The following is a 72,089-nucleotide window of genomic DNA, read 5'->3' on the forward strand; positions in this document are numbered from 1 at the left end:
TCACCCTGTAGCCCAAGACTGGCCTCCCACTGAAGCTAAGCAGGGCTGAGTCTGGTCAGTACCTGGATGGGAGACTCCTGGGAAAACCAGGTTGCTGCTGGAAGAGGTGTTAGTGAGGCCAGCAGGGGGTGCTCACCCTGTGGTCTGTGTGGGTCCTAACGCCCCAGTGGAGTGACGGGGACACTATACTGTCAAAGAGCACCGTCCTTCGGATGAGATGTAAAACCGAGGTCTTGACTCTCTGTGGTCATTAAAAATCCCATGGCACTTCTGGTAAAGAGTAGGGGTGTAACCCGGTGTCCTGGACACATTCCCTCCAATCGTCCTGCCAATCATGGCCTCCTAATAATCCCCATCCACTGAACTGGCTCTATCTCTCTCTCCTCTCCACTATATGGTGTGTGGTGAGCGCACTGGCGCTGTTGTACTGGTGGTGTTGAGGAGAGATCCCTGATATGACTGTGAAGCGCTTTGGGTGTACAGTAGTACATATGAGAGCGCTATATAAATGCCTCATTCATTCATTTCCTCCACACTCTGGGGTTTGGTGTGGGTATGCCTTACTGCAGGCACCTTGATTACATACAGAGATCACAGTTATTAAAACGCTTCAAACATTAATCTTGTTTTCAGAATAGACCATGCTCTGAATGCTATGTACTGAGAGCTAACAACTTTTACATTTGCAATGAGCAAACTTATTTACATTCCAAATAGTGAGATCTTGGGGACTGACACAGATATACATTATTAGTCATTAGTGGCAAGTTTTGAAGCTGACGTATGATGACGTCATTAATTAGGAGCTGCTGAAATGTAAGCTTTCCCTTTCTCCCTCTGTAGCTGTAATGTTTCCATCAGGAGTTATCTCCAGTTATTTTAACATCCTCCTTATTCCATCTCCCGAGGTGAAGACACAGAGAATGAATCTACAAACAACAACGATCAGCACTTAATCACAAGAGTGGATTGTTGTTAAAGTACTTCAGGCTGTGATGTTGCTGGTGTTGTGGCACTGCATCTTCTCTCGAAGGTCAGCATCCTTCAGCTCGTCACACAGCTCTTGTAATTCCTCCACAGTCTTACAGGGTTCCTCTGTGAGATCAGACACAGAAGAGCTCGGCTGGCTTGTGTTCTGCTTTCTGATCGCTGATGTGATGTTTTCCTGGAGTTCGTCCAGTTTCACTGCGATTCTCCTCTCCAGATTCTCAAATAACTTGTATATTTCTGTCCAGAATTTGTTTTGGAACATTAATGACATTACTAACTACAGCAGTGAGAAAAAATGAACACAAACGTCTGTTTGGGAGACAATTAATAAAACGATAATTATGATGAAATTAAAGAGTTACCATCTCGAAGAGATTGTGGATCATCAGTAGCGGAGTGGCATTCGGGAGAGTCGGGACGTTTCCCGGTGGGCCGGTAGTGTTTCGAGGCTGCGAGGGCCGGTCTGATAATAGTTCTACATCACCAGGTCTTAGCAACAGCATCCGGCGGCCTGGTGTGCGGCCGCTGCCCGCTGGTCAAACTGTGCAGCCTCTGCTCAACCCGGACGGCGGGCCGCAGATCCTCTTATTTCAGGAGAAACACAGGCTAATCAGAAAGCACTCGCGAACTGCAGGTACAACCATGTCTAGGGTTTTCACAAATATAGGGGGATCAGTGAACGGCCCCTCCTCAAATGGCGTAGCCCGTCGGCCTATGATGTAAAGCCATCAAACACCTCTTTTTTTCCTCGTCACGTTTTGGAAGTCTAACGTTAACAGCAGGGCCGGCCCTGACCAATTTGCTGCCCTAGGCAAGATTTTACCTGGTGCCCCATGCATCACAGCCCATTTCACCCCGTCATTGTGTTCATGATTATTTAGCTTATATATATATATATATATATATATATATATATATATATATATATATATATATATATATATATATATATATATATATATATACACACATTACAGCCTAAACACAAATGGCAAGAGCATTACATCTAGCATTCAAGTCAAGTCACCTTTTATATATATAGCGCTTTTTATAATACAGATTATTTCAAGGCAGCTTTACAGTGATAACAGGAAAATAACGCAAAAAAGTTTGCTTCTCCTGTATAGCAGATCTAGAAGAAAATAGTGTCATAGTCCAGCTTAAGTAAGTTCAGTGATGGTTTATTTTTGTTGTAAATAAGTTATTAATTTAGTTCATTTAAATATAGCCACTCTGGATAAAACAGTGATGTCATCGTCCAAATGTCATTCATGCACAAACAATCTTCCACTAAACTATGGCACGTTTCATGTTTTCACCATGAATGAAACTGAGAAATGTCTTCTTAAATGTGAATTTTACATAAAACATTGCTATTTTAATAAACCTGTATATAAATATCATTACTAATTTTGGCAAAAACAAAACAAAAGAAAAACAAAAACAAAGCCATATATCCCCCCTAAAACTGCACAAAGAGTAAAACATTAATTAAAAAAGTGATAGTAGGCCTAAATGCGTCTAAAAAACTGACATGATTGTTACAAAATCACACTGTCTGCGGCCTCTGGAGAACTCAGAACAACTGCTACCATAAAGTTTAAGGTAAAATAATTGCCATTAAATTATAGTATCTTACTACTATGCAATTAGATAAACTGTTCATTTATTCCATCACTTTACCTCTGTCTTTATCCCCTTTTATCCTCTTCTCTTCTTTTTGGTACTGTATCTATCGCAGACTATAATGCTAATTTATAATGTGTCATGTAAATTCGTCCATCCGTCACAATCAGGTAACTTTCACCGTGTCTAGATCCGGCGCGAGCTGCCAGGCCCGTTTCTACGAGCCTGTGAGTGTGTTAAGCGCCCTCAAACAAAAGCAATGCTGTCTACATTGGATGCGGCGAGAGGTGACGCTAAACAACAAACTACCAACAACTGACTGCGCACGCTCTGTTTCTGACGCACTTCAAGCACTCGCTGGGCGGGGGAAGATTGATGCGCCGGACCAAGTCGGGGGACTTAGTTAAGATTTTGTGGAGTTTTTTTGCTTTATTTGGTAGTATTTCGAATTAATGGTTTTAAAATAGTATTAGTAAAAAAAAAGAAGAAAAAAAATCACTCGTTCACTCATTTTGGCGCCCCTATGGATGAGTGTCGCCCCTAGCATTTGCCTATTCCGCCTATGCCACGGGCCGGCCCTGGTAAACAGACAGTGTGTGAGTGAGTCTAAATGATGGAAAGGCAAAAAAGAAAAGGGAAAGGTGGCGCTGAGAAGGTCAGACTCAGAAGGAAAAAAATTATGGAGGAGCGAAATGCTCCAAAATAACGGACATGTTCCGGGCATCAACGAGCAAAGAGACTACAGGGGAAATAAGCTAAAGCTCCTAATGTCTCCGCTAGGCACAGATGGGAATTAGCACCAGCTGCCAGCCAGCCAAAAGCTTGTGAAATTTGAAAGTAGCTCAGTGTAAATATGAGACAAATGAATGGTTTACTATTGAGTGGCTCTTGAATTTGTCCTTCAGTGGTTGGGAGATGTTTCTAGTTTTAAAACGAGTAACTTCCCTTGGCTGCTGCTATGTTAAGTGTACAGTATAAGGATTATGACGCTAACACTAGCAGAAGCTAATGCGTGTTCGAGCAAGGTGACCGTGAAAATAGACCCTTTTCAACAGTGTGATGATGACGCATTTTAACGGTCATCATCAGCATCGTAAATCCTGCAAAGTTTTTTATATTTTCATTTTTAAATATATGTATTTACATTTATAACACTGTACTTTATTTTATATTACCTTTGTATCAAATTACAAAAAACTAGTTAATACATACAGACGGTTGGTCTGGGAACGCCCCCGGGAACGCCCCGTCACATGATGTGAATTTAGCCTGTGGGGGAAAACATTGCCTTGGCGCTAATTGAAATACATGGGACAATCATGCCGAAGAGTTGCTGTGTCGTTTTCTGTACCGCCAATAAACAAACAAATTATGAATTGAAGTTCTACATCCTTCCTAATAAACAGGGACTTGTAATTTTTTAGATTACTGTGTGAGTAGATCCCTGTGTGATATAGTAGTGGGTGTTAAACTCGTATTAGGCAGTGGGCCAGATTTGTCTACATCCCTTACGAAAAAGAACTATAGTAATCCTATAAGATTTCTATAGTAGTGTATAATACTTCTGTGATGTTCTGTAATACCTCTATAGTACTTCTATAGTATGTCCCAAAATACTATAGTATTCCTATAGGATTACTATAATATTTTGTCCCAAAATACTGCAAGATTCCTATAGTTGTTTTTCATAAGGGATGTCTCATTCACATTAGCGTTATCAGCTGAAGGCTCGCTTGATAGGCCAATCGCTACGTAATGACGCAAGCCGTGAACCTATGGAGTAGGTCGAGGTCTACGCTCAATACAGACTGCAGTCTGTGAGTTAGGGATAACTGTCAGCACAGTCCCTCGGCAACTTCATACTACTGATCACCGTTTTACAAAAGGATTAATAGTTTGGAGTGAAGCATTTACAATTGGTAAAGTGAGAAGGTTTTATGGAGTTATAGTATGCAACATATACGAAAGTTGACTGAGTTATAAGCTAATGTTACCGCTACAGCTACCGCGATGTCTTACCTGGAGATTCAACCAGATAACAAAATATGTCTGGAAACGACACCTCCGGCCATTTGGTTGGGTCATTGACCCAGTTTTTAATTAAATAAGGGCAATCATAACCTATTGCAGTTAATTTTGCAATGTACCGTTGCCGGTCGGCAGGTGTCAATGACTCGCAATATGACATTTTTGTCATTCAAATACACACGATGTTCGCGGTGTTTCCCCCCCGCCGACTCCACCCTCGCCACGCCAGACTACGCCCCTAACTATGACTAGATGCCGACTGTATGTATGCTGCTGCGAGGCTGTTTCTAATACAGCAGCTGTGGGAGTGATGACAAATTTACATTTCTCTCTTCTGACTGCCGTTATCAATCTCTCGCTATTTTCTCTCAATATCTCGCTATTAAATATTAGGTACATTAGATGAATGTTAATTTCTCAAGAAAAAAAACAATTCACCTAATGCAGCCCTGTCAGCTGGTATTAGTCTATTATTAAAGGTTAAAAATTTCAACTCAAATATAAATAGAATGCGTTTTTATTATAATAATGTTAAAATATTTAACGATATATGTAAAAAAATATATAGTAAAATAAATATGTAATATAGTGCACATATTTAGCAAAATACTCCTCTAGCAAATTTTTCTAGCCAACTAGCGTGCTATGGTCATTAATGTTCCTGAGGTAAATGTAAGGTCACGTGTAGTTTATAGTGTTCTCCAGCTGTTATTGAGCTCTTCCACGGGTGAAAAACACTGACTGATCGATATTATGTATGAGGGATATACATTTCGGTAAGTTGTACTGTATCTTTCAACACACCTATTGTTCATTCGTGTTTATTTGCTATTAACTAGTAGAGTAAGAGATGATCGGTTCAGGCGATACAGAGATCACGTCACATTTACAAGCGCCAAAACCGTATTTATTGTTGAATTTCGTAATAAAATTGACAGAATCTGAGAGCTGAGAGTGTGTTTCATATCAATAGTAACCTTGTCTGTCAGTGTCAGTCCTCTTTGCTTCATGATTTTCCTCTGCGTGAGAAACGAGTGAAAAGTGTTGATTGCGTGATTCTCAGCATTGGCAGCCCTGCATGAAGTAAAATTAATTTCCATAACACACTCCTGAGGATTTTTTCTGCATGATATTAGCATTGACCAGCAGGTGTCGCTGTGTGCTTTCAAAACCTGGAGAAATCAACCACTTTTACACACATCAGGCTGGAGAGCTTTAAAGCTTCATGAAGCTTCATCTCACCATCACTACCTTCAGGTTCACTTAGCTCAACAGTTATACGCTATATTAGCAATAATGATTATTTTTATCCTTCATTCTGAACCCTGTCTGAAATTACTGGTTTCAGTGGCGTGTCCCTTAAGGCTTGACATTAAAACAGCCCCTGTTATGATTGGTTAATGTCATTGCATGTTTTGAAAACATTCATATATAATCATCATTTACAGATAAAGCATTATGAAGTTATTCTCTTACGGTTTGTGATGCTGCTGTCAGATCAATACAGTTCTGCTTCATGTCTAAACTAAAGTTTCTTAACAAACTGTGCATTTCCCCTGTGCACTTCAGCGCTATACAGAGAGATATATAATATATAACAATAACTATAATAACTGTAACGATAAATACTTGGTTACTAACGTAACCTCAGTTCCCTGAGATGAGGGAACGAGTATTGCGTAAGGCTAGCTTATGCTATGGGAAAACCTCATTTTATCAAGAATATTGAAGGAAACTTTTTAAAACAGTGCAGCTGCACAGCGAGCACAACTGAGCGCGAGAGCGGTCATTGGCTGTGCTGCAGAAACTGCACGAACCTATGGCAAGGCGGCTTTGACGCGAGGACCAATCGGGGCGCGTCAGAGCCCCCCAGTATGGGTGTGGTCAGAGGCTATATATTGGCGTGTCTCACCTAGGTGCTCCAGGTTTAAACGACTGAAGCGATCCCCTGATCCTAGCACAGTAGCATGGCGAGTTACGCAGTACTCGTTCCCTCATCTCAGGGAACTGAGGTTACGTTAGTAACCAAGTAGTTCCCTTTCGAGAGGTCTCTCGTATTGCGTAAGGCTAGCTTACGCTATGGGAATCCCCTTCAAAACGCTGTGTGTGCTAACTTCACCCTACCGTAACCCAAGGCATATGTATGAATCACAAGGGAAGCATGATCCTAATATAAGCTAGTTCTAGACGGGCTTCATATACTAGATAACTAGGAACCGTAGTTCATGGTCATAAGGCTTAACACTTTTACAGTGAGAGAACCTTGGCCTGTAAGGCGGGTACCTCCAAGTTATAATACTTCACAAATGTGGACGGCGAGGCCCAGCCAGCCGCTGCACAAATGTCCTCAATGGGTATTCCACTGGACCAGGCCCAAGAAGAGGCCATGCCTCTCGTGGAGTGAGCTCTGACGCCCAAGGGGCAAAGAAGGCCTTTGGACTTATAAGCTAGCGTGATAGCATCCACTATCCAGCGCGACAGTCTCTGCTTTGTGACGGCTAACCTTTAGTGCGGCCGCCAAAGCATACAAGGAGCTGCTCTGACTGCCTAAATGAGGCAGAACGCTCCAGATAAATCCTGAGAGCCCTTACGGGGCAGAGTAAATACGCATCACTCTCATCATCTGGCGAGGAGAGAGCCGTCAGGGAAATTACCTGTGCTCTGAATGGAGTGGAGAGCACTTTAGGGACATAACCGTGCCTTGGTTTAAGGATGACCTTGGAGTCGTTCGGCCCAAATTCCAGGCATGAGGTGTTCATAGATAGCGCTTGTAGATCACCCACTCGCTTGACTGAGGCAAGCACCAGCAGAAAAGCAGTTTTGAGCGAGAGCGACTTCAGGTCCACAGACCGAAGCGGCTCGAATGGGGGACCCTTCATGGCCTCCAGGACTTTAGAGAGGTCCCAGATAGGCACAGACAGGGGGCACAGAGGGTTTAACCTCCTAGCGCCCTTGAGAAAACGCACAATGAGGTCTTTTTTTCCCAGTGGTTTGTCGGCTATCGGAGCGTGAAACGCTGTTATGGCCGCCACATAGACTTTGAGCATGGAGGGGGTGCTACCCGCATCCAGTAGCTCTTGTAAAAATGCGAGCACACTCGGTACTTCACATGAATGAGGGTCTACGTTTTGTGTAGCGCACCAGCTAGAAAACACTGCCCATTTCTGAGCGTACAGGCGCCTTGTTGAGGGCGCTCTCGCTTCCGAAATTGTTTTCAGCACCTTATTCGGGAGATGCCCGGGTCCCTGTTCTTTGTAAAAAATATTTGGCAGTGAGCGTTGCCTTCTGAGGCTAAGAGGTTGACCTGTAGTAAACATCTGTGCCGTTCATTCATTCACACACAGACACGCGATTCATATTTAAACAGTCCTTTTGCAGTTTGCCGACACTATTGCATATATCACGATTAGAACAAAGCACTTAAGAATAAAAAACTTACTACAGTCCTCTGAATAGCTGGATCCGTTGTTCCTTGATGTGAAACTAAATTATTCCTAAGGATTATTCCTCACAGCGAAGCAAGACGACATAAAGTGCATGAGTCTGATAAAACTCGCAGTGTGTTTTATCCAGCTGATATGGGCGTTCACAGGTTTGTTTGGATTGCCTCAGATCATTTGCGTTTGAATAGCGCGCGCTCTCCGTGGGTGGGGTCACATTAAAACTTAATGAGCTGAGATGAGCTGAGATGAGAACGGCTGACATCTCTTTCTTTTCATACAGATTACATACATAAACTGACCACAGACCAGAGACAGGCCTGCCCTCGTAAAGGGCCCCCCAGCCTGAGCTGGAGGCATCTGTCGAGATTGCTTTTCTCCTCTAGATCACACCCAATCTCACGCCAGACCGATACCAGTCGGTCGCTTTCCAGGGGGCCAGGGCTCTGATGCAGCCGTGACTCGCTCTGATTTGTAAGTGACCAGATCGCCACGTGTGAGCTGGGACCCGTGGTTTTAGACAGCGCTGAAGAGGACGCATTCGCAGTAGTCCTAGTTGGAGTACTGGTGAGGCCGAAGACATGAGACCCAGCATCTTCTGGAGTCTCTTGAAGGGAACACGGGCGCCCGCCCTGAAAGATGTTGCCAGGCACCGAATAGAAAGCGCGCTCTCATGCGTACCGAGTCTATTTCTATACCCAGGAAGGAGATGTTCCGGCTGGGAGATGGTGTGCTTTTGTAGAAATTGATCCTGAGACCCAGGCATTCTAAGTGGTGGAGGAGCCAGGCTCTGTGAGTTGTTAATAGCTCCTCTGATTGGGCTATGATGAGCCAATCGTCGAGGTAGTTTCGCACTCCCCACTGTCTCAAGGGGACGAGCGCTGCATCCATACACTTTGTGAAGATACGGGGCGCTAGAGACAGGCCGAATGGTAGTACTTGTGTACTGATAAGCCTGCCCTTCGAATGCAAACCTCAGGAATGGTCTGTGATGGGGCGCTATTTGGATATGAAAGTAGGCGTCTTTCAGAAAAACCAATCTCCTGGGCCAATATGCGCGAGAATTTGTTTGGTTGTCAACATCCTGAACGGACGCGTTATAAGCGCTTTGTTCAGGTGTCTGAGATCTAGGATGGGTCTGAGACCGCCATCGTTTTTGGGGACGAGGAAGTAGCGGCTGTAGAAGCCTGACTCGCTCTGTGACATAGAAACGTTTCGACAGCCCCTTTTTCAACAGTTTTGACACTTCGACACGCCCTCTTCGACCGTTGTCTCAACCTTGGCTCGAAAGCGCGGAGGTCTGCAAGCAAACTGGAGCTCGTTTTATTATGTTCAACACCCATTTCGATATTTCGGGGATAGCCTCCCAGGCTTTGGCCCTCATAGCTAGGGGTTGGATGAAGATAGGACCCGGGCCTGTGAGGGGCCCGGCCGTCCGGCTGTCTAGTGTTTCCCCTCCCGTGCGAGCAGCGCTCATGCACAGGGGCGTGTGCCTCAGGGAGCGCTGGCCCTCTATAGCGTCTATAGTGTGGGCTTGGGTGGAAACTAGCCCCACAGGAACAGTTTTCACATGTAGCGGTGCATTCATAGCAGTGGGCACTCAGTCTACATTTATTACCTTCTTTTCCCTGATGGGGAAAAAAGATGACACCGTGTTGGAAGTGTTTATGTGTAGGGGCGCGCACATCATAATGGGCACCTGAACTACATTGGCAGCGTGAGCTGGCGGGGGGCTTGAGACTGTATGCACAGTGTTTGTGTGTGGAAGTGCAGACCTTGTGGTGGGCACACCTTCTACGTTTGTTAAATTCGCAGCATGTGAGGGTGAATTGGTTACTGTGGTGACAGTGCTTGTGTGTAGGCATGCGAACATTATACTTTTTCTTGCTTTATTTGTGTCGCCGTAAAAACGGCGTTTGTTTGCACGCGAGCGTGCTTCACGGCAGACTGAACAGAGGGAACTGCGGAATGTCTGAGGGATTTTTGAGAGATTGGTCTGGCCTCGGTGTGACTCGAATTCTCTCTTTTTCTCCCCTTGGCTAGGACGGCTTACGAGGCTCGGGGTCCAACGCAATCCTGGGTCGGGGTCCCCGCCTCTCAGGGAACGGAGCGCGCCTAGCAGAGCGGGAGCGGTGACGGACTTCAGCCGCTGGGTGGGGGCTGGGTGACCGGCGGCGCTGACTTGGGCTGCTGTTGAGGAGGTTTCCTTCTGGTCTGGTGGCTCGAAGCCCGAGCTGGAATGCTTCGGAAGGAAGTGGCGCATCGCCTTTGATGCTTTCTGTGCCTCCGTGGAGAAGCTCTTAACAGCCGGGCCAAAGAGACCGGAAGTGGAGATGAGGGAGTCCAAGAAAGCCGCCCTATCGGCCTCCTTCATGTCCGTCAAATTCAACCACAGTTGTCTTAACCCTAATCGCTCGAGCACCGTTAGGTTGGCCATGCTCCTCCCGATGGCCTGGACTGTAGACTTAGTAGCTCGTAGGGCCAGGTCAGTGGCGCTGCGCAAGTCCTTGACAGCCTCCGACTCAGGTCCAGACTCGTCCAGGGAACGGAGAAGTTTGGCCTGAAAGACTTGCAGGACAGCTAGCCTTTCACAATACGAGAGACCTCTCGAAAGGAAACTACATGATCACTATAATGATAACTGGAACTATAATGATAACTATAATAACTGTTATAAAATTCTGGCAGCACAGTTGCACTAAATTAAAACACTAAATGACTCATTTCATTTACTATTCATAAGCAAATTGTTTAAAAAACAAAAACCATGCGACTTCCACACAGACACACACATCAAGAATCAGTGTACGAATCTCAACAACAGCGACAATCAACAAAATATTCAGATAAACAGATCATCTTGGACAATCACAAAACAAGCTACTAAACAAATCACAAGAACTACAGCAAAAAATGAAAATACTAAGACGTTGCATCTGCATAATTTATTAATGCCGCAATGCATGCTGGGAGTCATGGATTAGCTTTGATTGGTGGTTCCCATCATGCACTGCAACATTAGGCTTTATGTTTATTGTCACCAGTGATGTCTGTGACACAAAGTAATTGTAGTCTGACTACAAGTTTATTAAAATGTAATGTAATCTAATTACAAGTACTATATATTTGGAATCTGATTATTTAATCCAGATTACATGAGCCCAATCTACAGAGAGGAAAAAGTTACATTGGTATAGTATCACTATATAGCAACGGATTTAAACACTCGGTTGATCAGATGAGAGGAAGTTAATAACCACAGGAGGAGCTGATGATGTTTAAAGGAGGAGCTGTAACTATATATAATGAGGAAGACTGACAGAAACAGAAAATGGCTGATAAGTGTGATCTGTGTCTGCTGGGACTGATCATTCTCTCTTCACTTCTCACAGGTAAAGAAATCTGTATTTTCTCTAAAGACATTTAGTGGAATTAGTCTGGAAAGAGTTCATTTGAACATGCTCAGTTTATTCTTGCACACATTCACATTGTGATCTCAGAGTTGTGTATTGATACACACAGATCATACTGTATTATTCCTGATACTGGACATAGTGTCACTCAAACATCTGATGATGAAGAATTATCTTCATATTAAGAGTGTGTCAGTGATTTGAACAGCTCTCTGATAAAGACTAATAGTTTATTCTGGAGAGTGTGTTGTTTGCTTTAAGTCAGGAAAAATACTATGATTTAAAACTTCTGCTTTTTATGCTGGTGTGTTTTATGTTTCATTTATTAATATATATCATAATGATCACTGAGATATACTGTGTTTCAGGAACCAGTGGAGTTGATGTGTTCATCAGTTCTGGTGAAAATGTCCGTCTGTCCTGTAATAAAGCTCTTTTAGACTGCAAATCAACTACATGGACCTACTATAATGGACATTCAAGGGAAGTTAAACTGATTACTGGAGGGATAAAGAAAAAAGACACAGAGAGACATGAGAGACTGAATATGGAGTCTGACTGTTCTCTGAACATCAAGAACGTCACAGTAGAAGATTATGGATTATACACCTGCCAACAATATGTGAATGGAGAACAAGGACCTGATGCTGATGTTTACCTGCATGTTCTTCATGGTAAGTTTATGATTATGTGGTCAATTTAAAAAGGGCAGATTCTCCCTTTAAACTCAGATGATGATTGAAGAGTCTGTTGTGTCTTGTGTTCAGTTTCAGTGTCTTCATCATCATCATCATCTTCATCATCTCCATCATCATCATCATCATCATCATCATCATCTCCATCATCATCATCATCACCATCATCTTCATCATCATCATCATCTTCATTCTCACAGACTGAGATCAGTCCAGGCCGCTCTGTGACTCTCTCCTGTCAGTTGTATTCATATACTGGATTATACTGTGATTATTTGGTCATTTATAAGGGACTTGAGCTGTTGTGGGTGAATCAGGCTGGTGTTGATCTGAAGACAGACTCCAGATATCAGATATTATCATCATCAGATCGCTGTATCATCACTCTGACTACAACACTCCTAAATGAAGATGACAGCAGAGAGTGGAGATGTCAGCTTACTCGCAGAAATCAACTCGAGACCTCAGTCAGATACACTGTCAAGCATTCAGGTGAGAAAACACTGTAAAATATGATGTTAATGTCCTACAGGTGATGCCTCTGAACATTCATCTTCTGCAGATCCAGTCGCTTCACCAACACTGATTCCAGTCAAAAGCTCAAACTCTGAGAGGAAATCAAGCCGAACTACAGCAGCAGCTCCTACACAAGGTTCATGATCACATGATCACTGTATAAATAGATTTATTTTTGGTGAATGGCGATAGTCGTTCTCCTCCTGACAGCTTGAGAGTGAAGTAAGAAGATAATAGATGACAGACTCGTGCACATATTCATCATTTCTGTGATGTGAAGCTCAAGTATTATGTGATGATGATGTTGTGTATATGTGGCATTATGTGTTGAACTGAACTAACAGACGTGATCCACAGATCCAGCTGATACAGCATCAGAAACTGAAGTCAGTGTGACTGCTGGATCATTATACAGAGGTACGACACGTTCATTTATACTGACAGCTTTATAATATTAATCTATCAGTCAGTCTGTAAATGCTTCATCAATAACTGTTGATAGTTGAATACCCTTGACTTCAGTCATGTACAGTTTCTCTTCTTCCTCTCATGTTTCCTGCAGTGATTGCGATTATTGTTGAGATCGCAGTGTTTGCTGCTCCTACTGTGATTCTTCTTCAGATCATCTGTGCAAGAAGAGCTGGTGAGTTTTGAGCCGCACACAATCTGATGATTCACACTCATCTGATCTGGAACAATCTGCAATCATGATAAAAACACATACGAGAGGTCAGTCAATGCTTTTATTTTGCAGGGAGGAAGGACTCGAAGCACCCAGAGGAAATAGAGATGCCGACAATATTAGAATAAAATACTGATGAGATTAGAGCCAATCTGCAGCAATATTTACAATAGCAAAAACTTACAGAGGATTGTTCATTGTTTTATTTTCTTCTTCTCAGAAAACAGAGAAAAAACTCTGAGCACTTATAGTGACATAATCAAGTTTAGATTAAAATGTGTTTTTTCATATAAAAAGCCAGATTTATTTTCATTTATATGGATTCTATGGATATATTTGCCTACAGTGTTGAAAGTCATTCTCTTGTGCTTCATATGTAAACTGCTTTAAATATAATATTAATACAGTAATGGACAGACTCAGACTGTATAATCTCTCTCTGTTCTGTGTGATGGAGCTGATTTGAGGATTCTTGGATCTTGTCTGTTCATTCCTGTTTTTAGCATCTTTTTTCATTTTGAATGATTGCTATAATTTTACATTTACATTTACATTTAGCAGACGCTTTTATCCAAAGCGACTTACATTGCATTTTCAAGTACACATTTACATTTTTATCAGTTCTTGCTTTCCCTGGGAATTGAACCCATGACCTTGGCGTTGAAAGTGCCAACGCTGTACTGTTTGAGCTACAGGAAAGCTTTTTTCCTAATAAAACCTCTGCAGTTGTGTTTAATAAGTCCCCTTTCCTGAGATGTTTGTTAGGAATATGTTAATTCCCCTTCATGAGCTGGTAATGTATCTGTAAGTCCACTGAAGCGAGTTGTAGTTGAGAAGCCGCTTCAATAACCGAGAGCTAGATATTGGGTCTTAAACACGACACCCTGAAGGACCCACTGAGAGGTCAGACTTGAAGCACTGTTCCTGAGATGCTCTTCTTGGTGGTTAACTGTAAGCAGCAGACAGATCCAGCAAGATGAGAACTGAGGATTCGGAGGCTCCTCTTGCCCAGACTGATCTCATGAAATGGCGTATGTATGACACGCAAATTCGTATTTCCATTTTTGGCGTGCTATCAACACGCATAATCGCTTTTCAGCGTGTTTATCAACGCCATTGACTTAACGTTACATTACTCTCTATATAAATATATATGACCTACCCCAACCCCGTCCCTAAACCTACCCGTCACTGGGGTTAATACCATTTATGAGTCTTCCCCTACCATCCTAGTAAAAAAAATATCGCTCCCCAGATGTAGATATACATTTTGCTTCGTTTCGCTCGGACATTTAACGGCGTAGACATACACGTGGAATCACTCTGACATTTAATGTCGTAGACATACACGCGGAAGATGACAGCGTGGACATACACGCAGATAGCTCAAAATGCGTATAGATAACACGCCACTTGACTTGAAATGTGTATGTTTACGTAAAGTCATGATGTCATGTTGTCTTGCCAGTCTCAGAGCTTCAATAACCGAGAGCAGGGCCGTCTCAGTTTAGTGGCGCTTCTGAAGCCAGACTGGTTGTTGTCCAGGAGGATGTTCTGTGTGAGAAATGTAGATAGTTGGTCGAAAACGACTCGTTCAAGTGTTTTAGCAAAGTGGTCCAGAAGTTCAGGGAGGCGGAAGTTAAATCAGTGGTGCTTGAGAAATACATCCCAGATCTTCCAGAGCATTTGTAGTGTTGATAAAGGAGTCTGGATCTGATATATTTCTCAAGGCTGGAGAGAGTAAAGCAGAACGTTATAATCCATGTGTAGAAACTCCCTGAAGACAGTTAATATCTGCTTTACAGACGCTCATGTGCAAATGCAGGTTTATTTTACCAAGCTGATGCTAATAATTACTTTACAATACTTTTAAAAACTGTTTTATAATTCAGGAGTCATGGATAGTGGAAACCTTTTCAGTAACAAACCAATTTTATCACTAATAATGTAATGATTTTACTTCTAGAGTTTAATGGCATGCTGGAAACTGCTCAAATAAAGAAGTGAAACTAACAGTAATGCAAAGAATAGCCTATAAACTCTGTTCAGAGCAGATGTGTGTTGAGATAGTGTGATTAACAGTATATGCACGTCTCACACATTTCACACATGTAAAGCAACACTTCACTGTGGGACAGTGTCACCAACAGCAACTCTAGCAGGGTTTCAACACTCAAAATGGAACATTATAATTAACAGAAGATGTCTGATAAGTGTGATCTGTGTCTGCTGGGACTGATCATTCTCTCTTCACTTCTCTCTGTCAAGGTTCAGTCAGTCGTGTCACCTGCCAACAAAAAACTAACGTATTAATCTCTGGTTATTATGATAAAATGTATTCTGGGTAATATTTGTTGTTTTCGAGAAAGTAGCCTACATGAATATACTGTGAATTAACAGCGCTCAAAGTCGACACTCAGAGGCTGTGTTCCCAATCACACCCTATACCCTCATCATTTCTTTCATACAAAAGTTCTTGTTGAGAATGAACAGAGGTTTAGATGTTTTATTGGTAATAAAAGTCTTTTATTGGTAATAAAAGATCGGTGTTTGTATTAGTGGGTCTCTTCACCCTTGACTCTTTAACATTAGCTTTCCTCTGGCTGCTGTGACAGTGTTGTATGACCCCATTGTGCTGGAGAGTAGAGCCTGTGCTTCAGTCCAGCAGAAGATCTAGAAACAGTGATGATTTGCTGCATGTGGTTTTATTTAACAGGCGGTGACTGTGTAGCTGCTGATCCAGTGGAAATCTCTGTATTTAAAGTATTTTTAAGTGGACTCAAATTAATTAAGTGCTAGGGAGTTGATTTGAATGCATTTTTCTTATGCCAAATATTCCTCTAGACTTTCTCTTGTGAAATGAGCAGTGTGTGTTCAGGTGAAGGGGTGTGTGTGTGTGTGTGTGTGTGTGTGAGTATGTGTGTTTGTGTGCGTGTGTGTACATGTGTACATGACTTAAAGGAGAACTCCGGTCAATTTTAACATTGAGCTCATTTTTTTGTAAATTTGGAGTGCTGTCAGTACAGAGAACAGCGACAAAAATCGGTGTTGCATACACCGTTTTATCCTCTTTTTAAAATTTGCACCCTGTTGACTTCAATGGGGCAAGTTTTAAACCTGCTTTTAGCCTCTTAACATCCTTGATGTGTCATTACAAGTGCACAGCCAATGTGAGTGATTCCTTCAGAGTGAACACGGGTGAATCTGACTGCAGTAGATGTGAAAGATATGAATAAAAATGATGTTATTTCAGCCATCACATACCTGTATTTACATCCTGTTTAGTTACCTATGATCACACGCGTGAACTCGACAATCGACTACTATGGACTTAGACCGAAAACAGGATGTAAATACAGGTATGTGCGCTGGCTGAAATAACATCATTTTTATTCATATCTTTCACATCTACTGCAGTCAGATTCACCCGTGTTCACTCTGAAGGAATCACTCACATTGGCTATGCACTTGTAATCTTTTCTCTTATTTTATTTTACTCTTTCTTTTATTTAATAACGAAAACAATAATGAACAGAGGTTCAAGTACACAAGTGCTTCTTCTCAGCGAGCTAATGTTATATATGGCTTTTTCCTTAAAAGGGCTTACTTTAAAGTCCCATACACAATACTCTTAAAGTCACATACACAATACTCTGACATCTGCCCCTTTTAAGAACTTTCTTTTTGTTTTCTTTTTAACAGAAGAACTGGTATCCCAAATTACAATGAACATAGTATATTATCTCTACCTTAATTAGCACAAGGCTGTGTTTTAAAGATTCAACTTATGCTCTCCTAAACAACCAAGTATTCCCTACATTAGAGAATTTAACTGTATGCATGACTTACATAACACAGTATTAATGCTTCTCACATTTATCAACATTTTACTTCTCTTCACTTTTCCTATACTTAACTTCAACCACTAACATTGACATTAGAACAGTTTCTTAACCTCAATTCTTACACTACTTGTAAGACATACAATATTACAAATTCAGCTTCTGAACTGGTTTACTCACTCTACCCTACCTTGTTACTCTACATCCTTCACTAGTCTGTGTGAGCAGTGAGTCATTTGTTCGAACTGTCTCATCATCACACTCTGAGCGCCCTGTTGTTTCGGCATCATCACTGCTCTCTGAGGGACGTTGAAGCTGTAAGTGGCACCGATTACGCCTTTTCATTTCCCCATCTGGGCTACTGATCATGTAAGAGCGCTCCGTTGAACTCTGTCCCATGACTGTCCCATGTCCGTTGAACTCTGTCCCATGACTGTCACTGGAGTCTTCCACTGTTTTTCCCCATCCAGCTGGATCTCCTGGCTTTAGCGGAGGCAAGTTTCTCACTCCATGCCGTCTATTAAAATAGAATGCATGTTGTTGCTTACCAGCATCATCTCGTCTCCGTATCTGTCTCTGATCCGGCCACTTCGGAATGAGGTTGCGGTCCAGTGTTGGTAATGTGTTCCTGAGTCTCCGTCCCATCAAAAGTTCTGCTGGGCTCACTCCAGTTGACGCATTTGGGGTTGTTCGGTAGCTCAGCAACGCTAGTACCGGGTCCTTTTGCCGTAGGATGGCTTTTGCTGACTGGACTGCACGTTCTGCATGACCATTACTCGAAGGATGATGTGGACTTGAAGTCACATGCTTAAAATCATACTCACAGCTAAATGACTGGAATGTTTCACTTGCAAATTGTGGGCCATTGTCCAACACAACAACTTCTGGGATTCCGAATCGTGCAAATGTAGCTTTGAGCTTGGTGACTACTTGTTCAGCTGTAGTGCTCGATAAGTGTTGGATTTCTAAGTATCTGGAATAATAGTCTGAGAGTATGATGTAGTTTTTTCCTTTGTACTCACATAAATCTACCCCCAATCGCTGCCATGGTCTTTCTGGTAACGGAGTTGGATTCAAAGGTTCTTTTCTTTATGTTCTTTTGTGTTCGCAGCAGAATGTGCACTTTTCAATTTTCTGTTTTAATTCAGAGGACAGTCCTGGCCACCATACGGATGTCTGTGCTCTTTCCCTACATTTGGTCAAGACAATATGTCCTTCATGTATTCGTTCGATAATTTCTCCTCGAAGAGACTCTGGTATGATGATACAGTTTCCTCTAGTAAGCAAGCCGTCAGTCTCAGACAATTCACTTTTGAATGCGTGAAAGTCTCTCAACGAGGGATGTACATCGCGAGCATTTTCAGGCCATCCGATTCCAATTAAGTGCTTCACTCTCTGCAATTTTCCATCTTGTTGCGTTGCATCACGAATTGCACTTATTTTGCCTTTTGAAGCAGGAAGGCTTTCAACGATTGCATTGACATAGCAGCTGACGTCCACTTCCGTGGTGCTGTCCATGGTGCTGCTTTGTGGGCTTCGTGATAAAGTGTCTGCTACAACAAGTGTTTTACCTGGAGCATACTCAGCTGTCACATTGAATCTCATCAGTCTGAGTAAAAGTCTCTGGCATCTGATTGGTACATTGTCCAAATCTTCACAATTTATTAAAGGAACCAGCAGCTTGTGGTCTGTAATGAATTTGAAATGCCCCATTCCACTCAGGTATTTGCTGAAATGTTTGCACGCCCAGACTCCTGCGAGACACTCTTTCTCTATCTGCGCATTATGACGTTCCGCACTATCATCTCCAGCACTCTCTTTAGTTCATGTACATTATTTGGGGCTTTGAGTTCAGCAATAGCTTTGACTTTCTCTGGGTCTGCTCGGACTCCATTCTCATCGACTACCTGACCCAGGAAATGCAGCTCACTTTTTCGGATCTTACATTTGTCTTTATTTAATCTCAGACCGGCGAGTTCCATTTTTTCCATTACCTGCTTCAATCGTGTGTCGTGTCGTGCATGAATCGTTCTCTTTTGATGTTTTCATTCAGTCTTTTCAACACATATTCGCACATGTCCGTTGGGTTTGATGACGGGCACCATAGGTGCGCAACAGTCTGTTGGTTGGGTGACACTCTCAATCACACCACTAGCTTCCATCCTTCCTAATTCTTCTTTCACTTTCTGAAGCAGCGGCAATGGGACTCTACGGGCAGTATTAACAGCATACGGTTCTGCTCCTTCTCTGAGTAGAATCTTAACTGGTTCAGTGTTTAGCCTTCCGTGGTCCCCATTGTTAGTATTTACCTCTTCTATTCGTTTAACCAAGCCCATTTCTTTAGCTGCCCTTCCACTGAGAAGATTATTCACTGTTGGGCCCTTTACAACATATATGGTCAGTTCGTACTGTTTCGCTTTATGCTTTATATGACTTCTGAATTGACCCACACATTTTAGCTGGCCTCCCGGACTGTTGAGTATGACATTTGCTTTGCACAGTTCATGTTTCTTTTGTAGATTCTGGAATGTCTGTTCGCTTATTATTGTCACATCCGCCCCTGTATCTATTTTAACCCTCTGGGGTCTAAGGTGTTTTTGGGGCCCTTGGGATTTTTTGACATGCCCTGACATTTGTGGTTTTTTCAGTTATTTGTAAACATGAAAATGGCAAAGGTGTAAATTCACTCTATATAGCACAAACAGGGCTACCATAATATGTGAGCAACATGAATGTAGATGTTTGTATTTTTAAGAGAATAATTTTTATGCGTGGTTATTGAAAAAAAAAAAGAAGAAAGTTGCTGAAATAAGACCACAAAACTCATACTAAATATGTGTCCACAAGACTTTTGACTAATGGATGTTGTCGCTTCGAGTTCTGGCTTCAAAATTATGTGAAAATAGTCTTGCTTTATCGTTCACATAAAACAATTTTTGCTAAACAGGTTTTGCTTTGAAAGCCAATATGCGAGGGGGGCGTGAAGGAGGAGTAGTTTACACCTGAGAATACAATGTCCCACCCACTCTGCATAATGAGCCATTCATTCAGGTGTGACACTGACTGAGCCAAGAATGAATGCAAGGACAAAAGATATATTTAGAAGAAGACTTATATTGACCATTTAAGATCTATCTTGTAAATATGTTTTGCTATTTTATTAAAAAGGTTACAATTACAACAATAATTACAATTTCAGTATTTAACAATATTTCAAGTGTACTCTTTCTTTGTAAAAAAAATGATTATAGGCCTACATTTTATCATATGTATTCATTAGTTTGAATATAGCCAACATTGGAACAGCTAACATCTTAGTTGATGACTTCATTTTTGACAAAAATAGTATTTTATATATATATATATATATATATAAATCATATGAGCAGAAATTGCTAAACAAAAGCTTATTTGATGTGGCAGTATATTCTACAGTAAAAACTTTCTTGTGACATCTCCTACATTCTGCTCCAAAAGCTGGACATTTCTCTCTGTCTTTATGTTTTGTTTTGCCACATCGGCTGCATTTGTCCTCGCCATTCCGTATTTTACCAGGTTGGCTTTCTCTGCTGTGCTCAGACCTGTAGCCAGTACGCTGTTTGGGTCGTCTGATCTCTTGAACGCTGCACATTGGATCCCCCTGCTGGCTGACCTGGTGAGTAACTTCCTCTGCTTGTCTTACCATTTGTACTGCAACATTCAGTGTGAGGTCTTTAATTAGTTGTAATCTTTTTGACAGATCCTTGTCTCTAATTCCTACAACTAATCTATCTCTGATGTTCTCATTTCTGTTAGCACCAAAGTCACAGTTTTCTGACAACTCGTACAGTGCACAAATAAATGTCTCAGCTTTTTCCCCTGATCTCTGAGATCGCTGGTGAAACTGCGCCCTCTCGTGAATGATGTTGGTCTGTGGTACAAAGTAGTCATTGCATTTCTTCAAAACTGTCTCAAAATCGTTTTCTTTTTCTTGAAAACGAAGGATTTGAAAATATTTTACGCCTCATTTCCCATCGCGTAAATGAATGTACTCACTAGGATGGTCCCGTCCTCTTCTGTGAGCTTGGCAGCCGTTCTCACAAAACGCTGTCGCCATGATGGCCATTCTCCCGGCTTGTCGAATGTAAAGTTGTCTGGCGGCTTGAACAGTGGCATTTTCTGGCATGTAGTTCTCTCTTTACCTTGCCACTTCTGACACCATGTCAAGGAAGGAGGCAGACGATGACTCTTTCTTTTATTTAATAACGAAAACAATAATGAACAGAGGTTCAAGTACACAAGTGCTTCTTCTCAGCGAGCTAACGTTATATATGACTTTTTCCTTAAACGGTCTTCCTTCCATACACAATACTCTTAAAGTCACATACACAATACTCTGACAAGCCCCAAGAAAGGGACCCAGAGAAGAAGAGAGCCAGAGCACAAAAAGAGACAGAGCAACAGTTACAATCTTGTTTTATCCTTTCCTGACCATGTGACTTTAACCCAAATGAGAGACGTTCAAACTGGCCAATCAGATAATTACACTCCCCCCACCACACTAAAGGTGTGACAGTTCATCAACCCCCGAAGTACACACATCTTGGCCTACAGGCCTTGATCACTATCAGCCCCTCTGTGCCTTTAGGAACTACAAATGGTCCTTGTGGTAGAAAGAGGGGTGGAAAACAGTAAAGCAAATGTCTTTTGTTGTCAAATATCTTGGATTATTTTCAGTCCTACAAGCCTATAAACTGTTCAGAGCAGATGTGTGTTGAGCCAGTGTGATTAACAGTATATGCACTTCTCACACGTTTCACACATATAAAGCAACACTTCACAGTGGGACAGTGTCACCAACAGCAACTCTAGCAGGATTTAAACACTCAATTGGTCAGAATAGAGGAAGTTTATAGTCTATATATATGGCCGGGGGAACTAGGGGTGCTGAGGTGCTGCATTTAAGATGACATGACTTTAAATAACTTTTTGTTTTTCAACATGTTTTTTGAGAACACCTTCTACCTTTATAAAATGAATCTAAAGATATTTCATTTTTATATGTTGTTGAATATGGTTTTATGACTTTAAAATACATGAATATATCATGGCCAATATGCCGATCTCGCATGGAGTGAGTGACGTGACACTGGTTGAGGACCAGCATCTCAGAACTGATTTGACACTCATTTAATGCATGAGAAAAAACTAAATATAGATGTCTTGATTAAAGCATTCATTGGCATTAGGGGCTGTTCACACAGTACGTGTTTTTCAGTGTGAACGCACTAGGCGTGTTTAACTGTTGCGCTCGTGTCTCGTGCATGATACAGCATTCTCAAAACACAGCACTCAAGTTAAAATAAGTTCAACGAAAACGCGCCTCGAGACCTTGCATTTTTCCCCCGTTCCACTGCCCGCGTTTGTTTAAAATACTCTGCCCCACAATATCAAGCCCCGCCCATTAAGCCCCGCCCCCAGCACCCCCCTGATAAAACATGTTCCCGCAACTTTGTCTATATATAATGAAGAGGAAGACTGACAGAAACAGAAGATGTCTGATAAGTGTGATCTGTGTCTGCTGGGACTGATCATTCTCTCTTCACTTCTCTCTGTCAAGGTCATTGTTCAGTGTCTCTTTGTTTGTGTTGTGTTTGAGCACACGGCTCTGTCTCTGGTTGTGTTGGTCATGTGATCCTCTGGTCCCGCCTCCTTGTTTCCCATTACCACGCCCCCTTGTTTAGTTCTCGTTAAGTCCTCGTTTGTCTGAGTGTGCTCTCCTGTTCCTCATGTGCTCTGCTCTCTTTATAATGTGCTTCTTGTGCTACGCTACTGTTGTTGCTAATAGTCTGTTGTTCTTGTTAAAGGAACAGGCCGACTTTTTGGGACTTTAGCTTATTCACCGTATCCCCCAGAGTTAGATCAGTCCATACATACCCTTCTCATCTCCGTGCGTGCCGTAACTCTGTCTGACGCACCCACCGCTAGCCTAGCCTAGCACAAAGACTGGAGGTAAACGGCTCCAGCTAGCATACTGCACCCAATCAGTAATAATCAGGGTCATGCAGAAACTTGCGAAAGAGAGAATGTGTGTAATGCAGTGAGAAAAGTAATTCATGATCAAGTTCACTGCAACATTTGTCTTAAAAAAACGTCATCTTGTAAGGCAAGGCAAGTTTATTTATATAGCACATTTCATACACAATAAAAAGAAATAAGAATAATTAAAACAGTTTAGAAAAATAAAATAAAATTCAGTACAGTACAGTACAAACATTTGGACGAACAGTGGCACAGTGCTCATTCAGTAAATGCATAGCTAAACAGATGTGTTTTGAGTCTGGATTTGAATGTGACTACTGTAGGAGCACATCTGATCTCCTCTGGAAGCTGGTTCCAGCATAATAGCTAAAAGCAGACTCGCCATGCTTAGAGTGAACCGTTGGTGTTTCTAGCTGATATGATCCTAATGATCTGAGTGATCTGTTGGGTTTATATTTAGTGAGCATATCTACAATATATTGAGGTCCTAGGCCATTGAATGATTTATATACCAGTAATAATACTTTAAAATCAATCCTAAATTTAACTGGGAGCCAGTGTAAAGACCTGAGGACTGGTGTGATATGTTCATATTTTCTGGTTCTGCTCAGAATCCTGGCAGCAGCGTTCTGTATGAGCTGCAACTGTCTTATGGTCTTTTTGGGAAGGCCAGTGAGGAGTCCATTACAATAATCCACCCTGCTGGTGATGAAAGCATGAACAAGTTTCTCTAAGTCTTGTCTGGAAACAAAGCATCTAATTCTTGCAATATTTTTCAGATGATAGTATGCTGATTTAGTTATTGCTTTGACATGACTACTGAAACTAAGGTCTGACTCTAGTGTCACACCAAGATTCTTGACTTCTCTTCTCAAGAGATTCAAGAATATCTTCTCTGATGATGACACAATTGAGTGTGTCATTTGTGTCATTGAATGACACAATTTCCGCTTCCTGTTGACAAATGCGCATGCCTCGCGTCTGAACGCGTTGTTGTCTTTGGAGCTCCATCGATTTGATTTATAATTCTTGATTTTCTATTTAAACTCACTTACAACGAACATTTTCTACCTTTCCTCACTGAGAAGCACTGCTGCTCAAACCTCATAGTTACAACGCTGACTGTTGAGCAGACGCGTCTCAAGCCTATTAGTGATCCAACGTCGGATACCCTTATAGGTTACTCCTGTGGATCACGGCTGAACGCGTCTTCTCCACACTCACTTACAAATATTTTATCGCCTATCATGCGTCTACTCTACACCCGTACCACTAAAAAGACGGATTATATCCAAGACTTCAGTCATAAATTAGTATTAATATTGATAGCATCACTGGTAGCGCCGTTGCTAACTTAACGTTACTGTCCATCTGTTAAAATGGCGAATATATCAGATGTAAGTAGTCTACCTTTTGGTGCAGGTGAAGACACATTTGAGCTGCACGCACTGCAGTCTGAGCTGGAAGCTGTTGAGAAACAGATCCACGACCTTTTAGTGAGACAAGCCGAGCTGATAGACCGGCGTTTAGCTCTTGAAACATCACGCGCCGATGCACACAAATCAGTGATTAACGTTACTAACCCGCTGACTCCGACCTCGTCTACTCCGTGCGTTTCTCAGCATCGGTCCCGAGTGAGTCAGGTCTAGACCAAGACTCTCTCCGACCCTCCCGGTTTTCGAGATATCCACCCAAAACCGCTTCTCCCCTCTTCGCGAAACAGAACGCGATGCTGTGATCATCGGCGATTCCATCGTTTGGCACGTACACGCTACGTTAGGTAAAAGTAAGGTGCATAGTCACTGCTTTCCTGGTGCTCGTGTTTCTGAAATCGCTGCTCGCGTTCCCGAGATTCTGAACGGTGACGAGCGCGTCGGAACTGTGGTCCTGCACGCGGGAGTGAACGACATCAGGCTGCGCCAGACAGAGGTTCTGAAGAAAGACTTCAGGAATCTGATCGATACGGTACGCAACACATCGCCTGAAACAACGATCATAGTGTCAGGACCGCTTCCCACGTACCGACTAGGACATGAAAAGTTTAGTAGATTATTAGCGCTAAATTAATGGTTAATGTCATGGTGCAATGAGCAGAAACTGCTCTTTGAAAATAATTGGAATCTGTTTTGGGAGCGTCCTAGGCTTTTCCGTGCTGATGGCTTACACCCAAGCAGATTCGGAGCGAATCTTCTGTCGGATAACATCTCCAAAATGTTAAATACCTTTTGACTAGTAACCAAAAGTCCAAATTATAGTCTTTGCTGCACCAATTTAACTGATATAAATACTAGTGTTGAACATTGCATAGAAACTGTGTCTATTCCTCGTTTAGTGAAATCAAATAATAAATCTACTGCAGGATCTAGGAAAAAACTAATTGTTATTAAACCAGAAAATGTTGCTATTAGTAAACAAAAACAATTTCTAAAGCTAGGTCTTCTAAACATTAGATCACTCACACCTAAGGCAGTCAAAGATAATAGCTTCGATGTACTTTGCCTTACTGAAACCTGGCTTAAACCAAATGATTATTTCGGTCTAAATGAGTCTACTCCATCAGGATACTCCTATAAGCATGAGCCCCGTCTGATTGGTCGTGGCGGCGGTGTTGCAACAATTTATAGAGATATTCTCAATGTTACTCAGAAAACGGGTTATAAGTTTATTCCGTTTGAAGTACTTGTACTAAATGTTACGCTCCTAGATGTTAGAAAAAAATCCCTATTATCTCTAGCTTTGGCTACCGTATATAGACCGCCTGGGCCTTACGCTGATTTCCTAAAAGAGTTTGCAGATTTTCTCTCAGACCTATTAGTCAATGTCGATAAAGCATTAATTGTTGGAGATTTTAACATACACGTAGATAATCCAAATGATGCGTTAGGGGCTGCGTTTACAGATTTATTAAACTCCTTTGGGGTCAAGCAAAACGTTACCGGACCAACTCATCGTTTTAATCATACACTCGATTTAATTATATCACATGGAACCGATCCAACCGATATAGATATCATTCCACAAAGTGATGATGTCACTGACCATTACATGGTAACTTGCATATTACGTATTCCTGTAATATGTCATGCTGCGCCGCGTTATCGACCAGGCAGAACAATCCTTCCATCCACCATAGATAATTTTTCAAATTGCTCATCTGATCTGTCTCAGCTGCTCAGTGAACCCAAACAAACAGATGAACTAGAGTAATTAACTAGCACTATGAGCACCATTCTCTCTGGAAAATTGGATATTGTTGCACCCTTTAGATTAAAAAAGGTCAGTGAGAAAAGTAAAGCACCATGGTACAACAATACTACGCATGTTCTAAAGAGAGAAACCCGTAATTTAGAGCGTAAATGGAAACAAACTAATTTAGAGGTCTTTAGAATCGCGTGGAAAGACAGTATGTCACATTATAAAACGGCCATAAAAGCGGCCAGGGCTGAGCACCTCCAAACTAATAGAAAACAACCAAAACAATCCTAGGTTTTTATTTAACACCGTGGCTAGACTAACAAATAAACAGACGTCACCCGAACAAAATATCCCGTTACAGTTTAGTAGTAATGATTTCATGAACTTCTTCACTGAGAAAATAGAAAACATCAGAACCACAATTGTAAACATTCGATCTTCAATCGCGCCTTATAATTCAGCCTCAATTATCCCCCCGCAAGAACAATTACAGTGCTTTACAACTATAGAACAAAAAGAGTTAAATAAACTTATCACTTCATCTAAAACAACAACATGTTTATTAGATCCTATACCAACTAAACTACTGAAGGAAGTGTTACCTATAGTGGAAGAGCCTCTTCTCAATATTATTAACTCATCTTTATCTTTAGGTCATGTTCCAAGAACATTTAAACTGGCAGTTATAAAACCACTTATTAAGAAACCACAATTAGACCCACATAATCTAGCAAATTATAGACCCATTTCAAATCTACCTTTTATGTCTAAAATACTAGAAAAAGTTGTGTCCGCCCAACTGGGCTCTTTCTTGCAAGAAAATGACATCTATGAATCCTAGTTTCAGTTAGGATTCAGGCTACTGAAACTCAAAATCACAAATGATTTACTTTTAGCTTCTGACCAAGGTTGTATCTCAATACTAGTTTTACTTGATCTTAGTGCTGCGTTTTATACTATAGATCACACAATACTCTTAGATCGACTACAAAATTATACTGGTGTTCAAGGACAAGCATTAAGCTGGTTCAGATCATACTTATCTGACCGCTACCATTTTGTCTATTTAAATGGAGAAAAATCGATCATAACTCCAGTAAACTATGGAGTGCCGCAGGGATCTGTGTTAGGCCCTCTGTTATTCTCAATATATATGCTGCCACTTGGAAATATTATAAGGAAACATGGAATTAGTTTCCATTGTTATGCTGATGACACTCAAATCTATATTTCATCACGGCCAGATGAAAACGCAAAATTATCCAAATTGACAGAGTGTGTTAAAGATATAAAAGATTGGATGACGTGCAATTTTCTCTTATTAAATCCAGACAAGACAGAGGTACTACTTATCGGTTCAAAAAAACGCCCACAGAACCTCTCACAATACAACTTTAACATAGTAGGATGTCCTGTTACTTTATCCTCTACAGTAAAATACCTGGGTGTTATATTAGACTGCAACCTGTCTTTTGAAAATCATATTTCATATGTTACAAGAACAGCCTTTTTCCACCTTAGAAACATTGCTAAGCTTTGCATTCATGACCTCGAGACTAGATTACTGTAATGCTTTATTAGCCGGTTGTCCTGCATCCTCAATAAACAAGCTACAGTTAGTCCAAAATGCCACCGCTAGAGTTCTTACTAGATCAAGAAATATGATCATATAACACCGATTTTATCATCACTACATTGGTTACCTATAAAGTTCCGTATTGATTACAAGATATTGCTACTGACTTATAAAGCCCTAAACGGCTTAGCTCCAGTCTATTTAACGGATCTTCTATCACCCTATAATCCATCGCACTCTTTAAGATCACTAAATTCAAGGCTTTTGGTCATACCTAGGATATCTAGGTCCACCAAAGGAGGGAGAGCATTTTCACATTTAGCTCCAAAACTCTGGAATAGCCTTCCTGATACTGTTCGTTGCTCAGACTCGCTCTCCCAGTTTAAAACTAGATTAAAGACTCATCTCTTCAGCCAGGCATTCATATAATACTTTTAATCTTACAGTTAAATCCGACCTCTAGTTCATAAACGCCAGAGGAGAACTGGCCCCCGACTGAGCCTGGGTTCTCCCAAGGTTTTTTTTTTCTCCATTAGGTCACCTGATGGAGTTTTTCGGTTCCTTGCCACTGTTGCCTTTGGCTTGCTCAGTTGGGGATATTTGGGGATATTAATTTAATTAATCAATCAACAATACTATTGATCAGCATTACCAAACGTGGACGTTTTCCACTAGAAACAAACATTGATGTATTATTTTAATTTAATACTGTGAAGCTGCTTTGATACAATCTGTATTGTGAAAAGCGCTATATAAATAAACTTGACTTGACTTGACTTGATTTTTAGTTGTTTGACCCCAAGAGTGAAGGTATGCGTTCACCTTGAGAACTTCATCTCTGTTTCCAAACGCAATGAATTCAGTTTTGTCTTTGTTTAACTGAAGAAAGTTTTGGCACATCCAACTGTTGACTTCACAATTATTCATGTAAGAATAATTGTTTGAAATACTATATTGTGACCCTGATAAAAGAGTTGGATTAGTTATATCGGCATACGTTCTTGACTGTGCGAGTTGGATCAAGTTGTTAATTTAAGAGAAAAAGAAAAGGTTTTCTATCAGTTTTCTTTTTCTTTCTGGCGACTCTATTTCAGAGGCACCCCAATAAGGCAGGCAAGCCAGGCAATTGCCTGTGGCCCTGCATTTTAAGGGGCCCCCGAGGGCTGATCATTCACACAATCAGAAATGTTAATATAAAGACTCAGCCACATCTCTGCATCCCCCTTAGTGAGACCCCTCTCTCGTTACGCTGGTTATGCTTTTACCAGCTGTGTCCCAATGTGAAGGCCGCAGACTTCGAAGGCATCACCATGTAGCCTTCGTAGGATTTCCTAATTGCGCTACCAGGTGTTCCCGATCACCGCTCCTGGCGCCTAGCAACGGTGCGAGAGGACAGCTGCCATCCTGATCATTCATTTGATATAATTGAGTGAACAGCTATGGAGCCAGAATTGGCTATTGTCATTTTTATGTTTTGTATTTTACTGGAGGACATGGTGCGGATGTTTCATCCTGGCGCTGCCGGATCATGTATTTTCATATATAATGTTACTCCCGCTCATCGGCAGCTGTCACAGTTGCTAGGCGACAAGAACAATCCTCCGTAGGCTAGACCGGTCCGAGCGCTTCAGATGCGCCCTTTGATAATGGGACGCAGCTATATATAGCAACAATTTGTTAATATTGTGACAATAGGCCTACATTTAGTTATTTTAATTTTCGGAACCACATACTTCATTAAGTATTCACGTACAAATGTGAAGTAACCTACTGAAGTACCTTTTGTTTCCTCACAGGACAGCAACACTACAAATGTATGTTATTTTACAATATGATGCATTGTTTTACATTAAATTACACAAAAGTATATTGTATAAATGTAACAACCTTGAAAATATTCAGAAGTAAAATGCAATATACGCAGTAATGCAGTAGTAGCCTAATATAAATGCAAAACCATCATAAAGACCCTGACAAGGAGTTTATTTTCCTGCAGAATACATACCTTTAGTTTTACTCTTGATACCTTAAGTACATTAGAGTATGCAAGATAATTTTGCTTAACTAAGGTTTGAAATATATGACTAGTAGTTTTTCCCCAATGTGGTATTAGTAGTTATTAAAAGTACTTTTTTTCAGAAATATACTTTTTCTGAAAAAAATCTCAGTGACATGGCAGCCGTCGATTGAGTCAGCCCTGCAAACCTGTTGGTAGACAACTTAGTGGATAGTGGTAATATGCACTCAAATCTGTAAGTCCACTGAAGCGAGTTGTAGTTGAGAAGCCGCTTCAATAACCGAGAGCTAGATATTGGGTCTTAAACAGCTCACAACACCCTGAAGGACCCACTGAGAGATCAGACTTGAACCACTGTTCCTGAGATGCTCTTCTTGGTGGTTAACTGTAAGCAGCAGACAGATCCAGTAAGATGAGACCTGAGGATTCGGTCTCAGACCTTCAATAACCGAGAGCAGGGCCGTCTCAGTTTAGTGGCGCTTCTGAAGCCAGACTGGTTGTTGTCCAGGAGGATGTTCTGTGTGAGAAATGTAGATAGTTGGTCGAAAACGACTCGTTCAAGTGTTTTAGCAAAGTGGTCCAGAAGTTCAGGGAGGCGGAAGTTAAATCAGTGGTGCTTGAGAAATACATCCCAGATCTTCCAGAGCATTTGTAGTGTTGATAAAGGAGTCTGGATCTGATATATTTCTCAAGGCTGGAGAGAGTAAAGCAGAACGTTATAATCCATGTGTAGAAACTCCCTGAAGACAGTTAATATCTGCTTTACAGACGCTCATGTGCAAATGCAGGTTTATTTTACCAAGCTGATGCTAATAATTACTTTACAATACTTTTAAAATCTGTTTTATAATTCAGAAGTCATGGACAGTGGAAACCTTTTCAGTAACAAACCAATTTTATCACTAATAATTGCAAGATTTTACTTGTAGAGTTTAATGGCATGCTGGAAACTGCTCAAATAAAGAAGTGAAACTAACAGTAATGCAAAGAATAGCCTATAAACTCTGTTCAGAACAGATGTGTGTTGAGCCAGTGTGATTAACAGTATATGCACATCTCACATTTCACACATGTAAAGCAACACTTCACTGTGGGACAGTGTCACCAACAGCAACTCTAGCAGGGTTTCAACACTCAAAATGGAAAATTATAATTAACAGAAGATGTCTGATAAGTGTGATCTGTGTCTGCTGGGACTGATCATTCTCTCTTCACTTCTCTCTGTCAAGGTTCTATCAGTCGTGTCACCTGCCAACAAAAAACTGCTTATTAATCCCTGGTTATTATGATAAAATGTATTCTGGGTAATATTTGTTGTTTTAGAGAAAGTAGCCTACATGAATATACTGTGAATTAACAGCGCTCAAAGTCGACACGCAGAGGCTGTGTTCCCAATCACACCCTATACCCTCATCATTTCTCTCATACATGTCCAAAAGTTCTTGTTGAGAATGAACAGAGGTTTAGATGTTTTATTGAAAATAATAGAGTCGCCGTTATGGTGATCAGTGTTTGTATTAGTGGGTCTCTTCACCCTTGACTCTTTAACATTAGTTTTCCTCTGGCTGCTGTGACAGTGTTGTATGATCCCATTGTGCTGGAGAGTAGAGCCTGTGCTTCAGTCCAGCAGAAGATCTAGAAACAGTGATGATTTGCTGCGTGTGGTTTTATTTAACAGGCGGTGACTGTGTAGCTGCTGATCCAGTGGAAATCTCTGTATTTAAAGTATTTTTAAGTGGACTCAAATTAATTAAGTGCTAGGGAGTTGATTTGAATGCATTTTTCTTATGCCAAATATTCCTCTTGTCTTTCTCTTATGAAATGAGCAGTGTGTGTTCAGGTGAAGGAGTGTGTGTGAGTATGTGTGTGTGTGTGTGTGTGTGTGTGTGTGTGTGTGTGTGTGTGTGTGTGTGTGTGTGTGTGTGTGTGTGTGTGTACATGTGTACATGACTTAAACCTGAATGCACACAGACTCATGGGGACTCGTGTCACTGTGGGACCTAAAGTGAAGAGTAGTGTAGGGTTAGAATAAGGGTGGATTTCCTGCAGGGGTTCAGTCTGCAAGACTGCTGAATGACTAAAGAAACGTTGTCAGCAAGATGGTAGAAAACTGCACATTTCTTGTCTATTCCACCCACTGCCACTTATACCAACGACGGAAATAAGCGCAGTTACAATAGCTTAATATGTGGGAGAGCGTTGCTGTAGAGAGTGATGATATTGTATTGCAATATGAAGCACTTCAAAGTCAATACCAAATCAAAACTAGTTAGCACATTATTTGTAATTGAAAAGGTTTAATGACAAAATATGGTAATGATTACACTTAAAATAGTTACAAAATAGATGATGATAACTTATACCATTAATCTTACCCAGCATATATGAAATATGTTACGAGAGAGAGAGAGAGAGTGAGAGAGAGAGAGAGAGAGTGAGAAACAGAGTGTGTGTAGAGAGAGAGAGAGAGAGAGAGAGAGAGAAAGAGTGTAGAGAGAGAGAGAGAGAGAAAGAGAGAGGGAGAGAAAGTAGAGAGAGAGAGAGAGTGAGAAACAGAGTGTGTGTAGAGAGAGAGAGAGAGAAAGAGTGTAGAGAGAGAGAGAGAGAGAGAGAGAGTAGAGAGAGAGAGTGAGTGTGTAGAGAGAGAGAGAGAGTGTAGAGAGAGAAAGTGTGTGTAGAGAGTAAGAGGAAAGAGGAGGTAAAGAGAGAGAGAGAGAGAGTGTAGAGATAGAATGTTTAGAGAGAGAGAGAGAGAGAGAGAGAGAGAGAGTGTAGAGAGAGAGAGAAAGAGTAGAGAGAGAGAGAGAGAGAGAGACCCAGAGAAGAAGAGAGACAGAGCAACAGTTGCAATCTTGTTTTATCCTTTCCTGACCATGTGACATTAACCCAAATGAGAGACGTTCAAACGGACCAATCAGATAATCACATCTCCCCCCACCGCACTAAAGGTGTGACAGTTCATCAACCCCGAAGTACACACATCTTGGCCTACAGGCCTTGATCACTATCAGCCCCTCTGTGCCTTTAGGAACTACAAATGCTCCTTGTGGGAGAAAGAGGGGTGGAAAACAGTAAAGCAAATGTCTTTTGTTGTCAAATATCTTGGATTATTTTCAGTCCTACAAGCCTATAAACTGTGTTCAGAGCAGATGTGTGTTGAGCCAGTGTGATTAACAGTATACGCACTTCTCACACGTTTCACACATGTAAAGCAACACTTCACTGTGGGACAGTGTCACCAACAGCAACTCTAGCAGGGTTTAAACACTCAATTGGTCAGAATAGAGGAAGTTTATAGTCTATATATATGGCCGGGGGAACTAGAGGTCCTGAGGTGCTGCAGCGCCCCCTGATGACAGCTGTTTCACTACAGTGGCATTTAAGATGACATGACTTAAAATAACTTTTTGTTTTTTGAGAACACCTTCTACCTTTATAAAATTACTGTAAAGATATTTCATTTTTATATGTTGTTGAATATGGTTTTATGACTTTAAAAGAAATGAATATATCATAGGCAATAAGCCGATCTGGCATGGAGTGAGTGACGTGACACTGGTTGAGGACCAGCATCTCAGAACTGATTTGACACTCATTTAATGCATATGAAAAAAATAAATATAGATGTCTTGATTAAAGCATTCATTGGCATTAGGGGCTGTTCACACAGTACGTGTTTTTCAGTGTGAACGCACTAGGCGTGTTTAACTGTTGCGCTCGCGTCTCGTACATGACACAGCATTCTCAAAACACAGCACTCAAGTTAAAATAAGTTCAACGAAAACGCGCCTCGAGACCTTGCTTTTTTCCCCCTTTCCACTGCCCGCGTTTGGTGTCTTGCGTTTTCGCTTTGAAAGATTATGCTTTCTGTGTGAACCGGCACTCCTGAGTGAGTATCATAAGGTAAGATGCAGATTTGTGTGCTGTGCTTTTTAACATGTATCATGAGTTCTGAGCGTTCTCACATAACTCTGTTCTCATTCATTTGTATGTTCATCTTTTTGTTTGGGCTGTTTAATATTAGGATTTTGTTTAAAATACTCTGCCCCGCAATATCAAGCCCCGCCCATTAAGCCCCGCCCCCAGCACTCCCCTGATAAAAACACAGTGTTCCTGCGGCTATGTCTATATATAATGAAGAGGAAGACTGACAGAAACGGAAGATGTCTGATAAGTGTGATCTGTGTCTGCTGGGACTGATCATTCTCTCTTCACTTCTCTCTGTCAAGGTTCTCCTCTGACCGTTCTGAGCTTAGCCAAGAACATGATTAGGTCCAGTTCTGGTTTACTTCTTTGCTCTTGGCTGACGTGGCATTGCTATGGCCTGCTTGTGGCCCAGATCTGGCAAACAGGAGCGGTCCGCCCAAGTGCCATCATTCCACGCTGCATGTGGGCCAGATCCGCATTCCACAAGTGCCAGATGTGGGCCGGATCTGGGCCGAAACAATGTTGCTATCTGGGCTGTTTAGGCCAGTTGGCGAAAACACTGCATGTGTAAGGTAGTTTTCCAGATTTCCCCCCAAAATCAAACACTGTATTACACTTTTCAAAGGATAATCTAGCTTTAAAGTAAGAATAAAAAGTTAAAAACCAAACATATCTTCATACCTGTTGTGTTCTGGCACAATGCCATTAACTGGTTCTTTTTGTTTTATAAATTTACATTGCTTATTTCTACAAATATCAGACTGATAAATATGGATTTAATACACGATTAAACAAGATAATCATGCTACCAAATACGTCTGACACAACATTTTTAAGAAAAAGCAGTGTTTTAAAATACAACTAAACCATGATAACAGATGATTTTTTGACAGTCCTACATAAATGCATGTTAATTACTAAGTTTCAGGCATAGTGCAAACATGCAATGTTCGAGAAAGCTAATATTGGTGTAATCTTTGCGCGGTCTCACCCACAACACAAAACTTTGTGTTGGCTGATCCAGACATAGCTTTACTAAAAGAAAATATTATGGAAGTCATTTTCAAACTGTAATTAAACCATATTTTATTTATTAATATTATGGTTTCATGTTGATTTAAAGTTTTTGTTTGTTTGTTATTAACTAATACCTTTATTTTTTACATCCAGCACAAAATCAAAGAGATGTATGAGCTAATGGTGTTCTCTTACCCCAAATAAACAGATAATGGAATGTTCACAATCTGCAATATACAGTTAGATATTCTCCTACTTAGTATGTGTGTAAATAGTTGTATTTAAATCTTTGGGTGTATTTTTACACGCCAACATATTTTGTCACACCGTAGTGATGCAAAGTTCCACACTCTTGTAAAGCCTATGGACTAACTTTAAAACATCATCTTTACACAGGAATCACATGTGTCCAAAACATCCGTGTAAGATTCAAAAGACCAAATCACTAAGAAAAGAGGGTTGAAGTGCCGATTATAATAAATACACAAAAGTTCACAAATGATGGTTTTATTACTCCACTAGATTTAGTCATCTTGTCCAGACAGCAGACGACACTGTTTCACATTTTGTATGTTGGACTGTATGTATTTTAGCTGAAGACGTTTTTTTGAGAGCTGTCAACATTCAGTGTTTATAGAAGTAAATGAAATTAAGAATTTAAGTGATAGTCTTTCTGTTTGAGAATGTTTGACTAAATTGATACTTCGTTTTAGTGCAACTTTCCCTCTATCTATGATGTGGAATCACACAAAATATTAACACGAAAAGTAAGTGCATGCTAGCCTGGCAAGCCAGACCTGGTTTCTAAAGTACTTCTTCCTGCCTCTATGTATTAATGCTCATGGGTAGCCTAAATGGGTCCCATTCAAACCTTAACATTAAGTATTTTACTGTTATATGTCAACAAGATTCAACAAGACCCTCGGTTTGGGACGGGACTGGAGTATTTTGCACCGTACTCCCAAATTCCATGGCTTGGTGGAACAGGAAAAAACACAGGAGCAAGATGGGCTAACGCCGCCGATGTACCCGAGTCACTCTTAGCCACCCGTGCTGCCAACTTGGCCAGTGTTGCTATATTCATAGACGCGCACAGTCCACTCTTACGCACACACACTGCACACATTGCAGCATATTTAACAAGTGCGGATTTCTTTCTTGTTTATTTTTCTTTCTTTTTCTTTCTTATGCTTTTAAAGTTGAATTGTGTTTCGGTAACACTTTATAATAACTGCACGCTATTAATCATTAGTTAAGCATTAGTAAACAGTTAATTCATCATTTATAAAGCATGGATAGACATTAATAAGCGGTTAATAAATACAGCTATAAATGCTTTATTTTTTTATTTATAAGCATATCTATAATGTGTTTAATAAAATTGTATTTTCTCACTTTTTAATGATCAATTTATCATTTCTAAATGAAGTATTGCATTATTTACAAACCGGTTATTTAGAAGTTGTTGTCAGTGGTTCATAAGATCACTTAGAAAGTGTAAGTAAACGATTAATAAACTATTTAAATGTACATTCATACATTTTAAATATTTATATGTTCTGTATCACTGTGTTGTGTTTGTTTCCTTTTTCTGTTTAGAAGATAACTGTAAAATCTCCTTTGTAAAAGCTTTACAAGGCAGAACTAGTCCTCACTTTAGATGAGCTCACAAAAAAAGTTAACTGACCACAGCTAAATGCTTTATAACTACCTGAATTAACCATTAATTACTGACACACTGAGTAACTATTACAATATGTCTGAATAATAAGATGTATGAATGTACATTTAAATAGTTGATTTATGTAACCCAGGTCATTAACTCGGGTCACTAATATTAATAATTAGTATTATTTTATTTATATCGCTATAAAACTAATAGTAAGAAAAGAACATGAAGTATAATGTATTTATATTATTATAAAAAGGTTCCTGAACTGATTCCTGATTGGTGAGGTGAAAGGTTAGCCCCGCCCCCTGTTGGAGAGTTCCAGAAGATCGCGCACAAGCAGAAATGTACGGAGATTGCGAACGACACGAGAGTGAGAGCAGATGCGATTGAGTGATTTGAGGGAGAACAAACTGTTTAATAATCCAGCAATAGATTATTAAGAAGTTGAGAAGTAGATTTATGAGGTATTAATTCTTTAAAAAGCTCACGCTTTGAGAAGAGTGCGATGTGAATCTGAACGCGACGAGAAGAAAAGACACTGACTTGATAGGATCTGAACTAAATCTTTTTCTTTGAGATTCTTTGAGTAATGCAGAGGCTCGTGGGTAATGTAGAGGCTCATGGGTAATGCGGAGGCTCATGGGTAATGTAGAGGCTCTGGCTAATGCAGAGGCTCATGGCTAATGCAGAGGCTCATGGCTAATGCAGAGGCTCATGGGTAATGCGGAGGCTCATGGGTAATGTAGAGGCTCATGAGTAATGCGGAGGCTCATGGGTAATGCGGAGGCTCATGGGTAGTGTGGAGGCTCATGGGTAATGCAGAGGCTCATGGGTAATATAGAGTCTCGTGGGTAATGTAGAGGCTCGTGGGTAATGTAGAGGCTCATGGGTAATGTAGAGGCTCATGGGTAATGTAGAGGCTTGCAAGCTCGCGCTCGATTGGCCCAATGGAGGCATCCGACCAGCGCGGAAGGTCTTTAACAAGGGGCAACATTCTAATCTGAAAAATGAAGCCTACCCGGAAGTGCGAAAAACTGAATACATCGAAAATCCGCTAGGGGCAGGTCCCAAAAGGGAGCAAATGTCCATAGACCCCATGTTAAAATGTCCGTTTTCACAGCATAAATTCATGTTTTTACAGGTTGGTCCCATGGACTTTTATTGTATTTTTCGATAGGTTCCGAGTGCCTGACAACTGTGAGGGGGGTGAATTTTTTTCTAACTCGTTAGTTTAGATCGTATTTAGATATAAAATGTATGACAAATAAGGGCGTGGTTAACTTTGATTGACAGCTTGATTGACAGCTGATAACGAGCATAGGCTGCGCCGAGTGGAATTCCTGAAATTTGACGTCTCGGCCATGATCTGACACAACACATCATATCACCTCTGTATCCTTTCTGAACATTTGTATTGAAATATCGTACATAAAATGGGTTGCTCTGCTATAAACTGCACTAACCGACACTGTAGGAGGACTTCGCTCCATTTTTTCCGGTAAGTGACATTCCACTACTAAGGCCGCGAAATTTAAAAATAGCCTACTACTGTTATTGTGCCACGAAATGTAGTTTTAAGAGTTTTTCAGTCGACAATGTAGTTGTTTAAAGCTCAAATCTGTGGTTTATTTATAAAGATAGCGCCTATTTAAAAATGTTATCTAACTGTTTCGGACTTGTGAGATCCAGCGATCACCGGGCGCTCATGTACCCCGCCGAGAACAGCCTTACCTCGGCTAGTGCTTCTGACGTTCGCCGCTGGATCTGATGTCTTTAGTCTAGTGGTTAAACATGAGAATAATTTGTCTTGTGTATATCTAACGGGCGATCTTTGGTCTCGTTAATCTATAATTTGTTCCTTGGCAAATCGTTTTGGCTGAGGGCAAAGTGAAGTTTCATAACTTTATATATTTAGGCTATTTAACGTTAACGTTGTAGCCTGCTGTATGTTTGACTGAATCGTTTACTTTATTTCTTGATTTGTATAGCTTCTTATACCTTTTAAAAACTGAAATTTAACAAAAAGAGACAGGGTTGCGTCATTTTATTTTATATAGCCTATGTAAGAATATTTTAAAATATATAAATTTACATTATTAGGGGTTCAAGCATGAAATGCTGAAACCCTATTGTAATTGTAAGGATTCGTAAAACGCATCGTGCAGGACAAACCGTAAGGCCTAGAGACTTGAAACCTGGCCAGATGGTAGGCCTCAATTTGGGGACAAACTATCAGAGTATGACCCCGATTGGCCCATAGGTGGCGCTACAGCAGCCAAAAGTTGAAAATCGCTCATAACTCTTAGACCGTTTGTCCCAGGATCAAGTGTCTTATATCGTTGGAATCCTTGGCTCAAGGCGGGCGAAATGGCTATCTCCGATTTGGATGTAGGCAGGGAAAATTTTCTGCTATGTCGAATTTTGTCCAAAACCTACTTTTGCGAACTAGTCCCTGGTTTTTCGCCCGATCGGAACCAAACCAGTCTAGGACAATTCTCTGGACTCTCTAGATCAATAATTATCAAAAAAAAGTTGAACTTTGGCATTTGGGTGGCTGTAACGGGGTCACTTAGAAAAGGGGCGTGGCAAAATACACTCAAAAGCCTATAAATCCCAAAGAAAAACTCAGAACTTCACAAAAATTGATGAGCATATGTGTCAGAACATGGTGAGGAAGCATGCAGAGTTTCATGGAGATCGGACCATAGGTGGCGCTATAACTGGCAAAAAGCCTTCATTCTTATTAGGGGTTCAAGCATGAAATGCTGAAACCCTATTGTAATTGTAAGGATTCGTAAAACGCATCGTGCAGGACAAACCGTAAGGCCTAGAGACTTGAAACCTGGCCAGATGGTAGGCCTCAATTTGGGGACAACCTATCAGAGTATGACCCCGATTGGCCCATAGGTGGCGCTACAGCAGCCAAAAGTTGAAAATCGCTCATAACTCTTAGACCGTTTGTCCCAGGATCAAGTGTCTTATATCGTTGGAATCCTTGGCTCAAGGCGGGCGAAATGGCTATCTCCGATTTGGATGTAGGCAGGAAAATTTTCTGCTATGTCGAATTTTGTCCAAAACCTACTTTTGCGAACTAGTCCCTGGTTTTTCGCCCGATCGGAACCAAACCAGTCTAGGACAATTCTCTGGACTCTCTAGATCAATAATTATCAAAAAAAAGTTGAACTTTGGCATTTGGGTGGCTGTAACGGGGTCACTTAGAAAAGGGGCGTGGCAAAATACACTCAAAAGCCTATAAATCCCAAAGGAAAACTCAGAACTTCACAAAAATTGATGAGCATATGTGTCAGAACATGGTGAGGAAGCATGCAGAGTTTCATGGAGATCGGACCATAGGTGGCGCTATAACTGGCAAAAAGCCTTCATTCTTATTAGGGGTTCAAGCATGCTCATAACTCTTAGACCGTTTGTCCCAGGATCAAGTGTCTCATATCGCTGGAATCCTTGGCTCAAGTCGGGCAAAATGGCTATCTCCGATTTGGATGTAGGCAGGGAAAATTTTCTGCTATGTCGGATTTTGTCCAAAACCTACTTTTGCGAACTAGTCCCTGGTTTTTCGCCCGATCGGAACCAAACCAGTCTAGGACAATTCTCTGGACTCTCTAGATCAATAATTATCAAAAAAAAGTTGAACTTTGGCATTTGGGTGGCTGAAACGGGGTCATTTAGAAAAGGGGCGTGGCAAAATACACTCAAAAGCCTATAAATCCCAAAGGAAAACTCAGAACTTCACCAAAATTGATGAGCATATGTGTCAGAACATGGTGAGGAAGCATGCAGAGTTTCATGGAGATCGGACCATAGGTGGCGCTATAACTGGCAAAAAGCCTTCATTCTTATTAGGGGTTCAAGCATGAAATGCTGAAACCCTATTGTAATTGTAAGGATTTGTAAAACGCATCGTGCAGGACAAACCGTAAGGCCTAGAGACTTGAAACCTGGCCAGGTGGTAGGCCTCAATTTGGGGACAACCTATCAGAGTATGACCCCGATTGGCCCATAGGTGGCGCTACAGCAACCAAAAGTTCAAAATCGCTCATAACTCTTAGACCGTTTGTCCCAGGATCAAGTGTCTCATATCGCTGGAATCCTTGGCACAAGGCGGGCAAAATGGCTATCTCCGATTTGGATGTAGGCAGGGAAAATTTTCTGCTATGTCGGATTTTGTCCAAAACCTACTTTTGCGAACTAGTCCCTGGTTTTTCGCCCGATCGGAACCAAACCAGTCTAGGACAATTCTCTGGACTCTCTAGATCAATAATTATCAAAAAAAAGTTGAACTTTGGCATTTGGGTGGCTGAAACGGGGTCATTTAGAAAAGGGGCGTGGCAAAATACACTCAAAAGCATATAAATCCCAAAGGAAAACTCAGAACTTCACAAAAATTGATGAGCATATGTGTCAGAACATGGTGAGGAAGCATGCAGAGTTTCATGGAGATCGGACCATAGGTGGCGCTATAACTGGCAAAAAGCCTTCATTCTTATTAGGGGTTCAAGCATGAAATGCTGAAACCCTATTGTAATTGTAAGGATTTGTAAAACGCATCGTGCAGGACAAACCGTAAGGCCTAGAGACTTGAAACCTGGCCAGGTGGTAGGCCTCAATTTGGGGACAACCTATCAGAGTATGACCCCGATTGGCCCATAGGTGGCGCTACAGCAACCAAAAGTTCAAAATCGCTCATAACTCTTAGACCGTTTGTCCCAGGATCAAGTGTCTCATATCGCTGGAATCCTTGGCACAAGGCGGGCAAAATGGCTATCTCCGATTTGGATGTAGGCAGGGAAAATTTTCTGCTATGTCGGATTTTGTCCAAAACCTACTTTTGCGAACTAGTCCCTGGTTTTTCGCCCGATCGGAACCAAACCAGTCTAGGACAATTCTCTGGACTCTCTAGATCAATAATTATCAAAAAAAAGTTGAACTTTGGCATTTGGGTGGCTGAAACGGGGTCATTTAGAAAAGGGGCGTGGCAAAATACACTCAAAAGCATATAAATCCCAAAGGAAAACTCAGAACTTCACAAAAATTGATGAGCATATGTGTCAGAACATGGTGAGGAAGCATGCAGAGTTTCATGGAGATCGGACCATAGGTGGCGCTATAACTGGCAAAAAGCCTTCATTCTTATTAGGGGTTCAAGCATGAAATGCTGAAACCCTATTGTAATTGTAAGGATTTGTAAAACGCATCGTGCAGGACAAACCGTAAGGCCTAGAGACTTGAAACCTGGCCAGGTGGTAGGCCTCAATTTGGGGACAACCTATCAGAGTATGACCCCGATTGGCCCATAGGTGGCGCTACAGCAACCAAAAGTTCAAAATCGCTCATAACTCTTAGGCCGTTTGTCCCAGGGTCAAGTGTCTCATATCGCTGGAATCCTTGGCTCAAGGCGGGCAAAATGGCTATCTCCGATTTGGATGTAGGCAGGGAAAATTTTCTGCTATGTCGGATTTTGTCCAAAACCTACTTTTGCGAACTAGTCCCTGGTTTTTCGCCCGATCGGAACCAAACCAGTCTAGGACAATTCTCTGGACTATCTAGATCAATAATTATCAAAAAAAAAGTTGAACTTTGGCATTTGGGTGGCTGAAACGGGGTCATTTAGAAAAGGGGCGTGGCAAAATACACTCAAAAGCCTATAAATCCCAAAGGAAAACTCAGAACTTCACAAAAATCGATGAGCATATGTGTTAGAACATGGTGAGGAAGCATGCAGAGTTTCATGGAGATCGGACCATAGGTGGCGCTATAACTGGCAAAAAGCCTTCATTCTTATTAGGGGTTCAAGCATGAAATGCTGAAACCCTATTGTAATTGTAAGGATTTGTAAAACGCATCGTGCAGGACAAACCGTAAGGCCTAGAGACTTGAAACCTGGCCAGGTGGTAGGCCTCAATTTGGGGACAACCTATCAGAGTATGACCCCGATTGGCCCATAGGTGGCGCTACAGCAACCAAAAGTTCAAAATCACTCATAACTCTTAGACCGTTTGTCCCAGGATCAAGTGTCTCATATCGCTGGAATCCTTGGCTCAAGGCGGGCAAAATGGCTATCTCCGATTTGGATGTAGGCAGGGAAAATTTTCTGCTATGTCGGATTTTGTCTAAAACCTACTTTTGCGAACTAGTCCCTGGTTTTTCGCCCGATCGGAACCAAACCAGTCTAGGACAATTCTCTGGACTCTCTAGATCAATAATTATCAAAAAAAAAGTTGAACTTTGGCATTTGGGTGGCTGAAACGGGGTCATTTAGAAAAGGGGCGTGGCAAAATACACTCAAAAGCCTATAAATCCCAAAGGAAAACTCAGAACTTCACAAAAATCGATGAGCATATGTGTTAGAACATGGTGAGGAAGCATGCAGAGTTTCATGGAGATCGGACCATAGGTGGCGCTATAACTGGCAAAAAGCCTTCATTCTTATTAGGGGTTCAAGCATGAAATGCTGAAACCCTATTGTAATTGTAAGGATTTGTAAAACGCATCGTGCAGGACAAACCGTAAGGCCTAGAGACTTGAAACCTGGCCAGGTGGTAGGCCTCAATTTGGGGACAACCTATCAGAGTATGACCCCGATTGGCCCATAGGTGGCGCTACAGCAACCAAAAGTTCAAAATCGCTCATAACTCTTAGGCCGTTTGTCCCAGGGTCAAGTGTCTTATATCGTTGGAATCCTTGGATCAAGGCGGACAAAATGGCTATCTCCGATTTGCTCGTCCTTCTGGCGCCAATTTCAAGTAAATTGCATTTTTTTTAAAAACCTATTTTTGCAAACTTCTCCTAGGTTTTTGGCCCGATCGGAACCAAACCACTGCAAGAGTATTCTCTGGAGTCTGACAATCAATAATCATCCAAAAAATTCAAAATTTCAATTAACGGTCGATAAGGGGAACCAAAATATTTGATGGCACCAGGGCCACTTTTACTAAAACGGTTATAAATTGTGAACGGAAAGAGATTTTTTTTGCTAAACTTGGGATACATCTTCCTGAGCTCAACCTGAGATCACTTGAAAAAAAATCGCAACAATTGGCCACTTGGTGGCACTATAAAACGGTTATAACTTGTGAACGGAAAGAGATATTTTCGCAAAACTTGGGACACATGTTCATGAGCTCATTCTGAGGTCACGTGAAAAAAAATCATGACAATTGGCCACTTGGTGGCACTATAAAATGGTTATAACTTGTGAGCGGAAAGAGATATTTTATAGAGAGATATATTATAGTTGACATGAAAAAAAACGTGACAATTGGCCACTTGGTGGCGCTATAACAGTGAAAAAAATCATGAAAATAGCTATAAGCGCACCCAACTGTTAGTCTACTGAAAATTGGCACGCAGTGTCTTTGTCCAGGGTGCCATGATAGTCTATGAGAACATTGGTGTATCTCAAAAAACTCAGTATACGTCATTGGCACAATGCCTTGAAGGAGCCTTAGAAGTTTCAAGCCAGTGTTTTTTCACAGGAGTGACCTCCTAAGACTCCTGAATCCTTGCAGAGTCCAACAATACCAAACATGACAGGTTTCGCCTTATGGTTTTTGTAAGTGTCATTTAGAGCTTTAAAAAATTGTGTTTATCTTCAAAGCCGTTAGTCCGATCGAGACAACAACAAAAAAACACAGGAAATTTGAAAACATAGGTAAATAGCTAAACAATAACGCCAAAATGTTAAAATTATGATAGGAACTGACAAAAAAATGAATTAAATCCAATCAATTTCACCCATGGATCATTTTGATGCTCTCACATGTTTGAAACAAACAATGATGGATTGTCATGAAATTTGTTTTGAATTGGGACTGGCGAATCCCCGTCCATACTGTCAATGACCATTCGCAAAGACCCGCCCACTTTAGTTACTGTCTGACAAGCGACGCCACTCTCACACCACACCAAGTTCTCACGCAGTGAAAAATACATTGCGGATCAGAGAGGAGACTGTGCGCTGACAGACAAGTACTTTTGATATGAAACAAATGGCGCTTTTCCACTACAGCCAGCTCGGCTCGGCTCGGCTCAGCTCGACTTGACTCAGCTTTGTTTGGTTTTCCACTGTGTAAAAGTTGTACCTGTACCTGCTTCCAGGTACTTTTTTTCGTACCACCTCCGGCGAGGTTCTAAGTGAGCTGGGGCAAGCTGAGGCGATACTAAAATGTGACGTGAAAACACGGCAGACTGCTGATTGGTCAGAGAGAATCGTCACTATTCACTGCGTCATCACTGCACGCGCCAGACGGAGTATCCTGAATAAAAAACAGCAAAAACAAAAACATCCAGAAACAGCATACACTCGATTTCCTTCATTGTCCATTGTGTGTGGCAGCGGATGTATCTCGCGTAGAAGATTAAGTTACGGCAGTTTCCTGCAGCGTCGCTATGACGACCAGGTACTATTGTGGAGGTACTATCTGCAACGGAAAACGGAGCGAAAAGCGAGCCGAGTCGAGTCGAGTCGAGTTGAGTTGAGCTGGTACTGGTAATGGAAAAGCGCCAAAAGTCTCACCTTTCAAATGTAGTCATTTTTTAGAGACATTTAAACAATAAATACCGTTTTGTGACTCTTTAATGTGTCTGACAGATCGCTGTAGACTCAAGGCTCAGTTAAAGCTGCTCGTGAACCGATCATCTCTTCCTTCTAGTTAATTTATAGCATTAAAATAAACATGAATGAACATAAAAGGAATGTTGTTTTAAAGTGCTAAGACGTCAGTACACTTTGTTTTTCAAATTTAAATCCTCCAAAGTTAATCTACTAACTCTCCTGACTGCTTTGTGGGACAAAATGGCGGATTATGATTAGTCAGATCACCTGTCAATCAAACTCCCTGCGAAGGGTCAATTGAGAATGCCCGTGTGCACAATCCTGATCTAATCGACAACTTTGCAGTTGCACATAGGAAAGCCCGGAAAATCCTGCTATAATGTAAGAGAGCATCTTTTTTATGTATTTGGACCTAGGCCTAACAATGTGTTATGGTGCGCTGTCACCAGTGTTTTTTTTGTTTGTTTTTTTTGGTGAGCGTAGGCTCCTCCTGATTTTGTTAGTCATCTCATCTCTTATATGCTGTGTATGATCATATCCTGCCCTATTGATGGTAGCCTACTCGCGGACATTGCATCATCAATGTCATCAATTGCGTCATCAAGGGGCCCGCCTTGATAATCCTACTTAAGTGCCCGGTGTTGGCTCGTTACGCCACTGAATATAATTGTCTAAACTCCTTATCAAAATTACATATTTACAACAAATTTGCCACATATATATAGGCACACTTTGAGTACTACTAATAAAAGTGGTGGAGATCAGGCAAGACTGTAAGAAGACTCAGGCAAAAAGGTGCTATAACTGTAAAAACGCTTTAAAACCATATATTTCCTATGGCAAACTGCATGTATTGGCTGTAAATTGACTTTTTCATCTATGATGGCAGTTGTTAAATGCTTGCTAAATAAAACGTAATGTCTTTTGATGCTTGTGTGCTTAAAGGCCTTAAAGGCCTTAACTGCTTGAACCCCGATAAATGCTGCTTGCAACTTTAATTTATTATTGTTATTCAGTGTTGTGCAAGTTACTTTCAAACTGTAATACATTATACATTACTTGTTACTGTTATTAAAGGTGCCTTATGTAAAAATTGAGGTAAAAATATCCAAAAAATGAGCTACATGCATCAAAAGAATGAGAAGAAATAAGGGCGATGATGTCATTAAAAAAATGTCAAGTTATAGTGCTGCAGAGATATCAACCTCAATTAGCATTAGCATTAATAGCCACGGCCCGACAGGTGTCGTAATACCAGTTTCGGCCATGGGAGGCGGTATGCCGGCAACATAACCACCAGCCAAACATGCAATACACGAATAACTCGCACGGCTTGTGGGCGTACTTGAACCTGATGTCAATCGTGTGGAAAGTAGCCTACTGCCCACTACTACATTCAAATAAAATCTGATAAAAAAGGAACAGAACCAGAGTAAACATTGGCACTGCTTTCCATCGCTGGAGACAACTAATGGACATGAAAAAAATGAGGTTTGACTTCGAACTTGCAACATTTCGTTTGGATTGGTAAGTAAGATGCTGTTAGTATTTCGTTAGAAGTTTGTTTTATATGTTTGTGTAGATTTTCGGGAAGTTATAACATAGAAATGTATCGAAGGCTGTTCGATAAACGTATATAACGTTCATAAATACAGTATTGTAATATAGTACACATAGCACAATCTCTATTGCTCTTTTTTTCTTGCCAACTACGTGACCTATATTATGTATATTAAATGGCTTTCCTGAGGTAAATCTGACATAATTGTTCTCCAGCTGTGTTATTGACCTCTTCACGATGATAAAAAACACTGATTGGTCGATATTATGTATGAGGAATACATTTTGGTAAGTTGTAGCCTAACGTTACTGTATCTTTCAGTGTTCGTGATTTTTTTACTATTAGCTAGTAGAGATGATCGGTTCACATGCGCTAGGGATCTGTCGTGTAACATTTACAAGCGCCAAAACGGTATTTAATTGACAGAATCTGAGAGCTGAGATTTTTTTATATCATAACTAACCTGCTCTGTCTAGTCTGTCGGTCTCCGTGTCCTCTTTGCTTCGCGATTTTTCTGTGCGTGAGAAAATTGATGTGTGGGGTGAGAGCGTGTGAAAAGTGTTTGCGTGTGTCTCACGGTTAATGCGTGAGAGTTGGAAGCTCTGGTTACGTTGGCGCTAGCTTGGTCAACATCAGCGAATGCTGTCTGTCAAATTAATGTAATTCAAACTAACAATAAAAATGTAATATGAACAAAACGAATATGAACATATTCACTGGTAAAGGTGAAGGGGAGTAGCTTGAAGATATTCATACTCTAGAGTAGACCAACTCACTTTCTGGAGGTATACTGCCCCCATCTGGTATGGAATGTGGAGTACGAATTTATTTATTTTTACATAAGGCACCTTTAAAGAGTAATTCTTTACCTTACAATATTACTGTTTCAGAATTGTAATGCGTTACATTACTCCTGTATTACTTTTGAGTTACTTTAACCAAAATAACTACAGAAGTAGAACTTAACATTCTAAAATGACTAGGGCTGTAAAGATATGCGATATGAAACCGCGACACTCAGATTCATGAACCTGTGTCGGTGTGCGGTGTGAGAAGGCAGAATCACGACACACCCCACACGTCCAGATCCAAAGCTACCACATCTTTAAATTACTATTAGTATTATTTGAAATTAACATTATAAAATACGTAGACCTACACCACAAAACTAGTTGAGAATAAATTATTTAAAATTGGGCAATTCCAGCGTTATGGACGTGACATTTGCAGTAAAAACTTGAAATATAATTAAATTCTCAGAAAATGCATTTAATACCAATATATTGAAACGTCTGTTTATACATCCATAGGCTACTCCCTTAATAAACGAGTCCATACATTAGAAAAATATACACGCATGCATTTTATATTTAATATGAGGGAAATAGCGTGACAAAAAATCTTTAACTTTTAGGTAGGTTATAGGAAAATATTTTTTAGTAATTCTGTGAATTAGCCTACACTAAGCAAACCAAAAGTAGGCCTAATACTACCCACCGGATGAAGAAGGGTTGGCTCTCCACAGAACATAATATATTCATTTTATTTTATTTTATTTTATTTTATTTTGCGTGTTCGCATTTATGAGGAAAAAACGATGTTACGGTCGTGTCAGTTCTTCGTAACGGACGCGTGGCCGCTCTGAAAGCGGCACTAAAGAACGGCACTAAAGCTTTCACAGAGACATCAAACAGAAAGCACAAAACCTTTCTTTAAAGTGAATTTCGTTTTGTATTAATTGTATCTTAATTTTAATCAATAATTCATCTACCGATTGCCTGTATTTAATAAGTAAGAAGTAAATAAGTAGACAAGAGATAACCAGGACAGGGAGGCACGGGCGTCTCATAAATGAACCGAAACTCAGCGTCTACTTGCCTCACAGTCAGACATGTCTACTTTTAAACAGAACAATTCAAAACGAAAGAAAACTGACTGCTCTCTGGTTAGAAAGAAAACACAGAAGAACAAACAGAGTAATGCGCATACGTCCATCCCGCGAATGTACAGTCTTCTTCTACCATATTCTCCCATTACAAGCACAGAGACCGAAATGATCGCGGCACTCCTGTAAAACCTGCCCTAAACACGATTTTACTGGACTGTCACACAATACAAAGGTAGCCTACACCAGCAAGAGGGAGATGAATGAAATCAATATATCAGAAGCTGTCATTTAGTCATTATTTACAAACTTGGACACCACACGCGGCTATTGACTGACCACGAATAGGTAATAACTTGCATTTTTCATTCGTTAATGTCTCGCGGTCTGGCTGTATTTATTTATTTATTTATTTATTTATTTTTTTGAACAATTAAATTTTGGGCTAAAAGTGTGTTGTAACGCATGCGTTACTGAACATGTACCAAGTAAAATAAAACTGAAAATTGATTAGTAATGCCTTACACTACTGCGTTACAACAAAAAGTAATAAGTTACTGTAATACATTACTTTTGTAACGCATTACTCCCAACACTGTTGTTATTATAATAATATACCACTGCTTGGCTGAAGAGGCGGGTCCACCGGCCGGCTCAGTCTCACACAAAGCCCGCCCTTTTACCCATATATGGATTGGCCAGAAGGTGGGCGGGGTTAGGATTTCCCAAGATTTTCCAAGATGGCACCGCCCATACCCCCCATAAACGGCCTCAAAACCGTTCTTCAGAAAGTCTATGGGTGACGTCACAGACGCTTTGTCCATATTTTTTACAGTCTATGGTCTTTACGTGTTACTGTCCTTTTCTCCAGGCAAAGTATTTTTGGATTAAATGCAATACATTTGAATATGTATTCTCTCGTTATTTCATCTGACTATAAATGAAAAGGTTTTAATGATATCTTTGGATCATTAATTGTGAGCGAATGTTTGACTATTCCTTTTAACTCTTTAATGAAAATAATGTCAAAGTCAGTTAAAATAATCAAATGTAACAATTTATTATGTCAGGTTAAAGTATCATGCCAATTTCATAATCAATTCAAAGATAATCGATACAAAACATCAAATGCTCTGTAATAAAGAGAAAAGATGCAACCCAACATTAAGAAATACATGAGGCTGAGAGAGATCTCTCAGCCTCATGTATTTCTTAATGTTGGGTTGCACGGACCAATCTGAAGTACAGAAAAGGCCCCGAGTTCCCTGCTGCATTTCATTAAATAGCCAGACCTCTTTCACATGGAAACATGTGCTAACAAAAGAAATTAGCATTCAGAGGTTACATCTTTTGGCGGTGTGTGACCATTTGTCTTGAGAGACCACCTTCCATTGTAACTCAGTTATCTTTTAACTCTTAAAAACCTTATTACCTTTTGTTTTACTTATTTGGAAATGAGACATTTGTGCCAGTCGCACTGTGACATTTTAAATGATACCAAACATGAAAAATACTCTGTGATAATCATTCATATTAAACTATACATTTTCTTGGGTGATTTACATGTGGTCTCAGCATGAGAGAGGGGGAGTGAGGAAAGGGGGAGAGATGTGTTCTGAGGTGAGACTTTGCCTCTCAAATGGTGAGTTCAAATGGTAATTTCCAGAGAGGTCCTTTGTTCTCTCAGGGTCTGGGTGCTCCCCAACCAGACTGTCCGCCATTTCCTAATTTCTCAATTCTTACAACGGTATGGGATTTTTTCGTAAAAATAAGCAACAAATCTCGTGGTTTGGCGGCTTACTGACAACACCACCCCCCCCACCCCCCCCCACACACACAAAAAAAATCTCTCGTGGCCGCGTCACACACTGCAGATGCGATCAAGAACGCATGTAGCTTGTAAATGACAATGGAAATGAATAATTATAAAGCAGTATTCTTTATTAACAAATAAACAAATTAACATTTATATTAAATTGTAAATATTAATAATTAACTATTAATTAGACTAAACTTAAACAACCTTTTTTAATAATTATAAAGCAGTTTTCTTTATTATTAACAGCAAATTAACATTTATATTACATTGTAAATATTAAAAAATGAACTATTAACTGCTTTATTTTTCGGTCTTCAGGTTTCGTGACAGGAAAACCACATGTTAACTTTGTATGGTTTCAGCGAGGATCTTAACGGAGTGACAATGTTGCCAGCCGCACTGAATACACGCTCCGAGGGAGTGCTCGTAGCGCATATAGTCATATATTTTCTGGCAACTTTCGAATCGAGCCTGATTATCCCGCCACCAGGCAAGCGGATCAGAGTGCAGATCGAGGGCTTCCTCCTGCAAATACCTTGCGACTTCAGTGTCTGCACGGATTCTTTTTGGGACCGGATTGGAGGAATGTGCTTTTCTCTTTCCAAGCAGGTCCGCAAGATTCATTTTATTTGGATGAGGAGGAGAAGATGATGGCGCACTTCCTCCTTCTCCCTGTCCATCCGCAGCGGTACTCATGGCACCTTCTCCATCCCCGACATCACGCCACTCTTCGGGCATTGCCAGCATCTCCTCCAGGAGCGCACCTTTAACGTTATCTCTGGGGTTGATGTCCTTGTATCTTAGGTCAATGAATGAGGCCTTTGCCAATAGTTGCTATGTTGCAGGTGCACTATATTTGTCTTTCAAGACTCCAACCATTTTTCTTTTCACGTTGTGCATAAACTGCATGTCTTCATCGTTTGGGAGCAAAACATCCTCAGTTAATAACTGTAGGACTGGTTTAACAGAGGACACTGTAACTGTCTTCTCGGAAGACAGCGCATCTGTAAAATCTGCGGCCTTCTTCAGCGCTGCATTAACGGATTCGAGGACTTCGATGTCCTGCCACGTCGGTATCAAATGTTGGCCGCGCCGGTCATCCATCAACACCCTCCTAATGGCTGGGACTTGCTTGAGAACGCGCGCAACCATTTTCTGCTTAGTGCCCCACCTGGTAGGACAATCCTGTGAATACATTAAAAACACAATTGTAATCCCCAATTAGCCTATGTTTTTTGTTCTGTGCAATGAAATGTATTTATTTATACACCATGCCACTACCTCCTTTTCGCAACCAGTGCAATGTCACATCAATCTGTATTTTTTAGCCTAGGCCTATATATGATGCTCTTATTCTTATTTTCCATTTCTTTATTTTTTATTTAATGTGTATTTTTGCCATCTGTTGGCCCCACATTACATGCAGGAAAAAACTAGGTTAAATCATACGCACGATTTATAAATAGAGGGAACAAATTAGTAAATCGTGTGGACGGTTTATCAAGTCGAGGGAACAAAGTAGTAAATCGTCCGCACGATTTTGCAAATCGAGGGAACGAATTAGTAGCCTAAATCGTGCGCACAATTTAGCCTATTTTTTTTTTCTTGCACCATGTGCAGGGCTCTGTAGTGTCTGGAGCTGCTGTAACAAGCGAATTTCTCCAGCTCGGGATCAATAAAATCTAATCTTATCTTGATCATGTAAATGGGCAGCAGAAATTCAGAGCATTGATTGGCATTTCCATAAGTTTTGCCCAGTTATTTACAGGATTTTAGATTTTGTTATTTTGTAATATGAAATAACATTTATTTATATAACTTTGCTGTTTTTTTCGATATCTTTTGAGTTTAATAGGAATTATGGAACAGGTTTTGTCATTGTTTGCAACCCATTATTTTGTAGAATAAATTATTCAAAGTTTCAGCAAGTTGCGTTTGGACGAGTGCGTTTAAATCCACGGACTGTTACCTGAAAAACAACGTCTAAAGAAATAAGAATCGAAGTTTAGCACAACTCACCAGAACTAAGCAATGTTGGGGCAGGTTGAGCTTCTTTCTGCAGATTTCTCTTCTTTTGCCAGCTCTGCGAGAAAGTCGTCACCAATGTTCTGCACACACCCATGGCTCGGGCAGTGCGGCCCTTTTCTGACTTCATTGCATTGGTAACGGCAAAATGCAGATTATGGCCAAAGCAATTTTGCCATTTCCAGCCAAGTTTTCGCACCGCAGCCACAATATTTGCCCCATTGTCTGTGGTAATACATACCAGTTTCCTCTCGTCCAGGGACCACTCTTGGAAGGAGGACCTGAAGGCTTCCGCCAGGTTGTCACCCGTGTGACTTTCTGGCGTGATCATGGTCTCCAGGCACTTCGATTTTAGTTCCTAGTTTGCGCTGAGATAGTGTATGGTCAGGCTCATGTATGGCATCATGTTTACGCTTGACCACATATCAGTTGTCCCTGAGAAATGATCAATGTCTTTTAAGTCCTGTATTATGCCGTCCTTCACTTACAGATACTTTTCAGGGATCGCTGTTTGAGAAAAGTACTTTTGGTCAGGAAGTACATATTGCTTATCAAATGCCTGTAGCATGGCTTTGAACGCTGGCTTCTCAACGGTACGGAATGGCACCATTTCTTCAACCAAATAACGAGTCACGCTGCCTCTTTGGTACTTCGCACCTCTCGCAAAGGCCTCGGAGACTCCCAACTGTCGCTGCTGGCCTGAGGTTGTAGGCTTAACGTTACCTAAGGTAGGTGTGCTGCACCCAAGTCCGGCAAACACCACAGGATGGTTAATTCTAAGATGTGATCTTAAATTAGTGGTATTTTCCTCGCGAGACGGATACTTTTGTGCGACAAATACAGCATACTGCCTTGTCCAAATTCACCGGCTGCCCCTTGTCACCTGCCTCAAAGCCAAAATGTGCCCAAATAGGTGACACAGTATTTGGCCGTCAACTGTTATTGCCTATACCACATAAGAGAAGTATCGCTACTTGCAATTAAAATCTAACTCCAACTGTTTATGTTATGCTTTTGTATTTTATGCCTGTGTTTGTGTGTATTTAATTGAACATTATCTGTAAACATCACAAGTACCGAAACCTAGCAGTTAATTAAATTAAAAAATAAATCCCCCATATGTTTAATGGACTGTCCCTTCCTTGCACAGGAAGCGTTTTTTTTTCTCCAGAAGCCCTTGAACATAGGACATAGGAATACAGTAACTTATAAGCAAAGATGAATGTGTTTATAGTTCATATCACACCCCATATGCACTCCTGTAACTCATCATGCACTGCAACATTAGGCTTTATGTTTATTTCACCAGTGATGGTTGGTTGGTCAGATGACAGGAAGTTAATAACCACAGGAGGATTACATGGGGGTATTGTAGAGGAAAGTTGAGTGTCACTCAGAGTCAAGACCATTCAAGACCACAGAGCAAAATCCTCAGTGTTAAAGTACACAGTTCAGAGTCTATATGAGCCCAATCTACAGAGAGGACAAAGTTACACTGGTATAGTGTCACTATATAGCAACGGATTTAAACACTCGGTTGGTCAGATGAGAGGAAGTTAATAACCACAGGAGGAGCTGATGATGTTTAAAGGAGGATCTGTAACTATATATAATGAGGAAGACTGACAGAAACAGAAAATGGCTGATAAGTGTGATCTGTGTCTGCTGGGACTGATCATTCTCTCTTCACTTCTCACAGGTAAAGAAATCTGTATTTTCTCTAAAGACATTTAGTGGAATTAGTCTGGAAAGAGTTCATTTGAACATGCTCAGTTTATTCTTGCACACATTCACGTTGTGATCTCAGAGTTGTGTATTGATACACACAGATCATACTGTTTTATTCCTGATACTGGACATAGTGTCACTCAAACATCTGATGATGAAGAATTATCTTCATATTAAGAGTGTGTCAGTGATTTGAACAGCTCTCTGATAAAGACTAATAGTTTATTCTGGAGAGTGTGTTGTTTGCTTTAAGTCAGGAAAAATACTATGATTTAAAACTTCTGCTTTTTATCCTGGTATGTTTTATGTTTCATTTATTAATATATATCATAATGATCACTGAGATATACTGTGTTTCAGGAACCAGTGGAGTGGATCATGTGTTCATCAGTTTGGGTGAAAATGTCTCTCTGTCCTGTAATAAAGCTCTTTCTGACTGCAAATCAACTACATGGACCTACAACAGATTCAGTGATTCAGCAGAAGTTAAACTGATTGATGGAGGGATAAAGAATAAAGACACAGAGAGACATGAGAGACTGAGTCTGGAGTCTGACTGCTCTCTGAACATCAAGAACGTCACAGGAGAAGATTATGGATATTACATCTGCAGACAATATGTGAATGACAGACGACAAGGACCTGATGCTGATGTTTATCTGCATGTTCTTCATGGTAAGTTTATGATTATGTGGTCAATTTAAAAAGGGCAGATTCTCCCTTTAAACTCAGATGATGATTGAAGAGTCTGTGATTTGTGTCTTGTGTTCAGTTTCAGTGTCTCCATCATCATCATCATCATCTTCATCATCATCCTCACAGACTGAGATCAGTCCAGGCCGCTCTGTGACTCTCTCCTGTCAGTTGTATTCATATACTCTATACTCCTGTGATTATTTGGTCTATTTTGAGGGAGTTGTGCTGTTGTGGGTGAATCAGGCTGGTGTTGATCTGAAGACAGACTCCAGATATCAGATATTATTCTCATCAGATCAATATCGCTGTATCATCACTCTGACTACAACACTCCTGAATGAAGATGACAACAGAGAGTGGAGATGTCAGCTTACTCGCAGAAATCAACTCGAGACCTTAGTCAGATACACTGTCAAGTATTCAGGTGAGAAAACACTCTTTTCTGACAGATTTGTGAAAACTTCCACAGATTGGCTCTACTCTTTCTGATGGCTTCATACGTTTTGGAGTTGTAAAATATTAGTGTTCAAAGTCATAAACTGCATAACAATCCTTATAATTCCCAATATTGGCCTCCTACATGGGTCATACAGTGGGGAGAACAAGTATTTGATACACTGCCGATTCCTACTTACAAAGCATGTAGAAGTCTGTAATATTTATCATAAGTACACTTGAACTGTGAGTGACGGAATCAAAACAAAAATCCAGAAAATCACATTGTATGATTTTTAAATAATTAATTTGAATTTTATTGCATGACATAAGTATTTGATCACCTACCAACCAGTAAGAATTCCGTTTTTCTTTAAGAAGCCTTCCTGTTCTCCACTCATTACCTGTATTAACTGCACCTGTTTGAACTTGTTACCTGTATAAAAGACACCTGTCCACACACTCAATCAAACAGACTCCAACCTCTCCACAATGGCCAAGACCAGAGAGCTGTGTAAGGACATCAGGGATAAAACTGTAGACCTGCACAAGGCTGGGATGGGCTACAGGACAATAGGCAAGCAGCTTGGTGAGAAGGCAACAACTATTGGCGCAATTATTAGAAAATGGAAGAAGTTCAAGATGACGGTCAATCTCCCTCGGTCTGGGGCACCATGCAAGATCTCACCTCGTGGGGCATCAATGATCATGAGGAAGGTGAGGGATCAGCCCAGAACTACACGGCAGGACCTGGTCAATGACCTGAAAAGAGCTGGGACCACAGTCTCAAAGAAAACCATTAATAACACACTACACCGTCATGGATTAAAATCCTGCAGCGCACAAGGTCCCCCTGCTCAAGCCAGCGCATGTCCAGGCCTGTCTGAAGTTTGCCAATGACCATCTGGATGATCCAGAGGAGGAATGGGAGAAGGTCATGTGGTCTGATGAGACAAAAATAGAGCTTTTTGGTCTAAACTCCACTCGCCATGTTTGGAGGAAGAAGAAGGATAAGTACAACCCCAAGAACACCATCCCAACCGTGAAGCATGGAGGTGGAAACATCATTCTTTGGGGATGCTTTTCTGCAAAGGGGACAGGGCGACTGCACCATATTGAGGGGAGGATGGAAGGGCCATGTATCGCGAGATCTTGGCCAACAACCTCCTTCCCTCAGTAAGAGCATTGAAGATGGGTCGTGGCTGGGTCTTCCAGCATGACAACGACCCGAAACACACAGCCAGGGCAACTAAGGAGTGGCTCCGTAAGAAGCATCTCAAGGTCCTGGAGTGGCCTAGCCAGTCTCCAGACCTGAACCCAATAGAAAATCTTTGGAGGGAGCTGAAAGTCTGTACTGCCCAGCGACAGCCCCGAAACCTGAAGGATCTGGAGAAGGTCTGTATGGAGGAGTGGGCCAGAATCCCTGCAGTGTGTGCAAACCTGGTCAAGAACTACAGGAAACGTATGATCTCTGTAATTGCAAACAAAGGTTTCTGTACCAAATATTAAGTTCTGCTTTTCTGATGTATCAAATACTTATGTCATGCAATAAAATGCTAATTAATTACTTAAAAATCATACAATGTGATAAAAATTACAGACTTCTACATGCTTTGTAAGTGGGAAAACCTACAAAATCGGCAGTGTATCAAATACTTGTTCTCCCCACTGTATATGATATATTGCATAAATCAGACGAGTGTATTAAAGCCTAGTATGACCCATGTAGGAGGTCAGGTTTAGGAATTATAAGGCTTATGTCCTTCATTCAAGCTGAAGGTTTATTTGCAGAAGCTCAAATGTGTTTCACTCTCATATAAACCAGGAATAAATTATACAGTAACACAGTAATACAGTTATACAGTAATACAGTACAGTCTCTTCTCAACTACTGCCACTGTAAACTGTGATGATGGAACACAAACTGCATGTCATGATCGATATGAACATATGGGGCCCTATTTTAACGATCTGAAAGGCAAGTGTCATGTGGGCGGGTCTCGGGCGCTGTTGCTATTTTCCCGGCGGGATAAATGACTCTTGCGCCCGGCGCAAATCTAAAAGGTGTTGGTCTGAAGTAGCTTCATTATTCATAGGTGTGGTTTGGGCGTAACGTGAAATAAACCAATCAGAGCATCATCTCACATTCCCTTTAAGAGTAGACGCGCTTTTTCCATAGCGGATTCCTATTGTAACGGCGGATTTGCCAGGCGCGCGCCAGGAGCGGTTCACAGCCAAGGAGAGCAACGCTCTCGTAACGGCCGTAAAAGAGAGAAGTTACATTGAAATGGAGAAACCCACCCAAATTAACTTCGGTTAAACAGGCGTATGATAATTTGGGTAAATGTGTAAGCTAGATGTATGCTTTTATAATAAATTGTCTATCTATCTATCTATCTATCTATCGTAATAATGTATGATTTGCAAAAATGAAAACTGCTGCTTCTGTGTAGATGAGAGAATCAAAGTGTATGCGCGTTGTGCACACGCTACATTGATTATGGCCAAGCATGCGCCCTTAAAATAGCATATGAATAACATGCGCAACGCGCCACTGACTTTAAACTATTTTTTCCTGGTTAGTGGCGCAATTGTTTTCTAAACCTGCAAAATAGCATGAAGGAACGTTTGCGCCGGAACACGCCTCCTCTTTGCGCTGAACCGCCCTGGGGAGCGCAAGTGTATTTCCTAACTTACCGACGTGCATCTGTGGAGGGAAAAGTCCGCTTTGCGCGGGTGCAAAATAGGAATGATACAAAGTCAAAAATGATACATGCGTCGGTGTACAAAGTCAATTGCGCTGGGTGCAAGATAGGGCCCATGATGTTAATGTCCTACAGATGATGCGTCTGAACATTCATCTTCTGCAGATCCAGTCGCTTCACCAACACTGATTCCAGTCAGAAGCTCAAACTCTGAGAAGAAATCAAGCCGAACTACAGCAGCAACTCCTACACAAGGTTCATGACCACATGATCACTGTATAAAAAGATTTTTTTTTGGTCAATGGCGATAGTCATTCTCCTCCTGACAGCTTGAGAGTGAAGTAAGAAGATAATAGATGACAGACTCGTGCACATATTCATCATTTCTGTGATGTGAAGCTCAAGTATTATGTGATGATGATGTTGTGTATATGTGGCATTATGTGTTGAACTGAACTAACAGACGTGATCCACAGATCCAGCTGATACAGCATCAGAAACTGAAGTCTGTGTGTCTGCTGGATCATTATACAGAGGTACGACACGTTCATTTATACTGACAGCTTTATAACATTAAACTATCAGTCAGTCTGTAAATGCTTCATCAATAACTGTTGATAGTTGAATACCCTTGACTTCAGTCATGTACAGTTTCTCTTCTTCCTCTCATGTTTCCTGCAGTGATTGTGATTATTGTTGAGATCGCAGTGTTTGCTGCTCCTACTGTGATTCTTCTTCAGATCATCTGTGCAAGAAGAGCTGGTGAGTTTTGAGCCGCACACAATCTGATGATTCACACTCATCTGATCTGGAACAATCTGCAATCATGATAAAAACACATACGAGAGGTCAGTCAATGCTTTTATTTTGCAGGGAGGAAGGACTCGAAGCACCCAGAGGAAATAGAGATGCAGACAATATTAGAATAAAATACTGATGAGTTTAGAGCCAATCTGCAGCAATATTTACAATAGCAAAAACTTACAGAGGATTGTTCATTGTTTTATTTTCTTCTTCTCAGAAAACAGAGAAAAAACTCTGAGCACTTATAGTGACATAATCAAGTTTAGATTAAAAAAAAATGTACATATAAAAAGCCAGATTTATTTTCATTTATATGGATTTTATGGATATATTTTCCTACAGTGTTGAAAGTCATTTTCTTGTGCTTCATATGTAAACTGCTTTAAATATAATATTAATATAGTAATGGACAGACTCAAGGTGCGTTCACACCGGACGCGAATAGCGCGTCAGGCGCGAGTGATTTCAATGTTAAGTCAATGCAAAGCCGCGTTACGCGCGTAAAAATTCCTGCGGCACGAATGAGGCGTAGAGCGCGGCGCGGTAGACGCGAATACGCCTCCTGGCGCGAATTGAGCGTCTGGCGCGTTAAGCGCGAATGATTTTATTAGTGCTTTTTGTGCATTCACGCGTTTGACACGAATTTGCGTCTGCCGCCCGAGTTAAAAAATCTGAACTTCTGCGTCAATTCGCGCCGCATTAACCAATCAGGAGCCTGCTTGCTGCTGTCACGTGGTGAAGTGACAGTTTATAATGTTATTTATGTTTGGCCTCAATAAATTATTTTGTAATAAGACTAAAATGCACAACAAAGCAAATCTTTCACATAAAAACTCGATTTCAATATATGAGAGATACTCATTTTGTATTGAATGCTATTTATTCCATATCTATTCTAGATCATATGAAACATTATTAATCTAATGTAAAGATAACAAACACAATTTAGCATATAAAAACTGAAAAAAATCACAGGACAGGTTTCACTTTTGGAGGCTGGCTCCATTTATTATCAAAACAAAAATAACCTCGCGCCGGGCTGTACAGCGCGGGCTCGTCAGGCAGCGACCACTCGAGGCCGAGGCCTTATACGGCCTACGCTGTCCTCGTCAGCGTCCTCACCGTTAGGTCCACCAAACCTAGCTCCTGGAGCAAATTGTGAAACTCCTGAAACCCTCCGGAGGGTCTGGTGGACCCGAGTACAGCGACGATGTCCCCTACGCAGCTGTTTCTGCTCTCCAGAGCATATACGAGCGGTGACTCTCTCAATTAATGCTAATGCTAATGCTCGATAAACATCTAAAAAATATGGCCGCCAACGGGTTTCGAAACTTTCGCTTCCGGATTTCGCCTCTGACGCGCGAATTAACACAAAGTGGTCAAGCGTATAACTAGACGCGGCAGGCACGAATTTGACGCGCTATTCGCGTCCGGTGTGAACGCACAGTCAGACTGTATAATCTCTCTCTGTTCTGTGTGATGGAGCTGATTTGAGGATTCTTGGATCTTGTCTGTTCAGTTTTTAGCATCTTTTTTCATTTTGAATGATTGCTATAATTTTCTTAATAAAACCTCTGCAGTTGTGTTTAATAAGTCTCCTTTCCTGAGATGTTTGTTACGAATATTTTAATTCTTCTTCATGCTGTGTGATGGGTTGGGTTGGCCGACACCATGAGCAGTTCTGTCTCAGCAAGGTTTAGTTGAAGGTCCTTCATCCAGCAAGAAATGTCTGTTGGGCGAGCAGTGCAAGGAAGAAGAAATTTGATTTCTGATTGGCTACAGCAGTCAGATGACATCACAGGTGCCCTGATGTAAAACATCATCAGCTCTTTTGTCTTCAGAAAGCTGTTTGTCTGTAAAAGTGTCACACAGATGGCTGGTTGGTTTAAAAAGTGCATCACGTCATGGAAATGCTCCACTACACCTGATGATGTGTGATCTGTTTTGGAGCAAAGCACGCTGGGTTAACTCTCGAGGGTCTGGCTGTACTCAATGCGATCGATTCACAGTGAAGAAGCTCCGCTCCCGCCTGGCTCTCTTTAAGAGGGACGGGAGCAAAGCATTTGCACATAGCAGTCCAGTCCCACTGCTTTGTTTATGAGGCTCACAGGTGGAGCTGGCGGAGGAGTTTGAGTCGGATCTCTGCCTTTATCAAAACTCAGCCGCTAGCTCCTCATGCCCAAACCAGAAGCATCGGCAGGCCCGATCCGATCCGGCAGAGAGCATGTTGTTGGCCCGGTCTATCTCTGAGGAGAGTTGAGACAGATGTTTTAAGTAAGCCTGTCTCCTCCCTCTCTCCAGGAGTTGAACATGATGACCCTTGCCATGGCCGGTGGAAAAGAGGAGTCTCCTCCAGATAGATTAGAGGAGTGATTCCTTGCCAGGCATGCGTGGCAGTGGGCCCGGCTGGAGGCGATTCTTGTTGCACACCAAGGCGATGTTGCAAGCCGTCTAAATGAAGGACCTCATCAAGGCGAGGGAGTGTCTCCAGATGCAGTCCTGGAGCTTCGGCGCTCCACAGACCTCCTGAAGTCCTGAGCCATCGGCCGCTCTCTTCCTGCAATAGTTGCCATTGAGTGGCATCTGTGGGTAAACCTTTTGGGGCTCAAGGAGGAATAAAAGTCTTCCGGGCTTTTAATAACACCATTGAGACAGTGGTCCAGAAGTTCAGGGAGGCGAAAGTTAAATCAGTGGTGCTTGAGAAATACATCCCAGATCTATCTTCCAGAACATCTGTAGTGTTGATAAAGGAGGCTGGATCTGATCTTTCTTCCTCAGAGTAAAGCAGCACATTATAATCCATGTGTAGAAACACTCCCTGAGACAGATTAATCTCTTCTTTAGAGACGCTCATGTAGTGTGTGCAAATACTTTCTGTTTGACCAAACTGGAACTGATGCTAATAATTACTTTTAAAATACTTTAAAAACTGTTTCATAATTCAGGAGTCATGGATAGTGGATAACGTTTAAGTAACAGAACAATTTTATCACTAATAATGTAATGATTTTATTTCTAGATTTTAACGGCATGCAGGAAACTGCTAAAATAAGAAAGTGAAACTAACAGAAATGCTCTCGTGTGCAAAAGAATATCCTTGTGTTCAGAGTAGATGTGTGTTGAGCCAGTGCGGTTCACAATATGCACATGTTTCACACACATGTAAAGACACTTAACTGTGGTATAGTGTCAACAAATATCAACTCTAGCATGATTTACACACTCAGATTGTCAGGAGTGTGACAGCGCCAACATGTGTGTTACATGGTTCATGATACTTTAACATATACACATGTAGCGCCCTCTCCCTTAGATTTAAGCGGGAGGGGTCCTGGGTTAGTTTATTATTAGATCTCTCTAAGTAGCCTCTGAATATTATTAACTTTATTTCAATAAACCCTTATCTCAATATTGGTGTGCTTATGAACAGTCTAAAATAACCACAAAGTCTTGTAAGTGAAATAGAAACTTTAAGTAGTTTACTTAAATAAAATAGTAAAATTTGAATAGCAATTGAAAATAAAATAGAAGTCTAGACCACAGACACATACACTGTCAAGAGTTCAGGTTAGAAAACAGACAAAACTTTCAGAGATTAATTTTGACTCTGGCTTCATACATACTGTCATTGTGAAATAGTTCTGATCTAAGCCATTCAGTTCCTAAAAGTGACTTCCGACATGGGCCATAATGGGCTAAAATAGACTGTTGTTTGTGAAACACAGTGCAGGCTAGAAAATGAGGACAGTTTTACTCTTTTAGATCATTCTCATTAAATCATCTATTTTCTTAAAGGGGTCATATAATGGCATTTTTGTACAAGCTAATATGATTCTTTAGGGTCTAAATTAAAAGTTTGTAATATACTTTAATTAAAAATTCTCATTGGTATTGTAAGAAAACACTCATTTTACCTGGTCAAAAACAGCTCTGTTTTCAGCACGCCGTTTAAGTGCATGTGTCTTTAAATGATAATGAGCTTTGCTCACCCCGCCCCTCTGTTCTGTGCGTACACCGTTTGTAACACAATAACACAATAACCATAACACGTTGTTCATTATAAACGTGGGATTATGAATTATATTGAGAATGTCGTACATAGAAAACATGCCGTAATGAACCCTGAGTGTAAACCTTAGCCGCATTTATCGTGAAGCGTGCAAGCGATTTGCAAAGATTAATATAAAGATTAATATAAAGCTTGATAAAACGTTACACTCACTTCAGTTCTTCTGGAGGTGCAGCAGGAACACGAATAGTTGGTACCGATCCTTTTTTCAGGAGCAGCTTCTTAGCAAAACCAGCTTTAAACTGACCCTCGTTTGTAAAGCAGTCTGGTGTGTGAAATGATTCGCGCTCGTGGGGAATATTCCCTTCGAAAACAAACTCAGCCACTGCGTCTTCAGCGGTTCGGAATTAGGAACATCAAAATAACTGCTGTGTTCCTTATTACACCCAAGAACAGAACCCCACAATCGCTTAGCCATTCTGCTCATAGACAGTGCTCCAGGCAGCGTATCAACAATGACCGCGCCAGTCCGCGCGGAGTATTATTGACAGCTCGCTCACGAGCGAGGGTGGGTCTGTATAAAAATGACTTATTTGGCCTGATACAGAGCAGATTGCGTTCTCCATTTTTACTGTTGCAGTCATCATGATTTAAGCTGAAGTGACTCTTAGTACCACTTTTCAAATTCCATATTTTCACCATGATTAGGAGAATGAAAGCTGCCCAGGTCATAGCCCAGGGAAACATCAGTAGTAGCATCGCAGCCCAATATCAGCACCTCAGCCCAGCTCAGTCCAGCATCAGCACCACTGCACAGCTCAGCAGCAACCCAGCGGCAGCCAAGCCCAGCCCTGCCCAGCCAAGCAGTAGCAGTAGTAGCACAGCACAGGCCCGTAACAGCATAGCCCAAAGCAGCATCAACACCACAGCCCAAAACAGTACCAGTAGCCTAGCCCAGAGCAATAGCTTAGAACAGAATTTGCCAGATTGTTGGGGAATTTCTCAATATGAATATTTCAAAAAAGCATACCCATTTATCTATGTCTCTAACAAGAAGTTAGGGTGTTCTGTATGCAAAAGTGCCACATCACTTGGTGTTTACAGACAAGGAACTCAAAGGTACACTTTTTCCAGTGAATGGCAAAACTGTAAAATTTCCCCATATGGAAGAACAAAAACCAAACAAATGACATCACTGCGAAAGAAAATACATGAACACAAGTCATCGCAAAGTCACATACAGGCAGTTGCAATACTGAAAAAGAGATCAGAAAAGCAGTTAGACTCAAGTTTACTTGTGGCACAAGAGGAGATAACCTCCTCTACAATGTCAGTATTCAGAACAGCTTATTACATTGCAAACCGTAATAAACCCTTCACAGACCACCCCGAACTTCTTGACTTGCAAAAGGCAAATGGGGTCAACATCGGCAGAGTACTGCACTCAAATGTGACGTGGCGATATCTTACAATTCATTTCAAAAGAAATGAAAGGTGCCTTAATGGCAAGCATTATAGCATAAAGCGCCTCATGCATTGTCCACACTGCCTTCACTGCTCTGTGTGATGAGGACACCCACCTCACACTCAGGACTCTGCCAATCTTTTTAATCACAATTCCTAATTCTGAGACGGCAGAACTGAGCTCCCTTTGATTCTTGGGGGATTGGTGGTACAGACAATACAATTTGTCCATGAAACTTGAAAAATGATTAATTTCTGTGCACTGCTTAACAGCATCCCCAACCGCCAGCTCAAGTCTATGGTTTAAACAATGCCAGCCGATCAGACGTGGCAACTTGCTTTTTAGCCTGCTAAAGACTCTAAAGACACTCACTGAGAAAGGCATTGTCAAGGCCATGACCTAATAAACAATTCAAAAGAGCCGCAGTAATTCCCTCTGCATTAGTGGACTGAAGTTCCACCAAGTCTAAGAAAAATGTAGTTGGTTCAGAATTATTAACGGAGCACCTCAGGTACACAAGAAGGCATGATTCTTTGCTTAAAGCAGTGCCCTCATCAATAAGTATGGTGAGTTTCGGCCTTGTAGACGTATTATTTAGAAAATAAGTTTGATTTTTTTTTTTGAAAATATGTAATTTAATATAATATAGCTATACGTTTGTACACTATTATTACATCTGTGTGTGACTTTGGTTTGACTTTCTGAAGCCTGAAGAAAGGCTTAGAATGTTGCTTGCAGCAGAAAATTCTTTTTACCCAAGAAGATCTATAGGGTGTGTTACCATCTTTGGAAAAGGATGTATGGTATATACAGTGGGGAGAACAAGTATTTGATACACTGCCAGTTTTGCAGGTTTTCCCACTTACAAAGCATGTAGAAGTCTGTAATTTTTATCATATGTACTCTTCATCTGTGAGTGACGGAATCTAAAACAAAAATCCAGAAAATCACATTGTATGATTTTTAAGTAATTAATTTGCATTTTATTGCATGACATAAGTATTTGATACATCAGAAAAGCAGAACTTAATATTTGGTACAGAAACCTTTGTTTGCAATTACTGAGATCATACGTTTCCTGTAGTTCTTGACCAGGTTTGCACACACTGCAGGGATTCTGGCCCACTCCTCCATACAGACCTTCTCCAGATCCTTCAGGTTTCAGGGCTGTTGCTGGGCAATACGGACTTTCAGCTCCCTCCAAAGATTTTCTATTGGTTTCAGGTCTGTAGACTGGCTAGGCCACTCCAGGACTTTGAGATGCTTCTTACGGAGCCACTCCTTAGTTAGGAAGACCCAGCCACGACCCATCTTCAATGCTCTTACTGAGGGAAGGAGGTTGTTGGCCAAGATCTCACGATACATGGCCCCATCCATCCTCCCCTCAATACGGTGCAGTCGTCCTGTCCCCTTTGCAGAAAAGCATCCCCAAAGAATGATGTTTCCACCTCCATGCTTCACGGTTGGGATGGTGTTCTTGGGGTTGTACTCATCCTTCTTCCTCCAAACACGGCGAGTGGAGTTTAGACCAAAAAGCTCTATTTTTGTCTCATCAGACCATATGACCTTCTCCCATTCCTCCTCTGGATCATCCAGATGGTCATTGGCAAACTTCAGACGGGCCTGGACATGCGCTGGCTTGAATAAAATGCAAACAAATTATTTAAAAATCATACAATGTGATTTTCTAGATTTTTGTTTTAGATTCCGTCTCTCACAGTTGAAGTGTACCTATGATAAAAATTGCAGACCTCTAAATGCTTTGTAAGTACGATAACCGGCAAAATCGGCAGTGTATCAAATACTTTTTCTCCCAACTGTATGTGTGAGCTGAGCAAAAAACTGGTGTTGTCTTCTGCAAAAGATGCTCGGCTTTGTTGTAAAATAAAGTCTAATAATCCTGGCATCAAAGATCTCTGAGAAGTGATTTTTCACAAAAGAGAAACCACAACACTTGCAGATATGAAAGATCACCAACTCACATGACCAATGTTAGAACCAGCAGAAGGGCAGTCTTTACATCCGTTCCCATCAGTCTAAACTGGGTTCAGAGATGATCACGGCTCTGTTGTGATCAAACTGTGAGTTATCACACTCAGCAGTAACATTTTCCCAGACCTCAACAGTGAGATCATAGCTATGAAAACACTATGGCAATCATGTAATGTCATACTAAGACCACAGCCCACAGACACCTCGCTCAGTTAAAACCAGACAAAAGGTTACGCATAGAGTATAAATACAATACACAGAATAACAAAGGGAAAGGTAATATTAAATGTGAAAAATACAATCCTTCATATATTGTCTTATATAGTCAGGGTTTAGAAGGAAACAGTACAGACTTGTTTTCGTTGCATTGAAATGACTGGTGTAGTCCCGAACAAATGACTCTGAAAAACAAAGATTCTGATTATTGGACAAAAAACTTCCTCATGTAATACTTCCCGGGAAGGCGTCCAGGAGGCATCCGGAGCAGATGCCTGAGCCACCTCAGCTGACCCCTTTCGATGTGGAGGAGCAGCGGCTCTACTCTGAGCTCCTCCCAAGTGACCGAGCTTCTCACCCTATCTCTAAGGGATCGCCCAGCCACCCTGCGGAGAAAGCTCATTTCGGCCGCCTGTATCCAGGATCTTGTCCTTTCGGTCATGACCCAAAGCTCATGACCATAGGTGAGAGTAGGAACGTAGATTGACTGGTAAATCGAGAGTTTCGCCTTGCGGCTCAGCTCTTTCTTCACCACGGCAGACCGCTACATCGACTGCATTACTGCAGAAGCTGCACCGATCCATCTGTCAATCTCCCGTTCCATCCTTCCCTCACTCGTGAACAAGACCCCAAAATACTTGAGCTCCTCCACTTGAGGCAGGAACTCTCCACCAACCTGAAGTGGGCAAGCCACCCTTTTCCGACTGAGAACCATGGCCTCGGATTTGGAGGGGCTGATTCTCATCCCAGCTGCTTCACATTCGGCTGCAAGCCTAGTTAAAATTGTGATTTAAAAATTACTTCATATATATATATATATATATATATGTATATATGTGTGTGTGTGTATGTGTATATATGCAGGGGTTAAAGTTGGCCGGAACTGTGGGGTTAAAGGGGTTAAAGGCCGGAACTGTGTTCCGGCACGTCAGATAAATTAATAAATAAATAGATTCATTAATATCAATGATAGAGCGATGGTAGGCTATTGTTAAAATAAATGTTGCGTGTGCACTGTCAAATTGCAGCCAGCCTGGTGCTTCTGATCTAAAGGAGTCTTTACGCATCAAATCAAAACGTAATATCACCCCCTGGCCCCGCCTTCACAAACACGCTTCCCGACGTTATGTTCTCAGTCACGGTTCTCCTGTCTGATTTGAGGGCATCGCCGGTTCACGCACGCAGGCTAATGTCAGATTTCCATAATTTAGACAGGGCAACAAACACAACTTAAAGAAAGAGCAAGGCTCCGAGTTAGACTATTATTTGCAGGGCGGTATGGCTCTGTTCATCTGCTAGTCAATGAGGAATTCACCAAGGATATTTTCGTAAACAAAAACTGAAACTAAGACTTAAACTATTGGTCAAAAAAAATATTTGTAAACTGGAATAAATTAAAAAATTCATAATAAATGAAAAACGAAACGAAACTAACAACAGTTACTGAAATAAAATATTAATTAGCAAAAATCAATAAACGTTTTCGTTATTAATAAGCTCTTTACTGTGGCGGAAAATCTGACCTGTAGGTGTTTAGGGAAATGCCTGTTCGCGCGTGAAGTTGCTGAGGTGATTAACCGCTCAATGAAGAACCGTAACCTTGAACACATCGCTAACGTTAGTCCTAAGCGGCTGATCATAAAGGATGCGTCTGTGACAGTGGAAAGGGAAATAACACAGGTTATGAGACAGAAGTTGAACTTTATTAGTCATGTTTAATCAATCAAAGTGTTTCAATCTCCTGTTTATTCAGTCACAGCAATAGTATGATGCCCATATTTCCTGCAATGATGTGCATTATCTTCTTCTGCGGCAAGGCATATTTGGAGTTTCTGCGCCAGAGCGCCCTCTGGCTTTCATTTACTACTGATCACGGAGCCGTACTGCACTGACAAGCTGCGCATAAAATAATTGCAGCCTTTGCCAAATCGCGTGCAGTTTAATTGCGATTTATCGCGATTAATCGTGCAGCCCTATTGGTAATGTTAATTTCTTCATAACTTGATTCTTATAGACGGAGGAGGATGAAAATAAGAGAGGATGCAAACGAAGGATCACTGATTATTTCCAAGGGTAAGTCATTGTTTTTAGATTTTCTTTTTAAATCAGGCAATGGATAGCCTATGAAGTGTACCAAGCATTGTTGTTATGTGATGTTTTGATATGGAATTGGACAATACATATTTTAGTGTTTTAATATAACTTTAGTCTTAAGTATTATTTAGTGGCCATGCCATGTGAAATCACAGTTCCAGCCAGTCCAGGTCATGGAACTGGGTAATTTGCGCTGTGATGTACTATAAAAATGACTTATTTGGCCTGATACAGAGCAGATTGCGTTCTCCATTTTTACTGTTGCAGTCATCATGATTTAAGCTGAAGTGACACTTAGTACCACTTTTCAAATTCCATATTTTCACCATGATTAGGAGAATGAAAGCTGCCCAGGTCATAGCCCAGGGAAACATCAGTAGTAGCATCGCAGCCCAATATCAGCACCTCAGCCCAGCTCAGTCCAGCATCAGCACCACTGCACAGCTCAGCAGCAACCCAGCGGCAGCCAAGCCCAGCCCTGCCCAGCCAAGCAGTAGCAGTAGTAGCACAGCACAGGCCGTAACAGCATAGCCCAAAGCAGCATCAACACCACAGCCCAAAACAGTACCAGTAGCCTAGCCCAGAGCAATAGCTTAAAACAGAATTTGCCAGATTGTTGGGGAATTTCTCAATATGAATATTTCAAAAAAGCATACCCATTTATCTATGTCTCTAACAAGAAGTTAGGGTGTTCTGTATGCAAAAGTGCCACATCACTTGGTGTTTACAGACAAGGAACTCAAAGGTACACTTTTTCCAGTGAATGGCAAAACTGTAAAATTTCCCCATATGGAAGAACAAAAACCAAACAAATGACATCACTGCGAAAGAAAATACATGAACACAAGTCATCGCAAAGTCACATACAGGCAGTTGCAATACTGAAAAAGAGATCAGAAAAGCAGTTAGACTCAAGTTTACTTGTGGCACAAGAGGAGATAACCTCCTCTACAATGTCAGTATTCAGAACAGCTTATTACATTGCAAACCGTAATAAACCCTTCACAGACCACCCCGAACTTCTTGACTTGCAAAAGGCAAATGGGGTCAACATCGGCAGAGTACTGCACTCAAATGTGACGTGGCGATATCATACAATTAATTTCAAAAGAAATGAAAGGTGCCTTAATGGCAAGCATTATGTCTACAAGGCCGAAACTCACCATACTTATTGATGAGGGCACTACTTTAAGCAAAGAATCATGCCTTCTTGTGTACCTGAGGTGCTCCGTTAATAATTCTGAACCAACTACATTTTTCTTAGACTTGGTGGAACTTCAGTCCACTAATGCAGAGGGAATTACTGCGGCTCTTTTGAATTGTTTATTAGGTCATGGCCTTGACAATGCCTTTCTCAGTGAGTGTTTGGTTGGATTTTGCTCTGATGGAGCCTCTGTTATATTAGGGAGAAAAGCTGGAGTCTTTAGCAGGCTAAAAAGCAAGTTGCCACGTCTGATTGGCTGGCATTGTTTAAACCATAGACTTGAGCTGGCGGTTGGGGATGCTGTTAAGCAGTGCACAGAAATTAATCATTTTTCAAGTTTCATGGACAAATTGTATTGTCTGTACCACTAATCCCCCAAGAATAAAAGGGAGCTCAGTTCTGCCGTCTCAGAATTAGGAATTGTGATTATAAAGATTGGCAGAGTCCTGAGTGTGAGGTGGGTGGCCTCATCACACAGAGCAGTGAAGGCAGTGTGGACAATGCATGAGGCGCTTATGCTCATTTCTGCAAAGCCAGTCATGATGCTGAACGCAGTGCAAATGAGAGATGCATGTTTCAGGGTCTTGCAACAAAGCTCTCATCAGCGGACTTTATAAAGAACATGGGTCTCATGCTTGATGCTTTGGAGGAGCTTAAAGATTTATCGGAAAGTTTGCAGTCAAGGGACATAACGTTATCTCGAGCTGTGCACCTGGTTGAGAGACAAGTTGATGCTTTTTTAGCCAGACAACACAACCCTGGACCATACTACAGACAGGCAGCTGAAGCAGTGGAGACTGGAACATTTTATGGGGTAACACTGCAAAAAAAAAAAAAAAAAAGTAAATAAGTATTGTGATACTTGGCGCCACAGTGACACTCTTGTCCCAAAAAGGATTTCTATGCCACGATACTCAATATGTAGTCCCACGGCGAGTAATTTTTCCCTGTTGCACCTACACAAAATTTGAGGGTTCCCCCACCTGCCAAATCCCACTTTAACCACTGTATATATGTGTGTATATATATACACACTGAGGAGAACAAGTATTTGATACACTGCCGATTTTGCAGGTTTTCCCACTTACAGAGCATGTAGAGGTCTGTAATTTTTATCATAGGTACACTTCAACTGTGAGTGACGGAATCTAAAACAAAAATCCAGAAAATCACATTGTATGATTTTTAAGTAATTAAATTAGTCGTTTAATGAGGCCTATTATATGTTGATCCGACTATTTTAAGTGTGTATTTAAATGGTCCAGGGGCAGAACTTTTTTCAAGCGTGTCAGAGGTTCTGGGTTCTAATTCGCACTCATATAGTTTTTTTTTTATTTTTATTTTTATCAAAACCGATTATTTTTATCAATGGTTGTATATCAGGCAGGGACATGTTTGTGTGCATTTTGTTTTGTAATTTCACCGGAACGAATAGAGTCTCCTCAACGGATTGAAGCGCGCGTCCGAGTGAAGACTGTGAAGACTGTGGTGATTAGCGACAGCGAGCAGCTAGCGTTAGCTCGTTAACAATATATTTTCATCCAGTCACCACAGACAGAATGAGCACTGCACAGAGTGTTTGCAGTTGGTGTCCAGTCTGCCCTCTTGATGGCTGCAAGCCACTGATGGCGTCTTTTTTCGTCCTGAGGTAGCCTGTAAAAGGATTTTTTGATATTCAGGTCTGTGCACCGTTACCAAAAGAGCGCATTAACGAGGCCCAAGCATTCGAAATTACTGGATTTGACTTTGCTGGTCCAGTTTATGTGAAACCAGAAAACAAGAAGGCATACATTGCTTTATTCACATGCACCGTAACCTGAGCTGTGCGCTGTGAAACTCACCTTTCAATTTCATCTTCTTCAAGTTTGATATTTAAAATAAACTCTGGACCACGCTGCAGTCGTGTAACGTTAGCCGCTTCCCGCTGTCAGTTCGGAAAATTCCGTGGCTGAAGCGATTTCGACCAATCAGCGTCTTGTTGCTATGCCAAATACTCAACACAGCAACCAATCATGAATTTGACCTATCACTGTACCCTTGATGTGAGAACAATTATGTAACTTAATTTACTTTTTATTTTTTTACCTTAATTTCAATTGCACCTTAAAAGCTACCAAACAGTATCGTCAGAGGTCTTTCCTGTACCATTAAAGGTACTTTTATTGAAAAGGTACAAAACTGTTCTTTGAGGAACATTATTTGTATCATTGTGTACCTTTTTT

General features: G+C 41.1%; 1 protein-coding gene across 2 annotated transcripts; it reads left to right on the forward strand.

Annotated features, from left to right (window-relative positions):
- The first annotated feature begins 12,342 nt into the window (after nt 1-12,342).
- On the forward strand, nt 12,343-59,154 carry LOC311089358 (uncharacterized protein). Of its 2 annotated transcripts, XM_084123996.1 has the most exons (7): nt 53,902-54,218; nt 54,608-54,922; nt 55,020-55,367; nt 58,249-58,338; nt 58,560-58,619; nt 58,765-58,845; nt 58,957-59,154. In XM_084123996.1, the coding sequence occupies exons 1-7, from the start codon at nt 54,158-54,160 to the stop codon at nt 59,010-59,012; spliced, it is 1,011 nt and encodes a 336-aa protein (XP_083980122.1). In that variant the 5' UTR covers nt 53,902-54,157; the 3' UTR covers nt 59,013-59,154. The 2 variants fall into 2 exon arrangements, 1 of the variants encoding a protein (XP_083980122.1); XR_014607676.1 differs by lacking the exons at nt 53,902-54,218; nt 54,608-54,922; nt 55,020-55,367; ... (1 more) ...; nt 58,560-58,619; nt 58,957-59,154 and adding exons at nt 12,343-12,684; nt 13,066-13,125 and having other exon boundaries at nt 58,765-58,846.
- The last annotated feature ends 12,935 nt before the right edge of the window (nt 59,155-72,089 follow it).

Source organism: Abramis brama (genome assembly GCF_963993115.1).
Source record: "Abramis brama genome assembly, chromosome: 1".
NCBI classification, from domain to species: domain Eukaryota; kingdom Metazoa; phylum Chordata; class Actinopteri; order Cypriniformes; family Leuciscidae; genus Abramis; species Abramis brama.

Coding starts and splice junctions, on each gene's coding strand:
- LOC311089358 (XM_084123996.1), top strand. CDS start 54,158: ATGGCTGATAAGTGTGATCTGTGTCTGCTGGGACTGATCATTCTCTCT. Junction 54,923..55,019: donor TTATCTGCATGTTCTTCATG/GTAAGTTTATGA, acceptor TCTTGTGTTCAG/TTTCAGTGTCTCCATCATCA. Junction 55,368..58,248: donor ATACACTGTCAAGTATTCAG/GTGAGAAAACAC, acceptor CATCTTCTGCAG/ATCCAGTCGCTTCACCAACA.